Raw genomic sequence first — 72089 nt, forward strand, 5'->3', positions numbered from 1 at the left:
GATATTCTGCAGTTTTTCTAAGAACTATCCTAGGTAAAAATAGATTTTTCTCTGCTTTCTGAAGATATGCAGCAGTATTGTCTTCCACTATTAATTACATATCCTTGGAAATGAAGGCTCTTTTACATAAATGGACAGACAGGTTTCTATTTCTAAGAATTTACCATGCTGGAAAAACATTAGACAGGTATTGCACAGGCATTACATAATTATTCAAGGTATCCTTTTTATTATTGTCACTTGATTTCTGACAACAAAAATAAGCTATGACCTTGCTGACAAATTGAAAGACCTGAAAGAGCTGACAATTAATGAAAGATTAAAAAGTGAAGTGAGTCTTGTGAAATAAAAACAAAAACAAATTCGTAGAGATTCACAGATGCTAGACTGCATCCTGATACTGCAGTAGCATCAGTGCATAGAGTTATTTTCTAGAGAAGAACAAAATGGAGCAAATTCTAGAGTGCAGGATATTCTGGCTGCCAGATTTATCACATACACTCTTAGTGTCGTGGAGGCACAGACAGAGGAAAAGCAGATTTATGAAAGGGCCTTGAAAAAGACAGTGAGAAGTTTCAGATAGAAGATCAAAGCTCCTGTATGGCCCCAGTCAGAGTGATTAGAGTAAAACAGAAGAAAACTGGTTTAAAACATTTGCTGCAATGTGAGCACCAGCTGCCAGCACCAGACAGATTGTGTGGTGGCTTCAGGAATATTTGTCTTGACAAGGCAGAATACAGAGTTGTGGACACTTATACACTGACAGAGAATGTGGGTTGTCTGCTTGCATTCTTACTAGGGTGGCAAAAGGAGGATTTTGCATCATTAACCTGTAATGAGAAAATACCCAGAGGGCAAAATAAAGAAATAAAATTTCCCACTGAGGTACTTTCTAACAATTTTGCATACATTTTCTCAGCTCATTTAAACAGTTTAATGTACATGATTCTCTCTAATGCATGCTTTAGCCCACAGTAACTAAGTCTTCATCTCATCACACCTCTCTTTATCTTCACTCAGGTTCAAAATGTTAGCTTGTCTCTGGATGGATAATCTTTCCTAGCTCTGCTGCTTCTCCCTTCAATCTATTTCTTTTTCTACCTTCTGGTTTGGTAGAAGTTTTTCTATTTGGTCATGCTGAATTAATGCAAAATTCAAGGTGAAAATTCACGAAAACATCAAAATTCTAATTAGTTTTAACCTGGAATTTTACATCTTTCTTGGTAATGATAGGAAAGGGGTACTTGCATGCAAACCTAAGCAAAACAACTGCAAATTTATGCTGGTTGTGAAAGATTAAACACTGTCTCCTACAGCCTGAAAACCTTTGGTGTCAGTGGAGTTTGGGAAGCTACTAAACAAGAAAGTTTGGCAGCGTTTTGATTTTTCAAGTCAAAATTATGACATTAACTGCATGCAACTTGTTTTTCAGGGCAAAATTGTAAGAAGCAAATAGCTCTACCTTCAACAACTATTGCCTGTCTTTAATTCATCTTTGCCTCTCTGCTTTCTCCAGAATCAGCTGATCATCCAGGTAATTTCCATTTATTGCTACCATTATCGACACAACAAAATACAATGTTGGGCTATTATCTGAATAATGTAGGGGGGGTTGGTTTTTTTTAAAACACTTAATTATAAGCAAAACTATTGTGCATAAAGCTTAACATTCTCTGGAAGAACATGCCAGGTTGTAGGCTTCTGGAGGATGATTTTTAAAATACGTTCATTTTTTTCTTGAGAGTAAGAAACGTCATTGTCCTCGGCCCTGATATGCTTCCGTACATAAAAACGCAGAACCAAGGACTTTTTTATTACTCTACCATGCAGTAAATGGAGCAGTCAAACAAAACAGACCTCACCTTATTTTAAAACTTTAAAAATATATTACTCCACTCAGAGATTTGCTTTAAAGGTCTGGTATTTTGGTTTGGTTTTGTTTTGTTTTGTTTTTCATTCTTGGGACACTTTGGCAGCAGCAGCAGCCAAATAATGTTACACACAGTGATATAAAAAGGGAGTTTGTTTACATTCTTAGTTATAAACATAACCAGTGGCCATGATCTACTGATGTCAGAGCGAGCTTTGGAGTGCTAGCCTAAAGTTACATAAAATTGAACGAGATAAAGTGCAGTGTGAGAATTCAAGTAATTTTTTCACTGTTTTGCATGATTATTGAAAAGCACAACACACCCCACATGCCTCTGGAAAAAGAAAACAACCAAAAATTTAGAGAGAAATATCTTAGAAATTGTCTAACAATCTCAGATTATTTGCAATGTTTATTTTTTTTTTCTCAGAATTGCAATGCATTAATCAATTACTTGTATGTTTTATTGGACTACACTCTTCTCACGTCAAACTTTCTTACTCCTTAGAGAAAGGATGTTTTTCTCTTTTTATAATTTTCCTCTAAGAAGGCTCATGAGACATACTGACTGAGTCAAATGCAAAAAATGGGTCTAGTTTTGTCACCGTCTGAAGTAACTGCGTATGTATGCAAATGAACACACATAGAACACATCCTTAAAACGTACTTCTACTTTTAGATAAAACCTGGGTAGTACTACACACCACATGCAGGGATATGGATTTACTCTTATTGGGTTTACATTTGTAATTCTGGTGGGTAACACCTTTCTCTAACAAAACAGGAAATCAATTCCCAAAGTGTATGTTATTTATCTGATTTCTCATACTAGCTTGTTATGTTTTCTTCAATACTGACTTCAAGGAATACTACAGAAATCACTGATATACTTCTACTTTAAATGCAATTATTTAACTAAATGGTACACAGAGCTTAGAATTCCTTCTTTGCAAGACAGTAAGAGAACTCTTGACAGCCTTCAGTGGAAGCTGGAGTGATCATAGCATCTTTTTAAAAATCATTGTCAAGTGTTTTACTGTTAGTTCTCACTTACCAATGATGCAAACGAGTAGCATATGTACACTAGTACAATACTTCCATCAACAAATACATGAACATTGGATTACAACTATGACAAAGAGAAAAATGGGAATTACAAATGACAAGTTAATGTGGCCAACATGTAAAACCAAAATTAACATATAAGCTACAGGACAGAGGATAATGGCAATCTTAGAAATTACCTTAAAAGAAGAGTAGTTTCAAGCAACAGGAAAACAGAAATCCTTCACAATATGTTGCAGAAGTTTTATTTTATATTGAGATTTGGATTCTGAGTCCTAATTCCAAAACGTGCACGTATGCACAGAACTAGAGTCCACTTTTGCTCATTAGAAACACCAGCCTCTGACAGCATCCACAGAAACCTCCCTGAAATTTGCAAAGAGAGCTCTCTCTTTGTGTTAGTTGTTTGTTTGTTTAAGTTAAACTAAATAGTTGGGAAACAGTGGAGCTGGAAATTCATCAAAACCCTTCAATGGTGTTAGAATACAAAGAAAATATTTGAGTGTCGCAGTTAATTTGGAAATGCTGTATGATGGATCAGCCGTGCCAAATTATTTTTTATTTTGAGTTTATCTTGAATATTATTCCTACTACAAATGTGGTTCTTTCCTAGCATTTCTCATTCCACTTCATATGTTATAAAGGTGTATTTTGACCTCTAGATTGCTTGCCTGTTTGGTATGGGTGGTTTATAGCAAACTCTGTAGGAACTTTGTGAGATTGATTATGGTAAAGTGTGAGCAGGGAGAGAGCAAGATGACAAAAATGAAATATTGTTGATTTTATATTAATTTTACATCAGTTTAATTGTAACTTCAGTAGACATCCTTTGATTTCTTCTACTAATAGCAAGTTTTAAATCACGTCCTAACAGTTCGCTACCTTAACATATGGAAAAGACACTATGGCTCTTCATTGAGAAGGTTTTTTGTATTTTCACTGCAGACATTGCAGGAACCAATGCATCTTATACCAAAAGATAGAAAAAATCTGTAGCTATGACCATGCCAATGACTAATATTAGGAATAATAAAAAGTGCTAGAGGAAATAGAAAATATATTTAGAAAACTATAGTGTATTAAAAAAAAAAAAAAAGTGAAATGCAACTGACTCTTTTTTCCCCTTCTTTGTAGATGTACAGTAATTTCTTTCAGATTCTCTTTAAGAATTTCAAAGTAACAAGCAGGTTGTTTTCACATATGAGACTCCCATATCTGGAGCACACAATTACTACACACAGCCTTATGAAGCACACACAGCAATTACGCAAAATGAATTGAAGCTGGCAAAATCTTGGCTTTGAAACAAAGGTTAATGGAGAAAATGCTGAAAATTTCTTGGCAGTAATTGTTGCTAACAATGCAGGTTAATAACTTGTGTTGGGTCTGACTGTAATGTAACTCTGTCTAGTTTTGCACTTGCATGAACTCTATTGATTTGTGTCAAATTCGTAAGTTTGCTGATAAGAGCTTGCATCTTTGACCTATGGTATAAAATCTACCTCCTTTTTCATAATCAATTATTTGATGAAAGTTTTAAGTAAGTTTACTTTAACTTTCAACAGGGATAAATTCAGTGTTTTGCCTGATGCAAAACAGAATTAATTCAACACCACACATTTAGAACACGAATTAAGACAAAAATAAGTACCACAAAAAGATGTTTTAAATATGTCACTATAGTCTTTCAAAACTATAGTCAATATGACTGTGCTGATTTATTAACTATGACAAAATTACTATATAAGTTCTCATTTTTTACAGACCAGAAGTTCTTCCTGTTTTCACAAAACAGTACTGCAAAAGAGCTACAAATGTCCAATAACTAGCTTAAAAAGCAACAGACCATTAATAATGTTTTAATTAAATAATATCCTGTTGACATGAAAACTAGTTTAGCCAGAGTGAAAAACACATTATTTTTTGTCAGTTGCTAATTTATGAATGGACTCTTTCTATGACTTTAATTTTCCAAATATTTGATTTTGTTATTGAATAATAAGGAGGAATTAATAGAGTAAGAAAAAACTCTGTTAGTAAAAATAAAGTAGAATTGATAAAGTTCTATATTTTAGGACAAGCTTTTATGAGTCACAGGTACCTTTTCAAATATATTTAAACTTTTTTTTTTTTTTTGGTGAATATTTACTTCCTCAGGCATCAACCTGTAATAAGATCATTTTTTTTTGTTTCATCACCTTCTTCATATAAAATATTCATTTTATTACTTTTATCTTATTTTTTAAATTGTATGTTAGACAAAAGACAATTGCAAACCATTTTAATTTTAGGATACAAAATATATCACATTACAAAATATTCTTGCAACTGTTAGGAAATGCTGGACTACTGAAATAGCTAGTACTTAGCCTTCGAATTTAGATTACAAAAGCAATTGCTTCCTGTAGCTGAAACAGGTTCTGTCACTAACCGTTTTTGAAAATGGTGTTGCAATTCCTGAAACACCATTCTCTCTTGTCCCACAATGTACACAGTTCCTTTGACACTTCCTTTTACTCTTTCTCTGACGTTCAGTGATTGTGTTTTAATCCTTATTTTGTACACACATTGCCCCATGTACAAAAATAAACCATACAGTACTAAACACGCTAGCAAAAATATCAACCACAAAAAGCAGATGCTCAGGCAGAAAGATGAGTCAAAGCAGACTGATGTATATGCTTCTAATAAAGCATTTTGCTTTTGACAAACTGAGCAAGAGTTCAAATAAATATTCTCTAATTCCAATTCAATCTTTCAAAGAGCTAAGACTTTTTGGCAGAGACCATGTGTTTACCTTCTCCTGAGGGCCTGATACCCACAGCAGGATATTGTTAAGCTTTATTTACACTCCAGAAGCTATATTATAACTCATAAATAATATATAGGCATCCATCTTCCTTTGGTAGGGGGAAAAAAATAAAGTAAAAGCCACCTCACCTGGCAGTATGTATCTCCGGTGAGGTACCTGAATCAGAAACAAACACGTGGATCTCCTTCATAGCCGATGACAATAATTATTTGTTTAAGGGATATTGTTCAGTGTGCTTGGACACTGAGCTACTTTGGATTCCTTCTCTGGAGTGAGAGAATTTGTGCTTTGGAATATTCTGTTTCTCCCTGATTTTGGAGAGTTGCTACACCTTTCGCTCAGACAGAGTTATCTATGTATGGATGCGACACAAATTTGTTGAAGTGTGCCCCACTCCATTGGGCAAATTATGATATATGTTATCTAACTCCATCTAAATCAGATAATGAAAATATGGTAGGTTTTCAAAAGGTGGTTTCGTTTTTTTTTTTTTTTTTTCCAGCAAACTTGATTTGCAAAGTCACATCTCCACAGGTTGATCTTGGCACCCCTAGGCTTGGGGATTATGAGTTATAGTGAGTAGCGGTTGTGGACTTCTGTCTCTGAGCCCCAGGCTTCCTTTCTAGGTGCTCTGTTCACTTTTGTCCTCTTGTCACATTATGTTGTCTGCTGTGTAACAATTATGGTCAAAACTTGAAATTATCCTGAAATTTGCTGTGAAGATCTGTGTTCAGCATACAGTCAAGCAGAGAGTGTCTGATATATGAAATGAGAAGAAATTATCCGGCTTCACCACAAGGTGAGGCTCTATATAAATGGAAAAAACAAGCAAACAAATAAACAACAAACATTCAACTGCGGTGGCACAGCTTCTGTGTAGAAGCAAAGGAAATGCTCATATGTCCTTCCTTGACAAAAGTACCTTGAGACAAATGTGTCACTATAGGCTGAGCAGGTCTCATGAAAGCACCCAGTGTCAAGCAGTCCACAGATAATATGAAGCAGCTATTCAACATCTTTTGACAACGTGATTATGAAATCAGCTGCACTATGCTTTCTACCTCTGCCTCCGCCCTTCTTGTTATAGTGCAAGTTGTATTTGTCCATTACTGGAGCAAAGGTCTTTGCATGAATCAGCCAAAACCTAGTTAGTACAGCCATTTGTATTGGCCATGTAGCAGAAGAGGAAGATTTTCCACCAAATGAGTTTCAATTTTGAGCTCAAATAAATAGTTGTGCATCCTTAAGTTAACTAACTCAGCAAGCTTATGCTTCCAAAGTTTTATAATGACTAAAGGACTCATAGCTGTGCAGAGAGATGAATGTACTTTTGTAAAAGGAATGCTTGGATTTTTATAAATGCAAGATATTCAATGTGCTAGTAAAGCCAAAGGAACTTGCTCAGTATCACTGAAAATCTTGCATTTCAACTTCAATGCTTCACAGTTAGCTATCAGTGCTTCTACATCCCACATGCCTTTGGACTCTTAATTTAGATGGAAAAAAATGATAGATTTCACACCAGTTTTACTTCATTTCTATGCCTACCTTTCCACATCATGCTAAATGGTGACCACAGTTTCTAATGCCATTAAGAGGATGCCAAAAATTTAAAAAGTGAACAAAGCATGTCATAGTAAAAGTCCAGTGATTTCATGAATCTCAGTATTTTCCACTTTTTTAAACATCTTGTGGTGCTTTTGATACTTCCTAACTTAACATTGATGTCTGTAGTATTAGCAAGGGATCACCATGAATGCAGTGTATTTTTTCAGATCTGTGTGCAATCTGAGTTTGAAAGAAAAAGAGAATGAAAAAGAGAAACTAAAAAAAGAAAGAAAAAGAAAAAGAGAAAAAGAAAAGCTAAGCAAATCTCCCACCCAAAAAAAAAAAAAAAAAAAAAAGGCAAAACAAAACAAAAAACCTCTGCATTGTTAAAAGACAAACCTGTGTCTGCCTCCGGGGAAAAAAACCCAAATATTTTCTGGCCTTTGGAAAAGCCAAAGTAATTTCTGGATAAAAGGCATAGATAGTTTTCTACTAAATGCTGGAAGAAAAAAAGTCTGTAACAAATGTATGGCTTTCAGATTGTATTATCCAAGCACATACATCATAAAAATAGCATATGGAACCATAAACCTTCTGGTCAAGCAATTTCCTTTGCATCAAGTGCTATTTCAGCTAGTTAAGGATTTCGAAGACTCTTGTTACAACTTTAGAAAGGTGACCTAAGACCTGCAGGACTCTCCTGGATTCAAGACATTTCAGGTCAGCTAGAAAAGGCCAGGACATTTCAGATACGCATCGCATTGTGTCTAGGGAAGAGAATCCAATCACAGGCTGTCTCTGATTGATATTTGTAACACACTAATGTTATTAGTTGGAGTGCTAGCTAATCCAGCTGAAAACTGCCTTCATCTGTGTGCTGATGGGTATAAATTGTATCTCATATAATGAATTTGGGGCTACAGTGAATTTCAAAAACACAGGCCAAGCAAATTGCCCTGCTAGACTGCAATGAACTCAATAAAAAAAGTAACTGCTAACAACACTTGTTGGATAGCCCATTGTATGTTCATGTCTTAGGAGAAAATTTACTTGTACTCTGAAATGCTGTGTGTGATTAGATAGTAAATTCTTTGTGAAGAAACACACAGACAAATGATTTACAGGTTAGTCCAGTGTAAAACCTGCATTTAAATTGCTGACACAGAATGACAAGAGTCACACCTAAAGTTCATGAACTTGGTTATAGTACCACCAATGTCATACAGCAAGGCACCTCATAGCTTAATTACAACTTGCATGGTGAACTATCTTTTGTTTGCTCCCAGTGATTGTGTACAGAACTTTGAACTGGGAGAAAAGTAATGCACTAAAGCATGAAAGCACCATCACTTAGTCACATCGTCTTATCATGTAGCTTTTCAAGGTATAGAGTTGTTAAGTTCGTTCTTCAACAGTGAAAAGATAACAGTAAGTAACAATAAAATCATTTAATAAAAGGAAGAGGGGAAAGCAGTTAGATTTTAACATTTCCCAATAAAATGGTAACAACAAAATTGTGTAAACTTTCACGTGCAATACCTGTGATATCCAAGTGTTGCATAATCTTCTATCTGGGATAACAGTATAGTCTACTGAAGTTATAATGCTTAAAGAGTGTATCTTCATGTAAAAGTGTTAGGTAAAACGTCTAACAGTGGTGATGCAGGATAGGAAAACAAAATGACTGAAGGAAAGTAGCAGGATGCTGTGAAAACCAGCAACATGGAATACAAGGAAAAGGAAACCTTTTCTACAGTAGGTTTGAAGAAATTCTAGATTGAAAGTAACTGGATGGGAGATGATTGGAATAGTCATGAACAGCTAGCCAAAGCAATAGAATTTCCTGGAAAAAAGGAGGACAGTCAGACATTCATATAGAGGAGAAGGAATTCCTGACATTAATGGTAATGTTGAAGCAAGATAAGGACTGATGACAAGATAAATAAGTGGCTCAAGATAACAAGTACCTTTTTAAAAGATGAGACCTTTTTAACAATAGACAGAGTTTTCAGAGAAAGGGATGGATTTAATAGAAGACTGTTAGCAAAGGTGATTCATGCAATCCAAGAGTAAATGAGTGGAACAGAAGGGAAAAAAAGATGATAAAGTGTAAGTTAAGTGAATGAATGGTGTTGAAAATAAAACACTGCTTACCAGCATGTTTGGAAAAGTTAGAACTTTTCACCCAGGTTAGTATCTTTAATGTTTTTTTAAACAGATTTCAGGCTGCTATCCTTACACAGATGGAAGTGCATGAATGCTATGGTTTTCCAAATAAGTTATTATAGCTTAATAAAGAAAAAAAAAATCAGGAATGGTACCTGAATACAAGAATGTATCTAGGATGCACCTGCTTGGAAAAAATACTTTTTGCCTTGTTTCAAATAAGGCAACTTCACTGATCTTTATCTTATACATCTAGTCACATTCAGTTTAAATTGGGGAACTGTGGGATGACAAACTCTGTGTAGAAAACTACATGGAAATTAAAAAATAAATTAAAAAAAAAAAAAAAGGAAAGGAAACCTACAACACTTTCTGAGTGAAAATAGTACTGAAAAATGTATTCCAAATAAAAGTGAGCAAAACTCTATTTAGATACTGTCTTTTTTCACAGAAATCAAAGACATTCTCAAAAGTAGACAAACATTGTAACCTGAAATGTTGAGGTCCAAAAGCACTGTTCACAAAACTCTCAAATACACCACTCTACGCAGGGATGTCTTGAGCTAGCCAGTTGTCACATAAGAGAGATACATCCAAAAGGAAGTAACTGAGCTGGTAACCTTGGCTATCATGGTACTAAAGCAATAGAAATGGGGCACTCTTCATTCATGTGACAGTGTGAATGGCCAGCTCTTGTAAAAGTTCACATAGCTTTTTATATCTCACTGAGAGATGACTACTGTGGGCACAGAATTCTTTCCTATGCAGAAATTATGTGGAATTCCCTAAAGGCCAGACACTTTTGCTCCAACTATACATGTAAACACAAAACCCATCAATGACACTTATAGCATGCTCAGTTACAGCATACTCAGAAAGCATGTTGCTTAGAACTAGTGTATTGTTAGGTTATGTCCTATATCATGCATTGGTTAAAAACAGAAAGGTCTCCATTGACAAATGTTTTAGATGATGCTTGAAACATGAGTTAACTGAGCTTGTTGAGTTTTTCAAGCACCTCTGTAATATTGGTGGAAGCAATAGGATCCTTTATTCCTGAGGTACAAACCCATTCTGCATATACTAGTAGCTTCACATACAAAACCAAGTGCTAGTTCAGTTCCAGTTTGTTCTATGATACTGTTTATCAAAAATGTAGGATTAATGAAGAAAGGTGAGATCATTTGCCATTATTAGAGGTATGTTTCTCACTGAACAATCAGAACTGGACATATATGTACCAGTGCATTTCACCCTTGGTAAAGAAGTTCTGTCTTTTAAATAACTAAGACCACCTGCAGAGCACTGTAGTAAAAATTTTGTCCTTAAAAATCGTGTTGTCTGAACAAAACAACAAGCTTGTGCATGGTTCCACTCATAATGTATTTTACTCTTGGATCAATCAGTTTTATCCTACTTTCACATTTCCTGATAAACACCAAAGATTTTGTACCACTATAGCCATTCTTTATCCCTGTGATCTAAGAAGCAATTACAGGAACTATACTGTACTCAAAACATATTAAAGCATAATCCAAGGTTGCTTGTATTTTAGTGATTTTTTTTCCAGCTCTAGGAATTATTCTCATCAAGTCTTCAGTGAGAAAGGCTACTTTGTTTCCACAGTTAACAAGTTTGTCCTTACCTTCAGCTCTGCCTTCAAGTACGTGAATGACTCAAAATCTGAGGGCCTGCCAGCCAAGATAAAGCAATTTTATGGATAAAAGGAGGGGGTCTTAGACTATGTTCCACAGGACAAAATTTGTAATGCCTAGATAAGCAGATTGCTTCAGCAGCATTCGGTTTACCTAGGTCTCAACTCAGTGAAAAGGCTGTTGCATCTGGTCTTAAAAGTAAGTAGTGTCATTTTCTCTTTGCATGGAATTCTTTCATCCAATCACATTCCTGTATGCAAATATGCTATAGCTGGTACAAATATAAAAGCACAAATAAAGCTAAGAGCTCAGTAAGGACAAAAATCACTGCAGTTCCCTTCTACTACATTTCACCTGTGTTTCAGGAACTCCTCAACTGAAAATATGAAGAAGCAAGCTTCAGAGAGCAACTCTGCTCCAGTTTTGCCAGCGCTGCCAGAACCACTCAAAGATCTGAAAATTAAGTACACCAAGGTGAGTAACATTTATGTTTCTTTTCTTACGCATATGCAAGTTCAGTGATCCTTTTAACTGACATATATCAGTGGTGTGATTGAATTATGTTATATTACACTTGGGGTAGCTGTTGTATTTCTCCTGAGACAAGCCTTCTCAGGTGGTAAGTTTTCAGAAAGTAAAAATGGAGTGAAGAAAGAAAATTTTCTTTTACTTTTCTGAAAAACAAGAACAAATTGCAATGTTAACACATTGCAATATATTACAATCAGATTGAAATAATTATACCAAATAAGTCTCTGTGGAAAGGGATGTATGGAAATGAAACTAAAAGAAAACTACTTCCACTCACATATTTTTCTTAGATAATAATTATTTTTCAGTTTAAGTATAAAAAAAAAAGAGTCTACCAATTATTCAGTATTACCACATTTTTTTGTAATAGCAAATTCTTTCCATATACAGTTAGAAATACACAGATAAAGAAGGTCTGAAACCAGACTTGTGTTCCCAGCTCTTTGCTCTTTTTGTCATAAGACACAGATACCTGCGAACTTTGAACAAACTGTTGGCACAAAATATTGAAACTCTGCCCTCTGAAACATTTAGGTAGAACAACTGAGCAGAAAGGACCTGTTCTATTTAGAGACTCCTTTGTTACTGTTAACTTTTTCTCTTATTACCATTATAATGGAAATAGGTTGCATTTTCTAGAACCACCTATTAAAAAATAGTTCTTAAGTAAATGTCTGGAGTAGTCCTTTTGAATTCCATTCTATTCTATTTTTTAATGGAAAAATCTAACCAGATTTCAATCCATGCCTTTCTGGTATAAATCATGCAGAACCAACCTTTGTAAATATTTAACAGGCTACAAAGCTGTGTGGTTCTGTCATGTGATAGTTCTCTAACACTCTTCCATAGGCAGTTTTCCAAAGGAAAATATCTAATAGGAGCAAAATGCCAGCTCAGAAATCTAGTGTAACTGAATAGGTGAGGCATAAATTCCTGTAAACATTTCTATGCCTCTAAAATATTTAATTAGCAAAAGCCTAATCCATTAATATGAAAAGCAACTACAAGACAGCCAGCATGGATGAAAAGTCTGTGGCACACAGTTAAGGAGAGGGCCACATCACAAATGTGTTTCCTTTGCCTAGACAAAAAATATAATTTCTTCAACATTGCCTATAATACGTTAACTGCAGAAATGCAGTTCACTTGTTAGTAAAAGTGTGTACCTGCAAGTGATCAAATCCAAAACACCCTTGCAGAAGCTTGATTTTTGCAGTGCTTCCCTCCTCTCCTTAAATATCACAAAGGATTACCTGAAAGCCACAACAGTGTGCTGAGGGACAAGCAGACAGGATAATAGAAACTTCAACCCATACCTATCAGTCATCTCACAATTTAGTAAACCCTTTTCACACTTGTTTTCTTACCCATCCTGTTTCTCTCCTGTTCTGTACAAGGAGAGGATGTGGGGTTGTTTTGACTAATTATATTGGAGGGATCAAGATGAGAGAAGCATTAATTACTGCTGAAGCACACTGGACATCAGCAGATCTCTCAGAACTGGAAATGAAATTTTCCTTTTTTTTCACCATGACATAGTATCAACAGGACCTGAAAAAAAAGTATACAGGAGATGTTCCAAGATTTTTGCTCTTTGCATAACTAGCTTTCTCTTTTATTTTCAATGAGAGACACAATTCTGGGACATTTACAGAGATCACTTAACTACGCATTTTTATATGTCTGTGGATCTATAGGTTAGTATAAATACATTTCAGATTATGACTTTCATTTGAAGGAACTCAAATTTTAATAATGAAATTGAATGCATTTTAAATAGCTAAATTGGCTTGGATGTTGAACCAAGTAATCTTGAATTGATTTAATATCTGAATCTCCTTTTAAAGTGGTTCCAATTCACTGAATCAGCTTTGGTATGTCAGTAAAAATGTACTAGTAAATATTTTACTTAGTCAACAATGAGGAATTAAAAAATAGTTGCTTGAGAAATTATTTCTCTTGTGGTAATTCTGCATACACTAAGCCCTGTGGTGCTCCTTTAACCAGAGAAACTCAGATTAGTTAATTATTAGGTTGTCAAATTACACGAAGGGGAGAATACAGCAGCACATTCTCTCACTAAGCTGTATTGTGGAATACCAGAAAATGTGAAAAGGGCAAGCCACTCTGAGTGAAGGAAAATTATAGCTGAGTACCGTGCAACTTGTAGTCCCTCATTTCACAAAGGTGAGGGGAAAACCCACCAAAAAACTAAGCAGGAGAGCTAGGATAAGGTAACCATCTATAATACCATAAAAAAAAAAAACAAACTTCTTCAAGATCAACTGACTTTGTAAATACAAAGTCATCTAACAAATCATAACATTTAAACAAGCAATGAATAGAAAGAATGTGTACTTTTTAGTTCATTGCAGCAGAAAAAGGTAATTCTGATATCAATAACAACATACAATTATGTGCAGTTAAAAAGTTACACCAAACATTAACCATGTATTAACTTCTTGTGAGGAAAACATTTGGAGGGGGGAGAAGTTTCACATCAAATATTCTATACTGATCCATTTGCTCCAAGACTACAGTTCCAGTTTTCAGTAGTTTCATGAGGTGAGAACATAACGTATTTCAGCAGAGCTGGGGTGTGTTCCTTAGACAAAGCAGTAGAGAGTCAGATACTTCCTCTGCCCATGCAGAATAGGCACAAATACAGCAGTTCCTATCTAGCAGGCACTTTCATAAAGTCATGGTCCTCCCATAAAAGTCAAGAACTGAAAGGGGGAAATAAACAAATAACATCAGAATGACAAAGAAAGGTAAAAAGCAGATTTTTCTCTCCCTACTCTCTCCTCAGGTCATTTGAGTGACCAAATGAACTGTCTAAACTACTTCTACCGTAGTTTTGCAGGTAACTTCAACACCAAACAGAGAATAGTATCAGACCTGAACTTCAGTGAATAAAGGCGGGGTGAGACAGGCAGTTTGGAACAAAGTACCTAATATAGTCAGTCAGAACCTGCAACGGTCTTGATGATCAGCACGATCAAGATCTCACATGTATGTCAGCAGTGCAGCAGCACTGAGAAGTGAGGAGGGAGGGCCCCAACTCAACAACATAAGGAAGATGGGCTCAGGCAACCATGTTCCAGTACTGACCAAACCCAGAAACTGTAGAGATAATTAGACAGTGTGTGGTCGATACTGTTAACATTGATCTGTACATAGTACTGTGTTTAAATTAAAGAACAAACTGTGCAACACCCGGTAGGAACACAACTCTTTTCCACACCTGTGCCATGTACCAGATCTTTCTAATGAAGCTTTGTTTTTTTGATTCAAGGCTAACACACAGTTAGAAATAAAAAAAATGAGCCTCCTTTGGTAATTTTACCAGAAGTAACACAAAGGCTGAAGGCTCTAAGGTAACACAGGTTTTGTGGACCTATGGGCACCCCGGTTCTGTTTCAAAACTGTGAGCAGAGATAAATATCTCATTACTTAAATACCTCATTTTCTCTGATTCTTAGCTTTCACTCTGCTTGTCCATTAAATTTTCACAGTTGTATAGGATTATGTAACTTCGCAGTGATTACAGCTTAAGTAGCTATTTATACATATTTTGTCACTCAGCAATTGCTGAATTGATTCACTTCGTATATTTGACTATCGCTTGACAAAAATAGAGTCCTTTTAACAACAGTACAAAGAATGTATTTTAAAAGACCAAATTTAATCTTTTAGGATAGTATGACGTCAGATTTCCCCTACAAAATTAAGAAACATTATCATGAACAGACGAAGTGGATTATTTCCATATTTGCCTGTTTGCCTTAACTGAAAATGTCTACAGATTTCATCAACTTCCATTGGGAAAGGCAGACCAGATCCAGCAACGGGACCAGCCGCGGCGCGTAACGGCACTGCCCTCAGACACACAGGACGCCTCCCGACCCGCAGGCTCCTGCAGAAAGGGAGGGAAGGGCAGGAAGGGCGGCAGGGTCGGCTCCCTCACGCGCCTGCGCGAAGGGCCTGACGCAGCTGGAAGCGTTGCTGTGGTTACGCGCGAGCGCCAGAGGCGGGCGGGGCAGCCGCAGGCCGCCGTGCGGACGAGCAGGTCTGCTTTGGCAGGTCTGCTTTGGCAGGTCTGCTTCGCCCGACCCGGGCCAGCAGCGCGACCCGAGGACTTTTTCGGGAAAAAACAACAACCAGTAAACCACAAGCAAACAAGAAAAACCCAGGGCAAACAAAGCGAAACAAAACCCCTTATACCCCAAACACCAAATTACCAGCCTTGGCTGCAAACCGGGCAAATACTGTGACTGGTGCTCATGCAAATATGTGAGTGTCCAGACCCCTAGCTGCAGAGAATTCCTGAGCCTAGCATTTGGAATGGAAGGTGGTGGGTATGAAACCTGTGTGAGGTGTGAGCAGGTGAGTGATCCTCTCAGTATGAGTTGGGCTAAAGGAGCAAGTGCAGAGGCTAAGGTCTCTATGGGACTATGAAGGGGAAGTTGACTGGGGCAACCAGGCTGTACCATCCCCGAGGGAAGGGCAGCAGGTGAGGGCTGCACAAGTAGCAGAGGATCCTGTTTCTTCTTGCTACCCAGACAAAACGAGTAAAGGAGTAGACCCAGGAGATGAGGGTGAGTGGAGGCAGGTCCTCCTCACCAGAGGCAGAGGAGCCCCCTCCCGGTCTTCTCAAGTCTTACCAGCTGACTTTGCACAACAGATACGGGGCACTAGAAACTGAAGATTGGACAGAGGAGCATGGGGAGGAAAGTTCACCTGCTCAGTTGCCCAGTGCATGTTGGCCAGCACCAAGAATTTGGACTAGTGCAACAAAGAAAAAAAGGAGAGTGATAACTGTAGGGGATTCACTTCTGAAAGGAACAGAGGGACCAATGTGTTGGGCATATCCCTCTCATAGAGCCTGGGTTTGGGATGTTGCTAGGAAAATTCTTAGCCTGGTGCACTCTATGGATCTTCCATGTAGGAGGAGAAGAAATAATGACTTTTAGACCTAGAACAATCAAAGATTTCAGGGCCTTGGGACAAGGGGTACAAGACTCAGGAGTACAAATAATCTTCTATTATTTCAACCAATGGCAGAGACATTGGATTTAGCAGCAGCATACAGTCTTTTAATATATGGCTCACCACCATAAATTTGGGTTCTTTGACAATGGTACAATCTATACAACACCAGGGTTGTTGACACCAAACAGGAGACACCTCTCTCAAATTAATGGCACAAGAAGAGGCAAAGACAACCTCCACTCCTTATTAGATGAAGCGGGGAATATATTAACAAAAGATGAGGAAAAGGCAGAGGTGCTTTACACCTTCTTGGCCTCAGTCTTCAATAGTGTGACAGGTTGCCTCCAGGACAACTGGCCTCCAAAACTAGCAGACAGAGTCAGGGACCAGTGTAGTTTCCCTGTAATCCAGGAGGAAGAAGTAAGGGATGTGCTGAGCTACTTGGATCCTCACAAGTCCATAGGACCAGATGGGGTCCATCCTAGGGTGGTGAGAGAGCTGGCAGAAGCTGCTCTCCATCATTTATCAACAGTCCTGTCTCACTGGAAAGGTCCCCAAAGACTGGAAGCTGGCCAATGTGATCCACATCCACAAGAAGGGCCGGAGGGAAGAACTGGGAATTTACAAACCTAACAGCCTGACCTCAGTGCTGGGCAAGGTCATGAAACAGGTCATCTTGAGTGTCATTCACAAAAGACCTGCAGGATGACCTATCCCATCCAGCCGGTCAAGGTCCCTCTGCAGGGCTGTCCTACTCTCCCACAGATCAACACCTTCTCCTAGCTTGGTGTCATCTGCAAACTTACTAATGATAGACTCAAGCCTCTCATCCAGATCATTGGTAAAGATATTGAACAGGTCTGGGCCCAGCACTGATCCTGTATCATGAAAAGAGCTTTTTTACTCTGTTTAAGTTTTTCTTTGCTTCACTCAGGTGATTGTAGTGTAGGGGGATGTGTTTCAGTCTTGACATTAATTTTTTTTGCGTCAGGCAAGAATGAAGTAATGCCAAGGCAAGACTAAATAAAATTATGTTCTTCAGGATACTACTTTGTGATACAATGTACTAATCCCAAGGATTGCATTTACTTCTGTCAGGGAAAGTAACTGACGATTGGCCATTACCAATCGTGTGAGCACAGGATATCTAAGGTTTAGATACCACCCCTGTACATCAGAGACTTCCTTCAGTTAGAGAGAGGAAGGACTACTTTATAACAGAAACTTTTTATTATATGAAAGTGAAAATATTGTGTAAAAATAAAATGTTTGTCTCTCCAAAGGAAGTGTATGTGTGATTACTCATCTCTTTAGAATAATGTAGAAACAGCTATTCAGTTTTTATTCAAGGGCCTATCAATCAGGCAGATAATAGATAACATATATATGTTACTGATATTGTTGCAACATTTCTTCCTCTTCAGATATTTATAAACAACGAGTGGCATGATTCCATCAGTGGCAAAAAATTTGAAGTTTTTAACCCTGCAAATGAAGAGAAAATCTGTGAAGTTGAAGAAGGCGACAAGGTAGTGTTTTCTTTCCTGGTCTTAATTCTGGCTTTAAATGCAGTTTCATGTCTTAAAAGGAAGGAACTTTTCTATCTGTGTTGATGTAAAACTTCAGAGATGTACTTACTTCATCCTGTATACTTCTGCAAACATAATTCATAGGGTTTTCATGAAATGTTAATATTATTTGTAAACAGACACAGAAAATACTACATTATTTTTGGGATCTTGCCTATGGTTATGATTAAAGTTCTCAAGAAATGTTTTGTTGAATTATTTTTTTTGTTCTTTTTATTCTTTTTGTTACCTTTGATCAGCAACATGTGATAACTTAATTGATTCTCTTTTTTTCTTTTTTTTTTTTCTTGGTTTGTTTCGTTTTTGTTTTTCCCTCACTGTTCTCTATTTTCCCACGTCAGCTTGGGGAAGATAGTCATTATCATCAGCGTTTTTGACTGTGAATAAGTCTTCCCACCACTGTCTCTTTCAAATATTTGATTTAGTGAAAAAGAAATTGAAAAATAGAACTAACAAATACTCTGCACAGATCTGGCTTTTATTGATTTTGTACATGTAATGATGAGTTTTTCTTATGCCATTTTCCTCTATGTAGAGAGCGCAGAGTAACCTAACATTCTTTCAGACTTCTTTTGTCCTCAGTCAAAGAATTTCATAAACATGTTGATTTCTGGTTTAGTATGCCACTAGAACCGCATGTGGTTTTGATACAACTCTTCTCTGTTCAGTCTCTACAAAACAAATTACACTGCAGATTGAGTTGGCCTGATATTTGACCATGCTCAAGTGAAATGACTTGTAACCTGCAGCTGTTCACATTACCACTCAAATTTTTTGAGGCTGTCACTCTTTACAAGCAATCTAACATCTCATTAAATACAAACAATACTAATACTGTTCAACATACAGGTTTGCTTTCTCTCCAGTAATTTTGCAAACTAATGTGTAAAGGCAGCTGCTATTAACTAAATTGCCAAGGGAAATTAACAAATCTGGTAAATTACAAAATCATTGTGAACCCAGTATCTAAAGACTAAAGCCTAGTCTTGAGATAACGAGTTGAGAAATTTCACAGATTTAATTTGTGCACAAAATAGGGTTGACAAATGGCTGTACACTGCATTGCAGTGATATTGAAAAAAAGAGAAAAATATTAAAACCAATGGGTGGGTAGGAACTCTTTTCCTTTCAGATTGATGTCTCTTTCAAGTTATATTTGCTGGTTTAAAATATCCATAGTAATAAAGCTTTGTTGGATATTAAATAAATGTACTTTACTAAGAAGTCAGAACTAGTTCTGAAAGAAACTAATAGTGTTTATATTAATCATTTATATTTATATACCAAAATCAAACTTTTCATAGTTGAAGAATATTTTTTTCTTCATGTATTTTTTCTTGAGTTTGATTATTTCTGCACACGACGCTGGATTTTACTTTAATTTACATCATTCACACAAGTACAACTTATTCTTTACCCTTTTCTAGCAAGGGCCAAGGGGTATCCCCCAAGTCATATTGCAAATATGTAAAATATTTATGATAGAAAGACTGTAGGAAAAAATAGTATTCATTAAATATTCATAGAATATTTAATTGGGCTACAGCAAAGTGATATGATATTTGATAACATTCTGACAGATTCTGAAGAAATGCAGTTATTTTTGATCTGGTACATTTAGCTACCCAATGTAGGTGGCTGGTCTAGTATTATATTGTAGTAATAACTGCTACTTGTGGAAGTCATTCCTGTCCTACCTGTGGGTCTCCTGCTTGGCAGGTCTGTGCTGCAATTTGAAAGCTAGATACCTGCTCCACCCTCGACTTTTAGATATTAGTTGTAGCCTACTAACACCAATTAAATATTGAAGAGCTGGTTTACATTTAGAACAATGAACTTTCATGTTGTCTTAGTAAATTTTCTAAGTTAGTCAATAATTTTCAAGAACTGTGAAATACAGATGAAATCCAAGCACAAAAAATGTGTTTTCAAGGAAGTTTCAGTTGTGTTTTCCTAATACTCTGGAACAACATTATATAGAGGGTTAAAAAAAAATTATATATATATATAATTCAGTGTAGATTTGGGTAAAAAAAAAATATATATATATATAATTCAGTGTAGATTTTCCTGCTATAGCAAAAGCCAAATGTTAAATAATAAATTACACTCATAAAAAGTGTTAATGGAGTGATAAATTGGCTTGCTTAATGCATGGATATTACTTAGACTTCAGAATATTTAGTCATAGCACTTTAAACCTGGTTAAATCAGTCAATTGCTTAAACCCTTTCAAATAAAAATATTCCTTAAAACTTTCAAACCCAAATCCATTGATTTTTATTTCTCTAATGAAAATTGGTGTTAATTTTATGGAAAACTCTAAGGTACTATTTTTTCTAACCTGTTCTTCATCATATCACCAGATACTTTTAGATGATGCTAAGTACTTAAATATTTAATTCATGGATTTGTGTATCATTTTGTATCTAAAAGCAATTAAACTGCATCATCAGTGTAATTGGTGGATGTATTCCCAAATATAGGAACTAGAAGACAGAGGGTCTGAAAATATAATTTTTAAAAATAGAGTTCTGTAATATGTTTTTATTTTAGGAGATTTGAAAACCCGTCTGTTTCTCATACAACTTCACATTGTTGAAATGATAGCAGAAGTGTCTTAAAGACAATAAATCTTATCTTTAAAATTACTATGTCAATTCTGATGGGATTAGGGTTGGCTTCTTGTATTTATCTTGAAATACAACTTGTACCTTTAACAACCAACACAACTGATGACAGGATCAACTTCTGAAAGTTTCTCTATTTTTCTCACAGGCAGATGTAGACAAGGCTGTTAAAGCTGCTAGAAAAGCTTTTGAACTTGGGTCACCCTGGCGTACAATGGATGCTTCAGAGAGAGGAAGGCTCTTGTATAAACTAGCCGACTTAGTTGAACGAGATCGTCTGATTTTAGCTGTGAGTATGATATGTGGTTAAAAAGACTGGGGAAAAAATTCTAGGTACTGTTTTTCAAAGAAGTATATAAGGAAGTCAGATTGTCTCAATACAAGTGTTTCATTTGTTTTGCAAATAGATCTCATTAAACTGCCTTGCACTCTGCCCTGTTAACATCCCACACCCACAACATACTTGAGTATTCAGTTAGCTTTAAGACGATATTAAACCACCTACAATCAATGCAATTTAAATTGTTGGTACTTAAGGATGCTCTAACATAGACCATGCACTTGACACTTGCCTAAACCAAGGACTGAATCTTAAACTCTGGATCAGCACCTACAGATAATACAAGTCAAAATAGGGGAAATTTTTAATTTCACAGCTATATTTTTTTTGTTACAACTGGTCCCTTGTTAATTCCAACTTGCAAGTGACAATGAATGAAAAACTTTAATTGAAACCAAAAGTAGCAACAAACTACTTATTGCTAAGAAGAACATGGAAGGTAAGGAATGATGGCCTGTCTTAGCTGACTACTGTATAGTGGCCATTTTGCCATTCTAAATAGCAGACACAGCAATTGCTGTTTTGAGTTTTTTTGCTTGTGTAAGCTGCTAATCATGCATTTATTAAACACTTATTCATTCATTCTTTAATAATGAAACAGCACAGGATCCTAGGTTAACATGGCAGTTATTTTCAGTCTATTACTGTCTCACTTGTGTGTCAGTGTGCATCATCTGTAGGAAGCCACTCATATTGTTTGCATCACTTATTTCCACAAACTCTTATCTTTTCATCAACACTCACAGAATTTTTAACATAAAGTAAAGCAGTGTAACTAATTTAGATAAGAGGATTTTTTTTCCAGACCATCTCACCATTACAACTCTGCCATGTTATCTGCTATAACCAGAATGGAAGTTTATAATTTGCAATTTGCTACCTTGTGTTTTTCAAACATTGAGTATCTTTCAGAAGTTAATTGATCTGATGAACCTGTGAATTGAACAACCAGAAGCTAAATGAACAAGTAGGAGAACCATTATCAGCGTTTGATATTAACTTTATAATTACTGTTGTCTGCAGACAATGGAAGCCATCAATGGTGGGAAGCTCTTTTCCAATGCCTACCTAATGGATTTAGGTGCCTGCATCAAAACATTACGCTACTGCGCAGGTTGGGCTGATAAAAACCATGGGCGCACTGTTCCAATGGGTGAGTGTTTTTGCACTAATAAAAATACAGAACTGACAACAGTCTGATCTGTAAAAAAAGTGTCTTTTTCCAAAACATGTGCAACTTAAAAAATGTCTCAAGTGGAAAACATTCTAGATGGTTTTATAGAGATTAAGATTTATCACAGTGCTTATTTTAAACATTTAGTGCAGTTATTCACATTTATTTCTTCCTCTGTATGTTGTAAGTACTGTAGATTGAACTTAAGTTTTTATCCTTATGTACATCTAAGAAGCCTAGTAGGTTATTTTTGCATAGCGATGCATAGTTTGTGCGGTAGTACAGTATTAAAAACTGCGTATTTGCTGCTTGCTCCCAGAAGGACAAAGAATGGCAATAAAGAAGGAATTAAGAAAAACTATAGGGATAAATACTTCCAACTTTCTTGCATCACATGGAGTTTCATACAAGGCTTAATGGAACACATATTTATTTGAATCAAAGAGAATTTTATACATAATGGATTTGATTTCAGCTAAGATCTAATATTAAAAAATGTCTCATGTACCTAGGATTGTAAGTGGCTTTTAAAGAAGGACCTTATAAAAAAAGAAAGAAGAAAGGTGATAAAAGAGAAAAGAAAGAAGGAATGCTTGTTGATGTGTTGTGCATACCATATTGAGAAGCAGGGTTATCACTACAAGAAGGTCAGTCAGACTGGTAGAATCAAACCTTGAAGCTATGAAGAAAGAAGATATTGAATCCAGATGTACATTATGGTTAGATTTTTCTCACAGCTCAGATTTTGAATATATCATTTATAAACAAAATCGTATGCAGCTAAGTTTGGTGTCCAACTTTATCTTCATTCTGATTTAACTGTTTCTCACAAACGCTGTGTCGGAGTGTCTTAATTTATTTCTCCTTCCCCTAGATGGAGACTTTTTTTCATTTACAAGACATGAGCCTATTGGTGTGTGTGGCCAAATTATTCCCGTAAGTTGGATCCATTTATGTAAAACACAAGGTTTCCTGTTACAAACAGAAATACTTTTGAATTTTTGTCTATGCAATTTCATTTGTGAAAAATTGCCAATCAGAAACTTTGAAGTCCTGAAGTCTTAACACATTCAAGCACCTCAACATCTTTCTTAAATTGAGGAGTCCAGAACTGACACAGTACTCAAGGTGTCACCTAACCAGTGCTGAGTACAGAGCCAGAATGTCTTCCCTGGTCCTGCTGGCCACACTATTCCTGATACAGGCCAGGACACCATTGGCCTTCTCGGCCACCTAGGCATACTGCTGGCTCATGTTCAGTTGGCTATCAAACAGTACCTGCAGGTCCCTCTCTGCCTGGCTGTTCTCCAGCCACTCTGTCGCCAGCCTGTTGTGCTGCATGGGGTTGTTGTGGCCAAAGTGCAGAACTCAGTACTTGGGCTTGTTAGAACTCAATGATCAAGGATTTCTATCTTTTCATTTTTCTCCATTGAAAAGTGAACTCATTGAACTGGAAGTTTTCTTGTAAACCAAAATCTTTGAGAACTATGTGAACATTGAAAAATGCTTTTGCTAGCTTACAGCTTCCATTTTCTTTCCATTCACAGTTAGATTTTAGTGATGATGATCCAGAAAACTCTGTAATTCCTTACTTTGTGCTGTTTATGGTCCTGTTTTTTCTGGGTGTAGGGTGAAACAGAAATTCCGTAAGGAGAGTGTTAAAAAGCAGTTGCATGGATACATCTGCAAGCCTTTTTGACATTACAGGTTAACTGCCTTTTTCCCCACTTTGATCAAGGTGTGTATTTTGTGCCGAGTCTGATGAGCTCAGTGCTTCCAAAACTATTAGCAGCACTCTCATAGGGGCATACCCAGCCATGTAGTCCCTCATATTGCTGAATACAGATCCCAAGAAGTCAGTTTGTTTCCACTTTCACTAAACTGACCACAATGGACAGCTGTTGGTGAATTCTCCAAGGAAGAGAGTAGTGCTTATATGTTATTACCTTGTCTTTCTCAGAAAACCTAGTTGATAATAAATGTGATAATTTAAAACAGCAAAAATCCCAATCATTGCTAATCCAGCAACTTTGTCTAGGGCTTTGTTAGAAGAGTGAAATGTAGCTTTTAACTAAAAGCTTTAATCCTCTGGACTCAGAATACAGCAAAATCACTGTTTTTTAATAACATGGTTTGCCACTTACTTTTTTTAAAAGTACCTTCACTCTGGAAAGTGTTCAGCCACTCAGTTGAGAATTTTCACTATGATCACAGAAAATGCAAAGACATTTTGGCAAAGTGTCAGAAATAGGATACACTTTCTCATCTATTTTTCAGTGGAACTTCCCATTGATTATGTTCATCTGGAAGATCGCCCCTGCCCTTGCCTGTGGAAACACTGTAGTTGTTAAGCCAGCAGAACAAACTCCACTGACTGCCCTTCACATGGCATCTTTAATTATAGAGGTGAGTCAACAACAACAGAGTTTTTTTCTGTTCTCAGGAATGAAAGAGTATACTGCACCTGAAATGCCACAAAGGTAATATAAGCCAGGCTGTCTTCTGCAAGTACTTCTTATTGCATGTCTAGCCTTGTGCTATGGATCTTACCTTACAGTAAACCAGTGAAGCTAATCCAGGACAAAAGCATACATATCTTTCAGCCTCATCCATGCACACAAAAAGAAGCACAAATGCAATTAATAAACTCCATTCCTTGGCAAACATATTTGTGTTACGAAAGCACAGTGCATTTCAAAGTCAAAAGCAAACAAGAACTCAAGGGCAGAATACTTAAAAGTGGGTAGCAATGGCTCTATTATAATAACTATCACAAGAAAAGACCTGTTTGTACATCTAATTATTGTTTTTAATGGAACAAACTTTTTATCTGCCTGGGTTTACTGTTAAGAGGGAGCTGTGAAACTGAACTGGCGACTGCTGCCAGTCCTGTGAACTTTTTTCACACAGGAACTGGGAGAATGCATTTTGTGCTCTTTAACACAAGGCCTGTGGTAGTTTCTTTCCTTTTTCCAAAGTTATGCAGACTATTATGTCCAGACCAGCAAACACCTAAAGAAAAATTAAATAGCTTAGCTATCTTTCTTTAGAATAAAATACATAAATGTAATCTAAAATGTTTGAAGAGTCAGTAATCCCCAGCACAGTCATCTTACAGAGTGTTAATGAAAATTATTTGACATATTTTATTGTTCTACTTCAAAACAATGATCCAGCAGAGGGTACCAACTTGTTGTGCATTAACATCTCGCAGAAACTAAATGGCTATAAAGAAGGAGACACTTCTTGCTGTTACTGGGTCACACGGTAAATGCTATTAGCTAATGTTGTGGAAGAGAAATTGCTTGGCAAGTAATAACAGAGATACTTTATTAATTTTTAACAGTAAGTATCAGAAAGTATAATTCACTGAAAAAATGACTTTGCATGGAGGGTAACATAGTTCTGCTCCAATCTAATGAAATATTTATTCTGGTATTCTGATTTATTGAAAAGAGAGGTCATACACTTGCAACGGTTACAGACTGGAAACAACAGGTAGAATACATATTTAGTAAAAGGGAAGATGATTCTCATTTCACCCACTCAATAAGTGTTCAACTGGAAGAGAAGCTTAAGTACACCACAAATTTTAAACTACTTTGGTATGTTGTCTGGAGAATATTGTGGATCTTTTTACAAAGGGAAATATTTATTTTACCAAGTCCTTCAAGATTTATTGATTCAGATCTAATTGAGTTTTAATTTGCACACATATTGGCCAAATAGAGTTGCAAAACAAACTCCTGATAGTGATCAAAATCTCAGTAATCATTTCAGTATATACTTTAGACTTGTGAAACTATGTCAAGGTCTAATTTAACTTTCCACTTCTCAAATATCTGCATTAAAAGGAAAAATAGTATAATTTTTGGTAATCCTCACTGTCCTCCTTAATAGTGCTCACAAGACTTCTTTGCTAATAGGTAGAGAATAGCTTCTAACTACGGATATGGAAAGACCAAGAAAAAGTGGAAAGTGTGCGTTACTCCAAATCAAAAAACAAACCAACAAACCACTTTTCTTCTTTTGCTCTCCAAATTAAGTATTGAACAAAATGCTAAACAAGTAGTCTCATTAGTTCTAAAGTAAATATGAATCCGGAACATTAAATTAACATAAAAATCATTGATGTAATGTATCTAAGCATGAACCTGTAAAACACCTGTTATTCAAACAGAAGTAATTGTCTGGTTTCCACAACACAAGACAGGAAGTTTAAAAGTTATAGCTCACTAGATGAAGTTCACCGTTTTCAAAATGAAAATGGAACCCTTTAATGCAATTTCAAATTCTTAATTAATGCTAAAAAAATTATTTATTTCAGTGATAATACAGAATATACATCTTGTTAGTTTTCTGTGCTAGTTTGAAGCTAGCTAGAATGTTTTGGTGAGAAGAACTAGATCATAGGCTGTGAAAGGAAAACAGTGGTGATGTCTACTCCCCTCTTGCTGAGGAAGAAATGAAAACATTTTTGTCTCATACTCTGCCTTGGGCTTCTGACTCATCTGCATCTCCCTAACCTCACTTGCCACTCACCTTTGCTTCTTAACCGCTTGACTGAACCTCTATTCTTCTTTATGACTGGGATAAGGTTGAGAGGGGCTGGGGGAAGGTACAGGGGAGGTTGAGAGCCCCTCCTGGGGACTCAGGTTTCTGGGACGGGAGTTCTGTTTCTGTATTATCTTTTACTTTGTATATTTCTGTATATAACTGTATATACTGTAAATATCTGCTTGTATATTGTGCTAACTGTAAATAAATAGCTTCATTTATATTCCCAGAGCCAGCTGAGACTAGTCTGGGTGATTTCTAAAGTGTGGGGGCGAGGGGGAACACTCAAACCATCACATCTTCTAATGCCTTGTTTGCTCTGCACTTGTTGTTGAGATTCCGTAGCTGCATCATAAGCTGAGAGGAAATCTAGCTGCGCTCCACTAATGCATGGGAGTTTGCTTGACAAGTTGTTGTAAGAAAGTAGTGTATTTTGTCTGGAACATAACTAATATGGATTTAGTGGGAAACAAAAATTTAGGTGCAGCTGCACTCCATCATCTTAAAGATATTTTCCAACTGTAGTGATGTTATGATTCTATGATTTGGCCCACAGGAAAATATAAAATATGTAAGATACAGACACTTCTCTCGCATTTGATAGCAAATCTGCCTTTTTTTTTGTTGTAAACTCCCGTGTTGCACACTCTCTGCTTTCAGCCCACGCAGAGGAAGACATAAAGACACTAAGTTTTAAGTACTATTTCCATCATTTTTTTAAAAGGGTTTCACTGCAAGTCAGATAACTACTTAAATTCCACCGAGTGTGAGCAGAAGCAAATATGAAATTAAGCAATAATTTTCTTTACAATTCTGCCTGGTGGAGAGAAAGAAAAATAAATTTATTCCTTGGTAATGACACTGAAAAATAGCTAAAAGAAAACATTCCATTACAAAAAAAAAAAAAAAAAAAAAAAAAAAAAAAAAAAAAAAGAAGGAGCCACTTCAATAGCTTAAAAGGAGCCACTTCAATAGCATAAAAGACAAATGAGAGAAAGAGGATGTAAAAATCATAAGTATATGACTGAGAAATGGTGGCTGAAGGACCTAAAAGGGAATTGAGATTGTATGACACATGTTCTTCTAGTCATTATCCTTTCCCAGGTTGACAGAGTTCTCTCTTCAATTTAGGCAGGATTTCCACCTGGAGTTGTAAACATTGTGCCAGGCTTTGGACCCACTGCTGGAGCAGCAATTTCTCACCACATGGATGTAGATAAAGTAGCCTTCACAGGCTCAACACAGGTACTATAATGAAAGCAAGGAAATATAGCAGGAAGTGTGCTTCTCTAATTCCCAGTAGAGATTTAATGTCTAAATTCTTCTAGGTAATTGTTTTAACTTTTTTCTTTCTTTTGGCTGCTGTTTAATGATTTGTTGGTTATTATTAAATTCAAACATATTTAAAGCATGTTTGTATTGCAGAAAAGCCCTTCAAAGAAAAGTATTTCATGAGATACAATATGTTCATGTAAGCCATGGCTATTGTAAGTCTTGTTCTTTAGAAACAAAACATTTTCATAACTCTTGGTTTGCTTCTTTTTTAGAGAATAGTTATTTTAAGAAACACACAAAGCAAAAGAGGCTGTATTTTGTTCTTTTTAGCTTTAATAACAATGGGATGGTAGAAAGGTACTTTAGACATTTTACTTCTGATTCTGCACACACACATGTTGAGGTAATGACTTTTTGGCATTTATATGATACTGATGATTATCTGCTATGTCTTGGAAGTGTGTTTGAATATGTATATGTATCAGTTTAATAATTGATAGGAAGATCATGATATGATTGCAAAATTCTCAGTGCAGGCATAAACCAGCTTCGTATTTTAACACAGTACATTGTATTATCTGCCTGTATGCATGCTATATGGAAATGTTGCCAAGTGGCTTCTTAACTTAGATGTGTGTTCCAAAGATAGCGTTGCCTCACATCAAAAATCTGTACACGTTGACTGCTAGATGATGTTTACTTAGAGAAACTTTAAAGTAATGGGAAAACAACCCAAAACTCTGACATCTGAGAAATATTCCACCGATGTTCTATGGGCAGTAACAACTGAAATTCCTCATGTTCCAAAGCAGTGTTTATGGGCTTTGCTGCATTCATCTTCTGACAGTGTAATTTTGGAGTAAGAAGTGAAGGCAAGTCGTCTGGCAGACAGAGCAATCTACCTGAGGATTATCCTATATGAGCAGTTATAGACCAAGGCCACAAGGGCCTGCTAGCACATTTTCCCATCGCACCTTTCCCAGGACAATTCGTATTAGCTTGTTCCTTTAATTTCCCTGTCAATGGAATGAAGCAGGGTGAAAGTCCTACCTTTCAGTTTCCTCTTCTTTCTTCAAAGGGAGTAACTAGAATTAGGAATAGTTGACCATTCAGGCAGCATAGACTTCTACTTTTTCTCTCATACACTTTGTGCATCGGGGCTTTCTTGTGTACCAATCAGAGGAATTTCAATCCAATGGAAGTAACTGGCAGAGTGGAAGTCAGTGCCTACTTTATATTAGATAGCAGGAGGTGAGTGGTGGTAACCTAAAATAAGTACCAATCGTCTCTGAAAGCTTGCATATCTCCACCAGGAAACTCTCTAGAAAGCATTCTTGTTTCATAGGCTGAATGTTACATGCACCCTGAATCTTTTTTTTTTTTTTTTCATTTCTATAATTACTGGGATAGTGAACTGTGAATTCTTTTAATTTGTGAGAAACTTAAAAAGTGTTATTGAAGGCATAACAAATTCTGTCTAACTTTTTAGGTTGGCAAGCTGATTAAAGAAGCAGCAGGGAAAAGCAATCTGAAGAGAGTTACACTGGAACTTGGAGGAAAAAGTCCTAACATTATATTCGCGGACGCAGACTGTTAGTAGCATTTCTATTATATGAGCACACCACACTACTTATGGAAGTCTTTCCTCTGTCAGCAAATTATTTGTACTTATTTAATGAGGCAGTATTTTTTTCATGTTTTCTGGTCAAGTCATAGTTGCAAATCAGATTGGCAATGAAATACTGATGGCTTTGAATGTATATGAATCACCGGTTATCTATCTTAACGGTAGTTTAGAACCAGGAAGATAGAACTAAAGTAAGTAGATGGTTCTCACATAGGTTTATTAACTTTCTATCTGAATACTCCTCTTGGTATTGCTGATTGGGCAAATAACATTGAATCTACATTTCACATAGAATAGCTGAATGTGTGTTTGTCTACGTATACTGTGCTGCTCTTCGTAAGAGCAGATTTGGACATAAGTCGACGATAGAATATCTGTCTGTTCAAGGACCACAAGAATAAAAATAGTGTTAAAAAGAGAAAATAGATAGAATGACAAATGTTTCTGAACAATTTATGATATTACTATTGAAGTTTATGATCTGATGAGCTCTGTATTCTTTTGCAGTGGATACTGCTGTGGAATTTGCACATATCGGTCTGTTCTACCACCAGGGACAATGTTGCACAGCGGGATCTAGGATTTTTGTGGAAGAGCCTATTTATGATGAGTTTGTTCGCAGAAGTGTTGAAAGAGTGAAAAAGTATACTCTTGGGAATCCTCTGCTGCCTGGTGTACAGCAAGGCCCCCAGGTAAGTATTGCATTTCTGGTATAATTATAACACAGTCTAATATACTTCTAAACCTACTGTTGTATCAGATTCAAGGCTAAGTATAGCTGTCTAATGATTAACCTGGAAGATCAGGAGGAAGAATCATAGAATCAGTCAGGGTTGGAAGGGACCACTAGGATTAGCTAGTTCCACCCCCCCTGCCATGGGCAGGGACACCTTTCTCTTCATGTTCAGCCTGAACTTACCCATCTCCAGCTTTGCTCCATTCCCCCTTGTCCTGTCAGTCCCTGATATCCTGAAAAGTCCTTCCCCAGCTTTTTTGTAGTCTCCCTTCAGACACTGAAAGGCCGCAATAAGGTCACTTTGGAGCCTCCCCTTCTCCAGACTGAACAGCCCCAACTCTTTCAGTCTGTCCTCATAGCAGAGGTGCTCCATCACTCTGATCATCCCAGTGGCCCTTCTCTGGACAGGCTGCAGCACGTCCACATCCTTCTTGTAATGCGGGCTCCAGAACTGGATGCAGTACTCCAGGTGGGGTCTCAGCAGAGCAAAGTAGAGCAGGAGAATCATGTCCCTCAACCTGCTGGTCACACTCCTGATGCAGCCCAGGATCTGGTTGGCCCTCTGGGCTGCAAGTGCACACTGCTGGCTCATGTTGAGCTTCTCATCCACCAGCATCCCCAAGTCCCTCTCCTCAGGGCTGCTCTCCAGCCAGTCACTGCAGTCTGGATTTGTGCTTGGCATTGCCTTGATGCAGATGCAGGACCTTGCACTTGGTCTTGTTGAATGTCATGAGGCTGTCTTCTGGCCACCTCTCCAGCCTGTCCAGGTCCCTCTGGATGGCATCGCAGCTACTCTTTGGGTGTGGCTATCAAGCCAGTTCTTTATCCATTTAGTGTTCCACCCATCAAATCCATGTTTCACCAGCTTGGAGACCAGGATGTTGTGCAGGACAATGTCAAAGGCCTTGCCCAGGTTCCAGGTAAATGACATCAGTTGCTCACTCCTCATCTATTAATGTTGTGACCTGAACAGGCCACCAGGTTTTCAGGCAGAATTTGCCCTTGGTGAAGCCATGCTGATTGTAGCAAATCACCTCTTCACTATTCTTCTGTCTCAGTAGTGCCTCCAGGAGGATCTGCTCCATGATCTTTCTGGGTGTAGAGGTGAGACTGACTGGCCTGTAGTTCCTTGACTCCTTCTTCCTACCCTTTTTAAAAATGAGAGTTATGTTTCCCCTTTTCCAGTCAGTGGGAGGAACTTCATTAACCTGTGGTGACTGGGCCTGATCCCCTGGTTGTTCTCTATATGGAATCATAGAAATATAGAATCAACCAGGTTGGAAGAGACCTCCAAGATCATCCAGTCCAACCTAGCATCCAGCCTTATCCAGTCAACTAGTCCATGGCACTTAGTGCCTCGTCCAGACTTCAACACCTCCACAGACAGTGACTCCATCACCTCCCTTGGCAGCCCATTCCAATGGCAAATCACTCTCTCTGTGAAGAACTTCCTTCTAATACGCAGCCGATACCTCCTCTGGCACAACTTGAGACTGTGTCTCCTTGTTCTGTTGCTGGTTGCCTGACAGAAGAGACCAACTCCCACCTGGCTACAACCTCCTTTCAGGTAGTTGTAGACAGCAGTGAGGTCACCCCTGAGCCTCCTCTTCTCCAGGCTAAACAACCCCAGCATCCTCAGCCTCTCCTCATAGGGCTTGTGTTCCAGGCCTCTCACCAGCTTCGTCACCTTTCTCTGGACATGTTCCAGTATCTGACCCAGCCCCCCTGCCAGAAAAGGATCACCTAGAGCAGATCACACTGGGATGCATCCAGACAGTTCTTGAATATCTCCAGAGAAGGAGACTCCACAACCTCCCTGGGTAGCTCATTCCAGTGCTCTGTCACTGTTGAGGAGGCAGGGAATTAATGCCTCCGAGACAGGAATTTATATAAAAATAGAGTTATTTTATTTTCCTGAAAACCTGCCCCCAAAACTATATACAGAGATTAATTTAGTTTTAATTACCAGCTTCAGTTCGTTTGAGAAGATCTACAAGAATACCATAGATAATTTGACTATTTTGGAAGTCAGAGGTTGGAAAAGGCTTGTTGAGCTGTTAAATATTATCGTTTCCCAGTTAATAATAAAGCTGAGCCAAAATAACTCGCAGCTGGGCTGGCTGAAAAGGGTGGTCCAGCTGCTTGTCCTCTCAGGTTCTCTTTCAGAAGTCGCTGGAGGGTCGTTAAGACCTAATTGAACCTGCATAAAAGGAAAGGTGTGCTAATGGTGGGAAGATATCCTTCGGAGCAGAGCGCCAGGGGCTCCTGCTGCAGAATCTATTCAGGCTGGGGGGAGAACTCTTAGGCAGGCACGAAAACTTAGGCAGGCACGAACTCCAAGGCGGGAACCCCAAGAGCGGGAAGTCCCCCAATATTTATACCCTTCCTAGACAAAGAGCAGAGTTACCACTTCCTAGGGGCGAAGACCACAGCCAATCCCCCAGCCGGATTCCAGCGTGGGCACTGCACGGGGCACCCATCGTGCCTGAAGGGCCCCTTGCTCACCCCCTTCATGCCTGCAGGGCAGGCGGGAGGAGACAGGTCTGTTCATGCCTTTTCCTCTCCCATTCAAACCACAGAGGGAGAGGAATTTAGGGATATACAGGACTCCAGGACAGTCACCCTGACAGTGGAAAAAAATCTTCCTTAGGTTCATAGGGAACCTCCTATGCCTCAACTTCCACCCATTGTCCCTTGTCCTGTCACTGGGCATCACCAAGAAGAGGCTGGTACTCATCCCGTACATATTTATAAACATGAATGAGGTCACCCTCAAAAGGAGGAGTAATTAATGCAAGGTAACATTTTTCCAAAATGAATATTGTTTATTAATTTTGATATTCAGAGCTCTTGGCACCCCCAACTGCTACTTTTAATAACAATCAGTTCTTCTCACAGTCGTGGAGACTTTATACAGATAATAACATAGAATCTTGAAAAAACTTGAAAAAATACATGAACATGAATTGAACTGGAAGATTCTTGCAGACAAATACCAGTTGTGGTCAATATACTGCTTGTCCACTAGATGAACTGGGGAAGCACCTTTCTGCTTATGGCAGAAGGCAATGGTGAATTACAAGAGGCTTTAAGTATTTCCTCACAAAATATTATTTTCCAACTTGCGGGGCTAGCTATAGCTTAAACAGTACCCAAATGCCCTCAGGGAATAGTGTGACTTGTCATCCACTGAGACTTCTGATTCTTCACAGGCTTCACAGAGTGCTGGAAAAGGAGGCAGGCAATCTCTGACCTTTTATCTTGGCTCTTCTGGATGATCTGTGTATCTCCAGGACTCCCCATCTTGGCAGGAGACTCTCATATGTAGGCAGGATTTCTTGGAATGTGCAATCTTAACACAATATCATGCTGGCTTTGCAGGCCAATTGTGTGGAAGCATTTAGAACCTGTTCCTGGTAAACTTGAGGCAGTGGAATTTCCAGGTAATTCAGGATGCCCTGAGGCAGTAAGCAATAGCAGCAGGCAACAGCAGACACGAATACAATGGCAGAGCATACTGCATTTCCTGTTCAACTCTTTTATCCATACAGACTGAGACTAATGAGCCTTTGGACACAGAATAGCCAATCAGAATGCCAGTTAGCTAATCTTGACCACGTTAGGTGAAGCCATAGGCTTGCTTTACCCAAATTTGGGAAAAGCGTAGGCCTTGCACAAGGCAGGCACAAGCTAAGTGTGTGACCTTGTTTACCACAGGATATAAACAAGTCTGGGCAGGCCAGAGTTCTTAGACTTAGTGGCTTCAGGTTCTTAGCCTCATTCCTGCAGTTGCTTCTCCCCAAAACAGAAGAAGAGAAACAGACAAAAAACATGTCTGGGCAAGCCAGGATATGTATAAGCCTATTTCAGCCTATTAGGCCTACCACAGCACACCCTTTAGTTTTCTCCTCTCCAAGCTAAATAGCCCCAGCTTCCTCAGTCTCTCCTCATATGGAAGATTTTCAGCTTCCTTAATCATTTTGTGTCTCTGCACTGTAGTCTCTCAAACAACAGCCTGTCCTTCCTAGACAGTGTGGGCCCAGGACTGGATACAATACTCCAGATCAAGCCTCACCAGGGCAGAGTAGAGGGAAAGGAGAACCTCCCTCGACCTACTGATCAAACCCCTTCTAATATACTCCAGAATGACCTTGACCTTCCTTGCTGCAAGAGCACACTGCTGGCTCGTGACCATCCTTCCATCCACCAGAACTCCAAAGTCCTTCTCCCCCTTCACTGCTCTCCAGCAGAACAATCCCCAACCTATACTGATACATGGGATTGTCCTTTCCCAGGTGCACAACTCTACACTTGCCCCTGTTGAACTTCATTAGATTTCTCCCTGACCAACTCTCCAGTCAAAGTCTCTCTGAATGGCAGCACAAATCTCCAGTGTGTCAGCCACTCCACCCAGCTTGGCTTCATCGGTGAACTTGCTGACAGTGCACTCCATGCCCTCATTCAGGTCATTAATGAATATGTTGAATAATACTGCTCCCAGTACTAACCTCTGAGGAACTCCACTGGTTACAGGCCTCCAGCTAGATTCTGTCCCATTGACTACAATTCTCTTGACTTCTTTAACCAGTTCCCAGTCCACCTCACTACTCCATCACCCAGACTACACCTCCTCAGTTTAACTATGAGGATGCTGTGGGAGACAGTGTTAGATGCTTTACTGAAATCAAGGCAAAGCACATCCACTGCTCTTCCATCATCTATCCACTTGGTTATATACTCACAGAAGGTTATCGGGTTGGTCAAATATGACTTCTCCTTTGTAAAACCATACTGACTGCTCCCAATACAACTTCTCCTTTGTAAAACCATACTGACCTTCTTTCCCAATACAACAGCTGTAAAATGCAACTATGTTCACTCATGTCAGAGATTGCTAACATACTCAAGCAGTGTAACTGTGAGTAACTTGGGGAAATAAGATTTAATAGTATCTTTTTTTCTTTTTCAAGTTTCCTTATTCTGTTCTTAGTTTTAGAATATTACACAATTATAGTGGATCATTTTGTGCCTTTTTCTTCCTTATGCTAAAAGATTTATGGCAACAGCTTTGCTATTACATGAATGTCATACTGTGACTTTAAAAAGCAGCTAGTACACTACTGTGCATTCAGTGGATCATATTAGAACATCGTCTTACTTAGTTTCTGTCTATCTGCTTGTACTATATGATACATGCTTTCTTGGCAGAGGTACTATGCACATATTTGGCTGTTGCAGAATAATGGAACTCTGTCTCCTGTACTTGCTTTGTCTTAACAAAGCAATACCCTACACATTTTACGTAGTATAGTGTTCTTCATTTGTTAGCACAGCTATGAAATCAAAGACACTAAATAAATCAGAAAACTACATTCCAATCTACACAAGCTTTGGAAAATTTGAGAGTATTTTGGCATGCTGAAATATGTCATGCTAATATGTTAATAAGTTTCGATGAATAAATTTATATGGAAGAGACAAGGAGATTGAAACAAGTAAATGTCAGGTGTTTGGTGTAGAGCTACTACAAAACTAACAGCAATTGACTCCTGTTATTGTGGCTCTATTGAGTTTGAACTTTATGATAACAGGTTAAATGAGAGATGAAAGGAAACATTCACTTAAATGGAAACAAAATAAGGAAGGTTAAACACATGAAAAAAAAAGAAAAACAAACATTGCTGAAAACATTTGAAAGAGCATGAGGATTCCATTCTCTTCTCGTCTCATCATTTGCATTTCTTGACCTCTCTTTCACACAGTTTAGCAAAGTTCCTTCTGTAGAACTGCTGTTGATTCCATTGAATGGAAAATCACAACCATATGTTTTATGTGCATTTCTTTTGTGATAATAATTACATTAAATATTTCTGTCTTCACATTCCCTGTTGTTTGACTAATCCTCTTGTCACAACACCACCCTGAAAGTCATGTTTGTCCTCCAGTTCACAAGCCCTGTGGGGCAGCAGCTGCCCCAGGCAGCAAGTTTGGGTAACACTGCATAGCAGACACCAAAAAGGAACCAAAGACAAATGGAATTCAAAAGATCCTATAACTGCTAATGTATGCATTAGTAGGAAAATGATTATTATAAAAATTACAACAAATGAATGACTGACAGCAGTGTGAGGTGTGTCATCTAAACCTTTTCTTCTCTTCAAGATGCTTATGCAAAACCGGGGTAGCAGAAATTTTATGTCTTCAGCATGCAGTAAGGAAACTGTTTGACAGCAGAGTGACAAAGGGAGCACAGACAACTAAAAATTGCCTCCTTATAAATATGTATCCCTAGAAATACTGTCTTTTATCACAATTTCAGCTGAATACCTGTTTAGTCTAATTCAGAATTCCACACAAGCTTTGAAAATATTGCTGTGTTCTGTGATCACAGTAAAACTTGCTGTGTAAACTGAAATGCAACCTTTGTATTACACAGGTAAGAGAAGAAGACACATATTTTATTTTATTTTATTTTATTTTATTTTATTTTATTTTATTTTATTTTATTTTATTTTATTTTATTTTATTTTATTTTATTTTATTTTATTTTATTTTATTTTATTTTATTTTATTTTATTTTTTAAAGAAAACCAGGATATAAATGCCTCCGCAGCTGATTATGCCAAAATTTCTGGTTATAATTTGAAAGAAAGCCTGAAAAGTTTTGAGAAGTTAGTGGCAAGAATATTTGTGGGCCTATGCAGTTGTTCCACTTCAACATATACAAATTAACAGAGTTGAAAACTTGTAGCTTTTGGTTAATGAGTCAGAAGAACAATTGTTAGCAATGTGTGTTTTTATCATCTTTGTAATCTTTTCACTTAGATTGATAAGGAACAGCATCAAAAAATCCTGGAGCTAATTGAGAGTGGGAAAAAAGAAGGAGCCAAACTGGAATGTGGAGGAGGTCCTTGGGGAGACAAAGGTTACTTCATCCAGCCGACAGTTTTTTCTAATGTTACGGATGACATGCGCATTGCCAAAGAAGAGGTAAATAAATTCTTGGCAGTCTGTACTCTCACTGGAGATTATCTGTTTAAATGTCAGTACAAAATATCCATTTAGAAGGTCGAGTGCCTACACAGAATCACTCTATGCTGGTGGTGTTTAAAATGGTTTTCTTGGTTTCCAATGTCCATTTCACCAACTCAAAAGAGATGAGTGAGAGGAGTATAAGGTTAGTCTGCCATCAAAGACTCCACCTTAAGCTGGCAATAGATAAGAAATTTCAAGTTTCAGACTGATAACATCATCCTATACTGCCTATGTCTCACATATCCATCACAATAACATGTAATACAGAAACAAACCGTGAAGTTTGTCAACTTCTCTGGCTAAAGAGTCACTCAAGTTGGGAGTTGGATTTGATATGCACCAAGCAACTACTCTGTAATAAGAAAAAATAGGCTATGTATGCTCTCATAGACATTTTGTTAGTGACAATTGCAGCAAAACTGAGTTTTGCCTCTACAAGGATATTTAACCTAGGTCAGTTTTCAGGTGTGTCCACACCATGCTCAAGGAGCGTTTGCTGACCCAGATAAAGTGACGGTGACAGTGACAGGGCATCAATGATCATTCTGCAAGGAATGGGAGCGAGTTAGAATGATGTAGCTGCTGTGCTACTGAGAAGAATCATTCCATAACCACAGCCTGCTGAACCCACTACTACACTCAACAAGAGCCAACATGCCAAGTAAAAATGAACACCAGAGATGCCAGAGTTAATTGTGACAGGCCATAAAACAGGCAAGAACTGTGTAATAAACGATCTGTATTGTTTCTGCAAGTCAGGGAGACAGGTAGAAAACTCCATAGTGGTATGTTTCATTCCAGATCTATTAGTTTACTCTGGATTTGCAGTGTAAGAGTTGCTGTTCTCACATTATTTTGACTGTATTGAATAGTGAAAGCCCAGAGAGACAAGGCAATTTAATGAACACACAAGTTCTAAAACTTACAGCTTGAACAGTGGGGGAACATTCAGTGGTTTTGTTTTGGTTTTTTTTTTTTATATATAAATCAGTCCCTGTTGTTCTAGATAGAAACTGTCACTAAACACTATGCATAAAAATCAAATGGAAAGCTCATGATCTATTGTAGTGGGAATAATTAGATATGGTAGTGCCCCCTGCCCTACAGAGTCTTGGCACTGTATGGTGGATTTTGGTACCTCTGGCAGAGAACATAGAGTGGCAGTAATGAAAAAGCTGAACTTGAAAGACTATTAGAGGGAGCAGGATTCCACTTGGCATATAGCCTATGTCTGCAGCTACATGCAAAGGTAGAAGTCTAATGGAATGTTTAGGAAAAGTCAAATAGTTTTCTTAATTCTAAAACTGGAGCTTACCAGCTCATTTATAACCAATACAGATATGTAGCACACTGTGGCTCCATGCTAACTACCTTTGTGGTGGACCGCTTTTCATCTTCACATATTTGGTTTCATTGTTTATTTATTGGTTTATTAAGAATTTCAATCTAGGCTATCTTGATTTGCTGCATACTATAAAAATCTCGACTCTTGACTGAATGAGTTTGAATGAATTTAGGAGGAAGGTCATTCAACGGAAATAATTTTAAAAAATCTTTATGTGTTTATATTTATCTAACACAGATATTTGGACCTGTTCAGCAAATCATGAAGTTTAAAACTATAGATGAAGTTATCAAGAGGGCAAATAATACCACCTATGGCTTAGCAGCAGGAGTTTTTACCAAAGACATTGACAAAGCACTGACATTTGCAGCTGCACTTCGGGCTGGAACAGTCTGGTAAGTAATTGTGCTAGTTTGAAGCTAGCTAGAATGTTTTGGTGAGAAGAACTAGATCATAGGCTGTGAAAGGAAAACAGTGGTGATGTCTATTTCCCTCAGAGTTTCGCAAAGGAGTTTGGGAAGAAGAAATGAAAACATTAGATAAAACTCTTGCCATTTTTTCTCACTCCCGCTTGGGCTGCTGGCTGAGCAACATCTTACCCTCTAACCTCACCCTTCATTTGGACTAACCCACTTTTGCTTCTTAATCTCTGGCCGAGCTCTCAATTCTTCTTTGGGACTGGAGTAAGGTTGAGAGGGGCAGGGGTAAGGTGCAGGGGTGGTTGAGAGCCCCTCCTGGGGACTCAGGTTTCTGGGAGGGAAGTTGTGTTTCTGTATTGCCTTTTACCTTGTATATTTCTGTATATAACCGTATATACCACAAATATCTGCTTGTATATTGTACTAGCTGTAAATAAATAGCTTCATTTATATTCCCAGAGCCGACTGAGCCTAGTCTGGGTAATTTCTAAAGTGTGGGGGCATGGGGAACACCCAAACCATCACAGTAACGGCTTTTTAAGTCTTCCCTTCAGAACTTAAGGTGTCGATGGCATTACTTGTCAGTCTTTTTATCACTTCTTTGGGCAGTACACTTTTGTATTTCAATTCCTTGCCATCTTTGTACAGGCAGATGGCAACATCTCTCTTCCTCAATTCCATATTTAATGTGTTATTGAATAAATACTTCTTGTTAAGTCTTCACATCATTCTCCTGTAAACTTAGTCTGAAAAAGGAAAGGAGACATGAGGAAATACAGTAAGAGTGACAATTTCCTCTTCGTCCAGGGTCTGAGGATAGCCCAATACATAATTAATTTTCAGGAATATTTTTCTGTACTGTGTAAAGAAATCAATTCTCTGAAGTTATATGGCCATTAGTCTGGACAGAACTTCCACCTGTGATGTGAAAGATTCATAAAACATTGCTGAGAAAAGGAGGGAAACACAAGTAGGGGGTGACTGTTATAATTACAGGGACAACTATTTCCACCAATGGTAAAATAGAGGGGCAACATATATGGAGCTGAAATTACAAGATTAAAATGGGGATTATCTGATTCGACAATGTTGCAGGACAAAAAGAGCTTGTCATCTTGAGAGCAGGATGCACATTCTGCCAAAAGCCTTCATGCTACAAATTCACCCGTGAAATTTCTTCCTGGATTGTTACTGTATCTTTTGTTCTCAACCACGATACAGAATACGTTTTAATATTTTGTAGAATGAAACTGATCTTCCTAAGTATGCACTGAACCTGTCCTGAGTTTATCTATTTGAAGTGTATCTGCAGAAGACCTAACAGTTGACTAGTCTGGTTTGATAGTTGACACACCAGATAGAAGGGAATTTTACCAGGAGTCTCAGAGAAAGATAAGATTCTCAGTCTGCTTGAAGACCCCTAAAGATATCCTTGATCAAATATATTACTTAGATATAGTTTGTGAATATCACCACAGGGTTTTTACAGTTGACAGAAGACCTCTGATTTTTTCAGAAGTGAAAAGTGTTGTTTAAAACTGTGAAAGTAACTTTCCTGTTCTTATAGGGTTAATTGTTATAGTGCAGTATCTCCTCAGTGTCCTTTTGGAGGATTTAAGATGTCGGGAATCGGGCGAGAATTGTAAGTAAATATTTTTTTACATGTAAGTTCACAGGAACTGTATAATGAAAATGTGCAGCCCAGATTAAACAGTCATAAGAGGAATGCTTAGTCTGAGATTTTGTCAGAATAGTCTATATCATATTTAGAGGCCTCATGTTGTCAGAGACAATGTCAAGCAAAGTATTCCTCTTTAAAACAAGTAAGAAAATTACTCAAATGCACACTTTTCTAGAATTATGGGGTATAGTAACTTGCAGTCTACTGCAGGTTGTTCAAAATGGACCATTATGTTTATGGTTTACAGTTTTTGCATGTACATAAAAAGTGACATTTTCATTAAAGTATATGAATGTGCAGTTTGTAGAATCTCCTTTAAAACAGGCTTTTGAAAACAGGAGTTTTCAAAATCCTTGATTTAAACAGGTTTTCAATTTGAAAGGCCTGTGACAACAATGTTTTTACAGTACGTTCCAGCTTGGACAAAAGTTATGGCAAAAGTAGTCCTTTGTAGTCTTTGGACCTTTGTTCTTTTTCCAGATGAGAACTAGAGAAGTATACAGAAATGATAAGCTAATAGAATTCTTTCAAAATTCTAAGGCTTACTTCAATTTAAATTTGAGTCATGTTTTGTCTTAACCTGTATTCATCCTGATCTCATATTAGCAAGAGAACCAGGTAATGGGATACATTATGAAATGTTTCATATCACATATATAGCCAACACATTATGCTGAATTATGTCTTCTGGTTTGGTTTTTTTGGTTGTTCTTTTGAAAATTTGTTTGGTTTTGGTTATTGATGTTTGTTTGTTTGTTTGTTTTTCTGAGAAGGAAATCAAAACCAGTCCTTTGTTAAAAATGCCATAAAATTGTTTTTAAGGCAGTGAAAAAAAACTCAGAACATTTAAGTATTTTTCTTTTATTAAGTCAAATGTGTAGTACCTTAATAAATAATGTCAGTAAACATTTGTACAGATTAAGTGATTCAGAGCATAATTTTCTCTTATTTCATACTTTTTTGATTAAAAGGGCTAGGGTCATTCTGCTCCTGATGGCAAAGCTTCCATGTAAGTCAAAGGAAGCAGAATTATGCTGATGCTGAGATCTTCCAAAAATGTCAAAATGAAGGAAAACCAAACAGAACCAAACCAAAACACCCAAACAAACAAACAGAACCTCACAAAACCAAAGCAAACACAAACCCCACATCATAATAATTTAGACCATTACTATCAAGGACTGTTTTGCTTGTGCTGGGTGCCAAAAAATGGCCAATATCCATTCTTGATTACAGTCTTTTGCAGAAATATTTTGAGGATATGTTTTCAGGAAATAATAGGAAAACTGTAACAGACTCTCACAGAGACCAATATTATCTATAAAAGTGCATTTTGCAGGAGTTGAACTTTTGTGAGAAAGATTTTCTTAATGCGTGGTTAAAAATCACACAAAAACATTTCTATAAAGAGCAAGAAGGAAATTAGTACCAGGTGTATGTCTGACAAGCATATATTCTTTGATAGCAGAGATAACTCTTCAGAAGAAGGCCTTTGCTGATAACTTTTTTAGCATGTTTGTGAAGGCCTAACATGTCCTGTTTTTTTTTCACGGACACACAATTTAGAAAGGAAGCAAACTGATTAAATGCCATTCTTTTGCACAGAAATAAAATTGCTCTGTCTCCCACTTTTCTGAGGAGACAGTTGCAGTAACTTTTCAGAAGACTTCCAGCAACCATCCTGCTGCACATATGTCTTCTGAATACATCCTCTATGTTTGTTATACATCTGGCCAATTGCACTACAGCACCAAAAATACTATCCAGGGCATAACTCATATAGAAGGCATTAGCAGAAATATTGCTCTGCATTCTTTTTCATCTAGGGGAGAATATAGCCTTCATGAATACACAGAAGTTAAGACCGTCACAATCAAAATCCCACAGAAGAACTCATAATGCTCCTTGAGGTACAGAATGTAGCATCTTCAAGTGAATCTGTAATGGCTACCTGGATTCTGAAAAGTTTTACATCCAGAATTATTACACTTTTTTTCTTTCTGCTCATGTAAGACATACCTGCTTACAGTAACAATATAAAGTAGAAAATGTTAATATGATTAATTGAGAAAAGGAAACTTTGATGTCTAATGCATAACTAATTTTTAAGCAATTTTCAGTGGCATGTCTCTGTAGTGATAGAAGGATGTTACTTTTGCAACATATTCTACAGCTGTAGTTTGAATTTGTATGCTCTAAGTGTTACATAGCATGCTGTATTTGCATTTTCTTTCTTTATGGCCTTAGCAGAAGCACTTGTGAGTAATTAGGGGATACATACCTTTCTGTGTCTTTCAGAGGTAATAAACTCCTTCTAGATGTATTTCTTGTGCTACTGAATATGTTCATCATACCACATAAATGCAATCCCAATATCATTAAACAATATTAAAATTCAACCGAATATCTAGTATTTCTCATTTATTTTGTCTTTTCTCTTGTATTGATTTACCACTTGACATTATGTGGCACTGGTTTTATATCTTTAGAGAGACATGGGCTTTATGGAGACTTAAGTCCCTAATTCTTTGACAGTACTACCAATGGAAAAGTATAAGCAGAGAACACTTGACAATTTCCAAGGAGCCAGAATCTGGCTTTGTAGTGATAAGCATATAGAAAAGTTTAAACAGATAATAAGCACAAAATATTGAAAGAAAAGAGTAGAGGTGAAGAAAGATGATCTCCTTTGTGTGTTGTGTCTTCTCCATTTTTCCCAAACTTGTAAGCCCGCATATCACTTGCATGTCTTCCTCCCATCTCTTTCCTTCTCTAGTCCATTATTGACCTTCAGCATTGTTCCTCACTCTCTCTTTTTCTGTATAATTGCTTACTCTTATACAGACCATCTGTAGATGTGTCACAAGCTGATACTAGCTTCTAAGGTCTCTTAGTCTGTGCAGCTTCAGTCTTTCGTAATTCTCTTCCAGCATAACTACTGACATCCTCCAACTGACATTCACTGTCAACAGCTGTGAGGTGTTGGGACAGTAGTCTACAGACACAAAGCTCAACAGTATCATAGCCTGACACGGTATTATCTTCCTTGGACTGACTCCAGAGCCACAGTTCATCTTGTCAGGGCAGGTCAGCCTTACATAAATCGCAGAATCACAGAAGTGTCAAGACCGGAAGGGACCTCAAAGATCATCCAGTGCCAATCACCCTGCCATGCGCAATGATATCTCACACTAGATCAGGTCACTCAGAGCTCCATCTAGCCTGGCCTTAAAGACCTCCAGGGATTGGGCTTCCACCACCTCCCTCAGAACCTGTTCCAGTGTCTCACCAATCTTACAGTGAAGAGTTTTTTCCTAACATCCAATCTGAATCTACCCACTTCTAGTTTCACTCCATTCCCCCTAGTGCTATCACTACCCAACACTGTAAAAAGTCCCTCACCATCTTTCTTGTAGGTTCCTTTAAGGTAGTGGAAGGCTGCAACAAGGTCTTCTTGGAGGCTTCTCTGCTGCAGACCAAATAACTCCAGCTCTCTCAGTGTTATGGAGGGCCTGTAGGCCCAAGAATAGGCTTACATATGCTTTGCCCTGCCTGGACATGTTTTTCTGCCCGTAACCAGAGGTAAACACATAACAAGCACAAAGTGGCACAACAGACCTGGGGCCATGATGCAGACATGCCTGATTGTGTAAGGTGGTTATGTAAGCCCCCACACGCCCAGCTCGTGCCTGCCTAGTGTAAGGCCCATATGTTTCCCATAATTGGAGGGTCCAGGCCTGTGGCTTTTGCCTATTATGGTAAGGTTTGGCTAACTGCCAACCAGATTGGTCATTCTAGTGGCCAAGGGGCCATTGATCTTGGCCCACATTTGATAAATAGAGGTAACAGATAAACAACATGCTCAGGCTCCCCCACTTGCTCATGTGCTCACTCATTATTAGGCTTAGACTCACCAGCACTGCTTCTTGTTTATGCCATCATGCCTATTTGCTTTGCTGTTATTACGGAGACAGTATCTCCCATAGTCTCCCAGCCAGCTGTGCACACTTGCATGCCACTGTGGTGAGTTATCAGGGCCAGATCCTGTAGTGCCTGCCTTTACCTACGGAGCTCAGACACCCATGCAGCCGTGCATCCTATTGCACACCCGCTGCCTTATTATTGCCCGGTGCATGCCACTGCTGCCGAGTTACCAGGAAGTTGACTCTGAATTGTCTGCACATGATTGGCCCGCATGGCCAGCGTTACATCATGCTGAAACAGCATGACATCCTGCCTCTGCACCTGAAGGTCCTGCCTAAGAATCTCTGGACAGAGCATCCAGAAGAAGCCAGGAGACCAGGGCAGAGATTACATCCTTCACCAGGAGAACAAGGTCAGAGACTGTCCTTTCCCCAGAAACTGGGAAAATTCTCCTTTCCCCTGAAGCTGGGAGGTTTCCAACCTCAAAGTGTACGGGCAAAGGCTCCCCAGAAGTTTGGACACTTGCATAGGCTGTGACATAGCCCAGGAGGGTGATTGATAATTAATCAGAATTTTTAAGTGAATGCTTTAATACCCCTGTAATTTCTATTGCCTCCTGCCATAGGGCAGAGAGAGCTTCAGCCCACCTGCTGGGCAAAATAGTATATTGACCCCAAGTGGCATTAAGCTGTGGGGGAAGTCCTCTCTCTGTTTATAGTTTGAACTGATTCCTAGTTATTAATGACTTATGGTTTCATATTATTCCTAGAGTGTCTTTCATGACTGCGTAGATCCTTTTAATATTAAAATACAGTGTTTGGGGCTGGTGAGAGTTCAGAATATTGAAGTTAATAAATATTTTTTTTTAAAGAATTTTATCTTGCACCAATTAATTTCTCCCCTCCACCACAATCAGTGTATGAGGCAGAATACCCCTCTGCAACACTCAGTCTGTCTCCATAGGAGAGGTGCTCCAGCCCTCTGATCATCCTCAGTGCCCTTCTCTGGACATGTGTGATGGTTTGGGCCCTTACCCGCCCCCCCGCCCCCCACTTTTGAATTTGCCCCAGCTAACTCAGATGGACCCTGGGAATATAGATGAAGCAATTTATTTACAGATAGAAGAATTTACAAGCAGCTATTTACAATATATACAGTTATATACAATTATATACAGAAATATACAAAGGATAAAAAATACAAAAGCACAACTCCCCTCCCAGAAACCTGAGTCCCCAGGAGGGGCTTTCAAACCACCCCAACACCTCCCCTTGTCCTCTCAACCTTACCCCAGTTCTCAGGAAGAAGAGAGGTGCAGTCAAGAGGTTAGGGAGCAAGGTTAGTAGGAACAAAGTTAATGAGATGTGACTAAGTCTGAAGGCAAAGGCAGAAGAGAAAAACAAAATGGAGAATGTTTTCTTCTTCTTCCCAGAGTTCTCAGCGTGACTGTGAGAGAAGGAGACACCATGTTTTCATTCCACTGCCTGTTATCAAGTTCTTCTACCAAAACATTCCAGCTTGCTTCTACCTAGCACAATCCACCCCTTGTCTACTTCACTCAGAGTATCGCTGAGAATTATCCAACCTAACCTAAACCAATATTTACACTAAAACAATCTATATAAGTTCAGTTCACACTTCAATCAGATGTAGGTGATTCAAAAGCTCAGAACAGGGACTCTCAGGTGATGTTGGGTTTGTGCTCACATACTGTAGATTCTATCGTAGATTCTCTCAGTGTTGGGCGCTGATGTTACCTAGAACAGAAAACTCCTAACAGCTTGAATTTAAACTCTCTCAGCTAAGGTTAAATTTCTTTGTGGAATGCACTGGATTTCACCATTCTCCTGCATTATCCAGTAGGTGTGAACAGGACCTTCAGCAGATACCACCCCTCGGACAGGTTTCCCTTCGCCCGAAGGAGAAAATACCCAAACAGTTTTCCCTAACTGATTCTTCTCATGTACAACAGGAACTTTATCACCGTCTACTGTTTGGACCAAATCTGATTGTGCAGGTCCTGCTCTGTTTACTGAACCTCTACTATTTACCAACCATGTAGCTTGTGCTAAATGTTTGTCCCAGTTTTTTAGAGTTCCCCCCGCCATGGCTTTTAGGGTGGTTTTCAGCAAACCATTGTAGCGTTCAATCTTCCCTGAAGCTGGTTCATAGTAGGGTATATGATAGATCCATTCAATACCATGCTTTTTGGCCCAGTTTTCCACAAGATTGTTCTTGAAATGAGTACCATTGTCTGACTCGATTCTCTCTGGAGTTCCATGTCCCTACATGATTTGTCTCTCCAAGCCAAGAATGGTGTTACATGCAGTAGCATGTGGAACTGGATAGGTTTCCAACCATCCAGTGCTGGCTTCTACCATCATCAGCACATACTGCTTGCCAGAACGAGATCAAGGTAAAGTGATGTAGTCAATCTGCCAGGCTTCACCATACTTGTACTTTGACCATCTCTCACCATACCATAAGGGCTTGATTCGCTTAGCCTGCTTAATAGCAGCACAAATGTCACAGTCATGGATGACTTGGGTGATAGCGTCCATGGACAAGTCAATTGACCTATCACGAGCTCATCGGTATGTTGCATCTCTGCCTTGATGTCCAGATGGATCATGGGCCCACCGAGCTAAGAACAGCTCACCTTGGTGTTTCCAATCAAGGTCAATGTCAAGTTCAGAGTTGGTATCAGCTTGAGCAACCTTAGCAGCTTGGTCTGCCTTCTGGTTATGTTTATGTTCCTCTGTTGCTCTGCTCTTAGGCATGTGTGCGTCTACGTGCCGCACCTTCACTGGAATTCTCTCCAGCCGTGCATCAATGTCCTGCCACAGATCAGCACACCAAATAGGCTTTCCTTTCCTCTGCCAACCATGCTTCTTCCAGTCCTTTAGCCAACCCCATAGAGCATTGGCTACCATCCATGAGTCGGTGTAGAGGTAAAGGATAGGCCAATTCTCACGTTCAGCCACATCAAGAGCAAGCTGGACAGCTTTTACCTCAGCGAACTGACTGGATTCTCCTTCTCCATCTTTTGTTTCGGTAACTCTCCTGGTAGGACTCCAGACTGCTGACTTCCATATTCGCTTGTTCCCAACAAGATGACAGGAACCATCTGTGAACAAAGCATAGTTCTTTTCCTGACCAGAGAGATCACCATAGGGAGGAGCTTCCTCAGCACGAGTTATTTTCTCCTCCGGAGGTTTGGAACAGTCTGTGCCTTCCGGCCAGTTGGTGATCACCTCCACCAGACCAGGTTGATTAAGATTCCCCATTCATGCTCGTTGGGTTATCAAAGCCATCCATTTAGACCAGGTTGCATCTGTGGCATGATGCAGTACTGAACCTTTGCCCTTGAACATCCAGTTAAGAACTGGCAGTCTAGGAGCTAAAAGCAATTGTGACGCAGTTCCAATCACTTCAGAAGCTGCTTTCACTCCCTCATAGGCTGCTAGTATCTCTTTCTCAGTTGCAGTGTAATTTGTCTCTGAACCACTGTAGCAACGTCCCCAGAAACCAAGTGGACGACCACGTGTCTCATTTGGAGCTCTCTGCCAAAGGCTCCAAGTTGGACCATTGTCACTTGTGGCCATGTACAGAATATTTTTAATGTCTGGACCAGATCTCACAGGTCCCAAGCCCACTGCATGGACTACTTCTCGCTTGATCTGATCAAAGGCTGCTTGTTGTTCAAGTCCCCACACGAAATTATTACTCTTACAAGTCACATCATGCAGAGGTTTCACAATTTGACTGAAACCAGGAATGTGTACTCTCCAAAATCCCACCACACCTAAGAAACAAAGGGTGTCCTTTTTTTTTGTGGGAACTGCCATGGTGGAGACTTTGTTGATCACATCCTGAGGAATGTAACGGCGACCATCTTGCCACCGCACTCCCAGAAACTGAATTTCTCTGGCAGGTCCTTTGACCTTGTCTCTCTTAATGGCAAAACCTGCTTGCAACAGAATGCAATGATTTTGTTACCTTTCTCGAAGACTTCCTCAGCAGTTTGGCCCCACACAATGATGTCGTCGATATACTGGATGTGCTCTGGAGCTTTACCTTTCTCCAGTGCATTGTGGATGACTGAATGACAGATGGTTGAGCTGTGTTTCCACCCCTGAGGCAAACAGTTGAACTGGTACTGGATTCCTCTCCAGGTGAATGCAAACTGAGGCCTGCACTCCTTTCCTATGGGAATAGAGAAGAAAGCATTAGCAATGTCTATGGTTGCATACCATTTGGCCTCCTTCGACTCCGGCTCGTACTGGAGTTCCAGCATGTCCGGCACAGCTGCACTCATGGGTGGCGTCACCTTGTTGAGGGCACGAAAATCTACTGTGAGTCTCCAATCACCATTAGCTTTACTCACAGGACAGATGGGACTGTTGAAAGGTGAATGAGCTTTCTCGATGACAGCCTGATCCTCCAGTTGACAAATCAGCTGATGAATGGGCAACAAAGAGTCACAGTTAGTTCTGTACTGCCTATGATGAACAGTTTGAGTTGCAATTGGCACTTCCAGGTCCTCTATGTCATGATTTCCCACAGCTGCAGATTCATCTGAAAGTTCAGGTCTAATGGACAATTTCAATTTATCATCCTCAGTCTCTACAGATGCTATTCCAAAAGCCCATTTGTGACCCTTAGGATCTTTGAAGCAACCTTGTCTCAAACAGTCAATTCCCAGAATGCAAGGCGCATCAGGACCAGTTACAATAGCATGTGTCTTCCACTCTTTACCAGTTAAACTGATCTCAGCCTGTATCTTAGTTAACTCTTGAGATCCACCAGTGATTCCAAAGATAGAAATGGACTCTGTCCCTTTGCAATTAGATGGCAATAAAATACACTGAGCACCTGTGTCAACTAAAGCCCTGTATTTCCAAACTCTTGAACTGCCAGGCCACCTAATGAATACATTCCAGTAGATTCGGTTCTCTCCACTATCCCTTTCCTCCTCCTGGCTGGAGGCAGGGCACCCCTAATGCTGAACATGGCATGTAGGGTGTACACAGTGATTGGTGTTGTTGTGAGAGGAACTGCAACTGTTGGAATAATTGCAGTTGGTCTCGGGAGCTGAAGAAGTGACAGCTACTTTCCTGGCATTATTGCCTCTGTTTCTGCCACTCTGCAGATCCCTGACCCTCTTTGAAAGAGCTGAAGTAGGTTTACCATCCCATTTGTTCATGTTCTCACCGTATGTGTCACGCAGAAGTATCCACAGTGATACATGTGATTGCTGCTGTCTGGGTGGAATGTGTCTCCTCCTGGGCTGGAATTGCCTTGCAGGAGGTGGGCATCTGTTCCTGACTGCAGAAACACGCACCCATTCAGATGATGCAGGAATGGTATCCTTTACCAGATTTAAAATGTTTCTGAGATCCTCCTTCAGTTCTTTCATACTCTCCTTAATGCCATCCCTAATACCATCTTTAAGCTCCGTAGTCATAGTCTTTATGGCACAGATTATACCAGAATGTGACAAACTGTCCTCTATCTGCCTGAGCTGGTCAGTGAATTCACCAACAGTGAAAGACCTTCCATTATCACTCCTTGATAGAATCTTGCTGGCCAAGATGTTAGCATAGGATGAAGGAGCAAGCTTAATAAGCTTCTTCATGAGACCTGTTCCCAAAGGAATATCGTCAGGCTCATGAGTGCCATGATCTCCATAAAGCACTTCCTTCCCAGCAAACTCCTTCAGAAGCTTAATTCCCTGCTCAATGGTGTTCCACTTCTTGGCAGCCCATGGTAGATCATCTCGGGAAGGATATCTCATAGCCACAGCCAAAAGAAGGCGTGTCCACAAGCTAACCCTACCAAGAGGACTTGCTAGGTATTTGTCCACTCCACTCTCCTTAGTGAGTGGTCCCAGCTGTTTGGCAGACTTGTCTCCTACCTGCAGAGCATTAGCACCAATACCACGGCATCTCACTAGCCAGCTTAAGATTGGCTCACCTGATTCCCTTGTGTATTCCTTCCTAACTTCCCTGACCTCTCTGGATCCTTGGAGCCCTGGATGTCATCTTCCACCTCCTCTTCCCCCTGTTGTTCTGGTGGTGCCTGGCCTAACACAATCTTCCTCATAGCATTCCTAAACTCATTGGAACCATCCTCTCTCTTGGCAGCTAACCTCACAGCTCTCCTCTCACTTGAGTATTGATGTCTCAGCACATTTGCGAGGTCTCGCAGACTGCCTCCTCTTCCTCCTCTTGCTGCTGATCACCAGAGTTCCCCTCTCTTACATCCTCGTGCAAACCACTCTTTGCCTTAGCTTTTGCCTTAGCAGGTGCCAGAACGGCCTGAGCAGCAACAGACTTTGACGTGTCTGCTGAAGGGTTTGAATTATTAGGGGTCTGACTTGGAGGATTTTAATCATTAGGGGTCTGACCTGGAGCTTGTGAGTTCAGATCTGCCTTACTGTTAGCTGCAGGGCTCTGATTCTGGTCCGCTGGCTGGGGATTCGAATTGGCTGAGCTGGTGTCATTAGGATTTGGACTGACTGGGCTAGCATTACCAGCATTAGTGGGATTATTTGCCTGTCCTCCTGGGATGCCTGCCAACCCTGACGTGTTATCATTGTTGCTAGGAACATTCTGATTTTGGGTACCTGTCTGTGCTCCTGGGGCTCCTGCCAAACTCTGCCCATTGTTTTTGTTATTATTGTTATTGTTTATGTTACCTCCAGGAACATTGGCAGAATTCCCAGAACCTACTGAGGAGAGTGGAGAGGCTGCCTGGGGGGAAGAAGATGGCTGAGAAACTGTTACTGAATTTGGTTTTGAGACAGAATTTTTCCTCGCTCTTATAGAAGCTGGTTTTGAATTTTTCACCAATAATGCCAAAATTAATATGAATATTAAAATCATGAGGCAAATATTAAAAATTGTGAGAAGCACAACAGTTTTACACGAGCATGTGCCTAGGCAAACAGTTGGAATTCCTGTCTTAGGCTGAATAACTCTCATTAGAGCCGTATTTAAAGCAGAATTTCCATTGATTATCATATTATTGACAAAAGCTCCTGTAATATCCTTGGTAATATTCTCAGTGACATTAAAACCAGCATAACCAAGAATCATAGAATCATAGAATCAACCAGGTTGGAAGAGACCTCCAAGATCATCCAGTCCAACCTATCACCCAGCCCTATCCAGTCAACTAGACCATGGCACTAAGTGCCTCATCCAGTCCATCTCCAGAACATATCTGAAACCTTAGCTTTAGCCTTATTATAAGCCAGATCAATAAAATAAGCAACAATTTGAGCTTTTATCCAACTAAATGCCAAGAAAACAAAACCAGACCAGAGCAATGCCCCAACCAAATACAATAGCTGCTTGATTAGCTTCATCTTAATTCCCAGAGCTAATTTCCAATCACTCCAATATATCTAGCCCCACGTTGGGAAAGCCAAATAAAAATGTGATGGTTTGGGCCCTTACTCGCCCCCCCACACTGTTGAATTTGCCCCAGCTAACTCAGACGGCCTCTGGGAATATATATGAAGCAATTTATTTACAGCTAGCAGAATTTACAAGCAGCTATTTACAATATATACAGTTATATACAATTATATACAGAAATATACAAAGGATAAACAATACAAAAGCACAACTCCCCTCCCAGAAACCTGAGTCCCCAGGAGGGGCTTTCAAACCACCCCAACACCTCCCTTTGTCCTCTCAACCTTACCCCAGTTCTCAGGAAGAAGAGAGGTGCAGCCAAGAGGTTAGGGAGCAAGGTTAGTGGGAACAAGGTTAATGAGATGTGACTGAAGGCAAAGGCAGAAGAGAAAAACAAAATGGAGAATGTTTTCTTCTTCTTCCCAGAGTTCTCAGCATGACTGTGAGAGAAGGAGACACCATGTTTTCATTCCACTGCCTGTTATCAAGTTCTTCTACCAAAACATTCCAGCTTGCTTCTAACTAGCACAATACGTTCCAGCATATCCATATCTTTCCTGTAATAGCAGCTCCAGAACTGGATGTAGAAGTCCAGATGGGGTCTTACCAGAGTGGAGTAGAAGGGGAGAATCATCTCTCTTGACCTACTGGACACACTTCTCTTGATGCAGCTCATGATACAGTTGGCTTTCTGTACTGCAAAGTGCACACTGATGGCTCATTTTGAGCTTCTCACCTATCAACACCTACAAGTCTCCTTCCTCAGGGCTGCTGTCAAGCCAGTCACTGCGCTGTCTACATCCATGCTTAAGATTGCCCCGGCCCAGATGCGGGACCTTGCACTTGGTTTTGTTGAACTTTATGAGGTTGACTTGGGCCCAACTCTCCACCCTGTCAAGGTCCCTCTGGATGGCATCCCTTCCCTCTAGTGTGTCAGCCACACCACATAGCTTGGAGTCATCAGTGAACTTGGCTGAGGGTGCACTCAATGCCACTGTCTGTGTCTCCAAAAAAGATGTTAAACAAGATCTGGTCCAGTACTGGTCCAAAACTGACCCTTGAGGGACACTATTTGTCACTGGCCTCCACACGTATTTCTCCCAGTAACTAGGTATTTACACTAGGTATTCCTGAAAGGTGTCAGTTCCCAAATATATATGTGTCTCTCTGGAAATAATTTCATTAGACAGTTGGCAGACAAACTCAATCACTGTCCTTTATCAAGAAAGAATTAACAAAATAATAGGAGAAGGAAAAGAATGAAGAGAGGATGAAATGTAAAAATCTACTGTAATAATAATTAGAAGAGATCGTTCAGTGGAGATAAAGCTTAAGGAAGTGCAAAAATCAAAATAATTACCAAATAAAGGGAAAACAACAACAATAGAAAAAAAATCCTAGAGAAATAAGATTGGCAAAAGACTCCAAAATACTTTAAAAGTGTAATGAACATAGTTCCAGAGAAAATCAATGCAAAGATTAAATATTTTAAAAGAAATTAAAAGGAGTATATAGAGCACTTGTGAGTCTTCATAAATCCACTCTTACGAAATCACCCAAAGTAGACTCAGCAGAGCTGGAAGTTAAGGAAATGAATCTGTATTTACAGCTTAGCACAATATACAAGCAAGTGTTTACAATATATATGAAGCTATATACAGAAATATACAAGTTAAAAAGTAATGCAGAAACATAACAGCCCTCTCTGAAACCAGAGTGCAGACAGGATTTGGGAAAGCTAGAGATGACTCAATATGAGTTAAGCTTCCAAGCGATCCACTGTTTCTTGAGAGCATTTGCTGCATCGAAGAGACGGGGATACGGACTGATGCAAGCTAAGTTCCAACTTTATTAGGCAACATACAGGACTTATATACTTTGTCTGAAGGCATCAGAAGGCTTAACATTTTTACATATTGATTAGTCATTTTATCACATGCAAAACCATCTTTTCTTCCAATCTAAATTCTGTCTGCCACATCAGCTTCCTGTGGAGCAACAGTCAGCATATTCATCAGATAAGAAGGACAGGCATATTCATCAGATGGTAGGACAGTCTCCTTGCTTCTCCTAATCAGATCATTCTGACTCAGATAGTTTGCCCAAGGCTTGTGTTGACACTGACCCTGATTGACCTTTGTTCTTCATTAACGACCTGCGATCCCACAAGCATCAGGCTTCAAGTTACAAAGCATATACTTTCAGTTGGGATGAGTAAAGTGAGCACACGCAGCATGCAATGTGGTACTGTTAACTAGCATTTGGTGCATCTAAATATTGGAATTTGCATAATCCTCCCTACTTGCGGTTACTGCTATAGCCGAATATCCTCCCATCCTGGGCACAGTCCCACAGAAGCTGTTTATCAGAATGCTCAAGGACAAATTCCTTTGAGCTTCTTCACACACAGTGCTGTGGTTTACTGCAGTTCCAACACTTAGACCTCACATTCAAGGCTTGGTTGTACAAGCTTCTAGGGGCTCGTGCTCCCTCTCCTTCAGCCAATTCTGAACATCAGAGTCCCCGGGATGGGCTCCCAACCACCCTTCCACCTTCTTTCCATTCCTCTGCCTTAGCCCAGACTTTTGATTATGTACAAAGTGAGTTTGGAGGATTGGCCAGGGGGGCTTAGACAGCAGAAGGATGAGTTACATAGAAAGCAGGCCAGGGAGGAAAGTATAGGCACCCAGAGACACACAGTAACTGTGTTATTTGTGTTTATGTTCCTGTTTCTATACATCTCAGCAAGCCTATGAATGAAGTAGACATCACCACTGTTTTCTTTTTGCAGCCTATGATCTAATTCTTCTCACGAAAATATTCCAGCTAGTCTCAAACTAGCACATGTCTAAATTCTGCTTTTCACAAGCCAATTGCAGAAGTCTCAAGGGAGGCTAAATAAGCTGAAAAACAGTAAGTGTATATTTGAATCTTGATTTGAATGAGGGTTGCATTCCTGAAACTATAGTCCTAATCATACTGACTTGCCAGCATTGCACCCTAGAGTAATGACGTTTGGGCCACCAATATGGTTAGACAATTGTTCTCCGTTTATTTCCGTGTTACAGTGAGTTATATACTTACTTGGAAGAGTCATGCATAGCTAACTTAGTTCAAGATCGGTACATGTGGAAAGTACAGATTGGCTTAAGGTTATGCATGAGGTACAGATAGGTTAACTTATATAAACAACCTGTAGGGTCAGTTCCCTGTGACTGGCTGACTCTGCCCACATGCAGCTGCATGTTGGGGGTGTTATCCACCGCCTAGTTTCCTGCCTCCGAGATGGATTCAAGGACAGTCTGCAGCATGGGGTTGCTCATTGCTTAACAGTTTATGTCCTGTTAGCAACAAATCCGTCCACAATGACTTAAATTCTTTGGTTTGTATAGATGAGTGATACAGAGAAGCAAGACTGAATGCCTTTTCAATGGCATTGAGTCAAAAGGTATAGACTTAGACTATATCTGGTATGATCCAATCATTATTTCAGCTCCTAGAAGCAGACTAGGAGTAGTATGAATCATCTACTCTGATTGTGTAGTGTCATCGTCTCCTCATAGTGTCAGATCAGCATAGGACTGCAAAATCCAGTCCACTATGCTATGCTACCTGCAACTGCAACCACAAGGAAAGAATTATTTCAAAATACAACCCAAGAAAAAGGTATAGTGGGGTCAATGCAAGATATGTTTTCACCCTTTCCCCTACTGCACTCTCCCTCATGCCTCTTCTCTCCTTACGGGGACATAAGAAAGGGAGGGAAAAAAAATGGCAGAGAAAGAGTTTTCATTTAGTTTATACAGAATATTTTACTCTCCTTCTACAAAGGTTTCAGATTACACCAGCATATTTAGAAAACAGATGTAAAAGTGTCGTGGAGGGCCTGTAGGCTCGAACAGAGGCTTATTTATGCCTATGCATGCCTGGACATGTTTTTCTGCCAGGACCCCTGCCTGTGAACAGGTTGTGTAAGCCACACACACCTAGCTCGTGTCTCCTTGGGGTAAATCCATGTGATCCCCATATTTGGAAAAGTCCAGGCAAGAGCCTTATGCCTATTATGGTAAGGTTTGGCTTACTGCCAACCTGATTGGTCACTCTAGTGGCCAAAGAGGCCATTAATCTTGGCCCTATCCAAAGTTCAGGTCTCTGACCCTGCCTGCAGCTCAGCTCAGCTCAGCCCTCTCTGACCACACTGCAGTGCCCTGCTGCTCTGACCCACCTGCAAGGCTCAGACATAGCTCTAGCCCTCACTTGCAGCTCTCTGAGGGTCAGACCTCATGCTTTGATTCATGCACAGCTGACCTGCCTGCGTACCTTAGATGCAGAGCTCATTTAAGCCTGCACATAATATATATATATAAGGAGCCTATAGCCTCCTAAACCAGCTGTGCACATCTGCAAGCTACATTGCTATCAGGACCTGATCCTGCTTTACCTATGGAGCTCAGACTCCCAGCAGCTGAGCACACTTCACATGCCCGCTGCTTATTGCCTCGTAAAAGCCAGTGCCACTGAGAGAACCAGGTAGCAGACTTGGGATTGTCTGCTAACACACACACATGGCCTGCTACTCATGTGAAGGAACTACTTGAGAGAAGAGACTGACCTCTACTGCACTACAGCCTCCCTTCAGATAGTGGTAGAGAGCTGTCAAGTCCCCCCTCAGCCTCCTCCTCTCCAGGCTAAACAACCCCAGATTACTCAGTAGCTGCTCCAGACCCTTCACCAGCTTGATTGCCTTTCTCTAGACACACTCCAGCAACTCTATGCCCTTCTTGTAGTGAGGGGCCCAGAACTGATCACACTATTTGAGGTGAGGCCTCACCAGTTCCAATTACAGTTAATACCAATTGTGAGCAGAACTTGAGTCAAAGATGTTTCCATGCATGTGTGATGCATGAGACAGAGTGTGTCTGAGAGAGAAGATAAAGAGGCAAAGAGAGGGTGAAACATCCAACTTTTTTATCAGAGCCAAGCATAGTTTTAGGTTAATCTGATGACACACTAAAGGTGTTCCCAAAGATGCTAATGTAAAGAGATATACATTTTGGCATCTAGTAAGCTTGAATTCAGTATGTGTGTATTTGTCTAAGGGACTTGAGGTATGTTTGATGGAGGTAAACGAGGCTAAATTGCATAGTCTGCTTTACAAGAGCAGTTCAGTCCACAGTACATGGCAAAGTGTCCAAACCACAACAATTTTAGAAAGTGGTCCCTTTTGTTCCTCAACTGTCCAATTACTAACTCAGAGATCAGGTTTTAATTTCTCTCCACAATACACACAATGTTAGTACCACAGTCTCTCTGTCAATATGACAAATGTCTGACAATGAAATATCTCTACTATTTCTTAACATTATGTCTGCGCATGGGTACAGTGGATTGTTTTCACCCAGTTTAGGCAGGAATAAATGAGGACTTGAACTCTATATATATTATAGTGATAATTACAGAGGCTTGCATTTTCTGGCTTGAATTAGTATTATTTTACTCCTGATACAAGCCAAAGCAGCAAGCACCAGTGAAATTCATTGTGAAGACCATAAATAGTTGACCTCAATGTAAATATTACTTATGCTCTTAATGAAGTTGTAGACTTCATTTCACAGAGGATGAAATTTAGCAAGAGACCTAAATTCTTCCTTTCAAAGCCCTTGGAAACTGACTGCTGTGATCAGCAGCAACTAATCAATTTCTATTACGTATTTGGATTGAAATTGTGATATTGTTCATATAGTTCTCCAAGGCACTGAGTTCCTGGGTAAAAAAACATGAACAAAAGCCCAGTATATTTGAATAGAGGTATTGCTTTTTCCAGTGAAATAATTTTCTAACCTCTTAACACTATTGAACACTTAACCTTTACTTTTGGTGGAAGTATTACCAAGAAGAAGCTTTTGCAATCTTCTTGGAAAGTTATGTGTTTCAGGTGAATTGATAGCATATAGATAGCATTTTACTTTTTTAAGAGGCAGGAAGGTCTTGAATGGCAACAGCAATAGCCCCTTAGATTATTCAGTCAAAATTATGAATCCATAAGGAATTCTTATTCTGTTTCAAGAAAGAAAAGTATCTGTAATCCCTCTACTGCCAGATGTCCAGGTCTTAAGAGAAACAAGAGAAGATATGGAAAAAATATTCAGAGAAAAAAAAAAAGCACCTGGATTGGATGAGGAGTGATAATTCCCTGATGAAGTAGGTTTTAGGGAGGAATTTGAAAGATGTGAAATCTTGGCATGCAAGAGGGTGCAGGAGGAAGAGAATGGTGTATTCTATCTGTGACACAAAAGGTAAGTGTAGAAAAGACAAGAGAAGAAAAAGAGAGAAAAAGAAAGAGCAGTAACAGAATTATAAGGAGTCTGGAGTATGAAAATAAAACTAAGTATCACTTCAAAATTCTGAAAGATCTCACTGAAAGATCTCTTTATAATTCTTCAAGAGTTAACATGAAAGGCTTCAACAGATAAAATGTTCTCCCTTAGCCTCTCCATCACCATATTTGTTGTGAGACTGTATTTCTCCTGCCTGATCTTTCTGTTCTCCTACTCCTCATTCAAGTCACGCTCCAGTTCTCTTGGTGTTAATGTTGTCTTCCATCTATTCCCCTAATATAAAGTGAGTTTTAAATGATTCCTTATTAGGAAAAGTTTGCTTTAAAATAAAGTAGCAGAAAAGTCTTTGAAATTTGAAGATAGTATTTCCCTGTGAACTTAGTGGGAGGTCCTAAGGACTAAATTATAACCTTTGCTATGCTGAGAGAAAAACAGTGGCTTGATGAATGTACTGCTCTGGAAACAAAAGTTAAAGATCTGGAAGCACAACATAAACTGACTCAGTCAAATAAAATGCTTCATAGTCTTGTAGGAAGCACATAAATCACTTGTTGCATGAAAAACTGGATAATCATAACGACCCAATAAACAGAACAGAGTATCAGGTGGTTTGACTGTTGAAAGCTCAACTCATGAAACAATCTATAGAGAAAAAAAAAAGATGATTCATATACAGTATGATAAATTCTTCAGGCAAGGGGAAGAGACCACAGCTGCTTTTACATGTTGCTAACAAGCACTGCAGAGAGGTTTGGGAGAAGCATAAACTGAAATACAATCAAGTTGTTCTCTAAAGGAGCAGAACAGAAGCAGTTAACTCTTCAAGTCAACTCCAAATTAGTAACACTGAGGATGATTTAGAAAGAAACAAGCTCAAAATTATAGCAGCAAGGAGAATGGTTTTTACTTCATAGCCTTATATCTCTTATAATTCTGTGTGGAGTATAAGATTATGGCTAACATGGCAATGTCCTGGGGTACCCCAAATTCTTTCTTTCCCCCCCCCCCCCCCCCGGGATTTGCATGGGAGAAGAAGACACAAAAAGTTTCTCCCCCCACACTGTGAGCTTGAAGGGGGAGCAGCCAAATGGTACACGCTCTCAAGACCCTTGCAGGCTGCTGACTGCAGTAATACAGATTCTACATTCATTCTGAATATTGTTCTTTATTATATGTAATAAGAATGCTTAAAACCAAGGAACATACTGTGTAGCAACAGCAAGAATAAGTGTGGTGGTTTGGCTTCTATCCCCCCACCCCACCCCCCCCACTTTAGAAATGCCCCAGCTAACTCAGATTGGGTCTGGGAATATAAATGAAGCTATTTATTTACAGCTGGCACAATATACAAGCAGATATGTACAATATATACAGTTATATACAGAAATATACAAGGTAAAAAACAATACAGAAACACAACTCCCCTCCCAGAAACCTGAGTCCTCAGGAGAGGCTCTCAACCACCCCTGCACCTCCCCCTGCCCCTCTCAACCTTACCCCAATCCTGAGAAAGACTAGAGGTGCAGCCAAGAGGTTAAGGAGCAAGGTTAGTGGCAGTGAGGTTAAGGAGATGTAGCTTCATCTAAAGCCAGAAGCAGAGAGAGAACAAAATGGAGAATATTATCTCATGTTTACCCTTCTTGTTTCCATACTTCTCAGTGAGACTGTGAGAGAAGTTGACATCAAAATTGTTTTCCTTTTCACAGCTAAATTATCTGCTTTCTCTCACCAAAACATTCTAGCCTGCTTCAAACTAGCACAATAAGACAAACAGAATTTGAGCCTTGGAAGAGAAGAATGACAGGTAAATAAGTGGACCAACTGAGAATAAGCAGCATTCTACAATTAACTACTTAGAAGAACTAAGGGAGACTTTGTATGAGTGTGAATGAAGAAATGTGTCATATGACCATCATATTCAGTCATGTATTTTAGAACTGTTACTGTTGGTAAACAGTGTGTATTACTAAGTGCAGTGCCTGCCAGAGAGCTTACTCTTATGCAAAAGATCTTTGACCTTGCTTACTCACTTTAAAAGATGTAAGATTATGTGGCATTATCTGTCTCCAGAAATCCTTGGGGGAATCTATGCAAGCTTTCTCCTGCAAACCCTCATCACTAATCAAGAGGGCCTACATACATGGGCCTACATACAACACGTTAGTCAAGCTCAAACTACAGGAAAAAATGCCAGTGCATGTGTTTGGATGATGAATGAAGACAATAAACTCATCATCTGTCTGAAGATATTTATCAGCAGAGGACTGTGATGAATACCTAAATATCCATTGAAAGTAATTTCTTTTATACTAATATGCTGATTTTTATTAATAATTTTTTTTCTGTTATGGAATTTCCAGAGAAAATCAGCCTTCTATTTCTTCTGTGTATACTAAGCCAAAATTCTCTAAAGTAAAATAAATGCATAGAATCACAGAATCAACCAGGTTGGAAGAGACCTCCAAGATCATCCAGTCCAAACTGCCACCCAGCCCTAGCCAATCAACTAGGTCATGGCACTAAGTGCCTCATCCAGTCTTTTCTTAAACACCCCCAGGGATGGCAACTCGACCACCTCCTTGGGCAACCCATTCCAATGGCAAATCACTCTTTCTTCCAGAACTTCCTCCTACTATTTATGTGTTTTTCCTGTCCTGAGTGATAAAGGGGTTCTGTTTCTTGTATAAAGGAGCCCTTGGGCATAGCTTAACTAAACCTATTGGGAGGAATATGAGGTCACAGCTCCACATATCCATGTCACAAAAGAGATTCAGTCAAAAGGAGGAAGAACTTACAAGCACTCATCATCAGAACAACATGGAACAACTACAAAGACAGGCTGTTGGAACTGGAGTTATTCAGCCTAGAGAAGTACTTGCCGGTACTTGCAGGGGTCCTACAAGAAGGACGAAGAGAGACTGTTTACAAAGGCCTGTAGTGATAGGCTGAGGGGCAACACTTTCAAACTAGAGCAGAGCAGATGTAGATTGAACGTTAGGAAAAAATTCTTCACCATGAGGATTGTGGAATACCAGAGATATTCAAGGTAAGCCTTGACAGGGCTCTGGGGCAGCCTGATCTAAAGATCCCCATGCTTAGTGTAGAGGGCATTGGACTAGATGGCCTTTGAAGATCCAGACCATTCTATGATAAGAAAGAGGTGAAATCTTGTGCAAGCCCAAGTTAAATAGTAGAACAATAAAGAAACTGTTAGGTGCAGAGTGCCTTTTCCACACCATCTGCTGGCTACCTATTCTCAGGGTTGATCACAAATGAGTAGTAACAATAACAAGTCTAAGTAACAGTAAAGAGGTAGAGGAGAGAAGCACTGCCAGCTAGCATACCGAAATTACACGGAATCACTGAATTACAGAATACTGGGGGCTGGAAGGGACCTCAAAAGATTATCTAGTCCAACACCCCTGCCAGAGGAGAATCATCTACACCAGATTACACAGGAATGCATCCAGGCAAGTTTTGAATATCTCCAGAGAAGGAGACTCCACAACCTCTGTGGGCAGCTGGTTCCAGTGCTCCATCACCCACATGGAACCTCCACCCATTGCCCCTTGTCCTGTCACTGGCAATCACCAAGAATAGGGGGCTCCATCCTTCTGGCACTCACCTCTTACTTATTTATAAACTTGAATGAGATGACCCCAAAGCACATTTACTGCCTATTTGATTCAAATACTTTTTCCTATAAATAGTTTGCTCACAAAAATCAAAACCACACATCTATCCTGTTCAACTTTTCTACAAATATGAGCCTATGTGTTGTTCACTGTACTATGGAACATGTTTACAAGAACAGAACATAGCAGAATTTTATTTCATAAGAGAAGATTATGATTTTTTAATTTTTTTTTTTTTTTTTTTTTTTTTTTTTTTTTTTACATACTGGACATCAGATCTACTTGTCTAGATCAAGGCTTGTCCCGAGTTAGGATGGATCCCTCCCCCAGTAGAATAAACTCACTACAACATGGATTTTTGGAAAGTCGGGGGAAAATGACTTTCTTATAGTCTAAACACAACATTATACGGAGAATAAACTACTACAGAAATATAATAACCTTAACGAAGATGGGGATGGGGTTAAGAGGCCGTGAAACAGAAAAAGCAGCATCAGCGGGGGAAAGAAAGACACAAAAACCTGGCTCCCTCTGTCTGCCCTGCAGGCTTGAAGAGGGGGAGCAAAGGGTGCCTTACTGCATGTGGGCTGACCCACTTGGAAGACCGTGTTGAGATTGGGCTGGTGGTTGGCTGTGTTTTTGCACCCAGTATAAATGACACTTTGTCTAGAAAAGATAAATAGAGCAAAGGTTCCCGCCTTGAGGTTCCTGCCTTGATAATTCCCAAATTGAGAGTCTTCTGCCACTGTGAAGGACAGGTTTCTGCTGTGACTGTACCGTCCCCACTTTTGGACAGCTCTTGCTTTTTGCACCTGTGAGAGTCTGATCCTCTCTCTTGTTAATCAACAAAGATAAAGATTGCATTGTCCCTCCTTAATCTTGTTACTTCTGGGACTCAGACTCGGTGCTTGGCCCAAAAGCTCAGAGATGCAAATCAACAGACAATACCTTTGAAACTCCTAGACCTCACCCTGGCTGGACTGCCCAGGAAGCCTCCACCTTATCTCAGCTGCCCCCAAGGGCTGTGTATGCAGGGTGTGGACAGGTGTAGCCGAGAGAGGGCGGAGGCCCTCCCCCCGGCGACGCCGGACCCCTGCGAATGTGTGAGAATGCACAGGAAGATGCCCTGGGGGGGCTGCAGCTGGACACTGAGCAGAAAACTGTATAAAAAGGCAGGAGAAATGCCTGCCAAAGTGTGGCATCCCCACCAGACCAAGTGTGGTATCCCCACCAGTGGTATTCCCACCGCACCACCAGTGGCATCACCAGCAGACAGAGAGTGGCACCTCCATCGGACCACCAGTGACATCTCCACCAGACCACCGAGGGCAGACCATCACCAGACCACCAGAACTGCACACCACATGAAGAACCTCTGACAAACTCCGCAGAAGATCATCCCTGGGCCACGCACCCGTTTCTCTCTCACTCCTTCATCTGCGACTGAGGGTAATATGCTCACAGCCTTTTCCCCTTCCCTGCTCCTTCTTTTCTTCTCCATCGATCTCTTTATCTTTCTCTCTCCCCCTTCTCCCCTCTCTCCCTCTGTTCTGATCTTTCTCTCTCCCCCTTCTCCCCTCTCTCCCTCCGTTTTGCCCAACCTTATCCTTTAATAAACAGTTTCATGGTGATATTTGGTCTCGTTTGCACCTTAATTTCACAACACGGAATCCATAAGAACTGGTCTAGCTCCTCTGGACAGAGATACTGTTAATCTCTGCTCCTCCGGACCTTGACAGCACCCTTTTATGTAAACTGGCAGGCTTGGCAAGTCTGGGGTCCTTTGAGAGAGAGCTGATGACATCTGGACTGCCCCTCTCTCAGACTGTATCACTAGACAACTTCATGGCTGCCCCCCAGACCAGAGGACTCAGCAGTTTTGACTCTTCCCTGCCACTGTGATGGCAACCATTCTACTCAGGAAGAAGTGCTCAAGACATTTCTGAGTTTGGCAGCTCGGTCACTTGCCTCAGACTTCTGCGACATGGATCTCTATTATTGGATATTGCCTGCAACATCAGAAGTCTGCTCCTGCAGAGGAATCCAGTAGAATCAAGAATGACCCATTTTGGCCAAGGTGTAAGTTGGGTAACATCAGTAAAGGATCACTGCTGAAAGCCTATCTCACCTTCATGAGTAAGCTGTTCCCTTAACCTTCTGTTCAGTCTGATTGATAGTGGGGTAAATCTGTGTTTATAGCTCAGACTTTTTCATTTCCTGACTTCCTAAGTATCTAAATTGATCTATAATATCCTTTTTTGGAAGATATTCCTGATCAAACTGAATCTGTTAATAAACTACACTAATTTTGTGTATAGTTTTGGGGATGAGGTTCCAGGAAAATAAAACAATTATATTTTTTTATCATTCCCAATCCAACCACAGTAATTCCCTGCTTCAACAACAAGCAGAAACAGCAGAAGTAGCAAGGGGAAGGTACAAGCTGTGCTTCCAGCCATAAAGCTCTTGATGCTCCAGTGAAATTATATTAACTTATCCATTATTACTACTATATGTCCTATCCCTAGAATGTTCACCTCTCCACTGAGAGCTTCTACTTCTAAGTTTCTCTGTTCCAAACATTTTTATGTCTGAGCTAGAAATCTGACCCAAACAACCACGAGAGTATAGCAATTTCATTACCTCCTTCTGTACCTACTTGCCTAGCACACAAGCAGCTGCTCAGGAGAGTTAGATGTATCAGGTCTATGTGGATTTATGTCATTATTGCAGCCTTATTTGATTCACAGCTCATTAGAAGTTCCTTCATGTCATATGACAGGATGTCTGTGAGAGGCTAGATATGTGTTAAAGCAATTCCTGAAGACTGAATATTTCCTTAACCACCAAATCTACCATCTTCTGACATGAGTTTTGGCTGTTCAGACAAGCATTCAGCACTACCCATGACAGCACTGACTTGTTGACAACAGCCTACATTCAGTCTCATTCTCAGAAAAGAGTTTTTAAACTGAAGATTTCTAGGAGTGCCATCTGTCACTAGAATTAAATTGAGCAACTTCAGGTATCAGTGTAATTCAGGTAGGCATCTCGTTTGAGCATTGCTAGGCTCTGAATACAAGAATCACTTATTCATTGCTGTCTGACACTGTCTCAGGGCTGCTTGTGTGACATTACTTCTCTAACTTCCAAATGTGTGTTTTATTTCAAAGTTATATGTTAGCTCTTTAAAAACTAATATCAATCTTGAATGCTGCATAGAGTAAATTATTTCCAAGATGAGACTTTTAATAATGGTATTGGATAAAATGGTATGCCACCAGGAAAACATAAAAAATGAGAGGAAAAAAAAAAAAAAGGTGCAGCAGTTGAGAGAAACCAGAAACAAGTTAAATATTTAAAACTAAAGTAGTCATTCTATAAATAAGACATTATATCATTAAACAGAAAAGTATCTGTTTACTTTTTAGTCACTGCACTTTCTGTGAGAAAATTTACTGCTTTACAGTACTGATACATAAATCAGTGAGTGTGCAGAGAAACGGGTAACAACCACCTACCAGAACCCATGACACTGAGACGAAGTCTTGTTCATAAAAATCAGATGAAGGCAGAGATACTCCAGTAAGTACACTGCACAAGATTTTGTCTCCCTAAACCTTTATGGGCTTAAAAAGGGAAGCTAGAAGAAGCAGTCAGGATCACAGACACAAAGTGAATCAAGAATCCTTACTGAGAATGCAGAAAATATGCATGTCCACTGAAATAACATGCTTGAAAAATCATTTACGAGGGATTTGACATCGAAAACCAGCCTGAACCATCTGCAGAGACAGTAAGAAAATACCTTGTATTATGTGATTGTGATGTCTTAACATTTGTAAGAATAAACTTTGGGTAAGACATTTAAAAGTGACATTAAACATTCTACCTCTTGATTTTTTTTCAGTCATCTTCTAAAAAATCCAGACCCTAATCTTTATAACTCTTCCTCATATATTTCCTGAAGGAATTTTTATCTCAGAAGTTTAGGAGCTCAGTATATATATGAAGGATTTAGAACTTTGACAAAAAGTTCACATAGAACAAATTCTGCATAATGGAAAATTCAAAGAATTCACAATTAAGCTCACACTTCAAAGAAATGCAAGTACCGTGGTCTAGATGACTGGATAGGGCTGGGTGATAGGTTGTACTGTATGATCTTGGAGGTTTCTTCCAACCTGTTTGATTCTATGATTCAATGTGGCCCTTGAACATCAGTAATATTCAGACTGATATTCTGTAGCCAGCGGAGAAGAAGCTGCTTGAGAACTGATGTAGCCAGGTTAGAGGAACTAATTAACTTAATTTAATTTATGCTTCAACTTTTTATATTTTCACCCTTCTTGTCAATACTTAAGAAATAGATGCATGAAAGAGCAGAGCCATATACAGTTAACCTGCTAATGGACAGAATACCTTTCAGCTCAATCTTTGATATTGTTATTAATGTGAATCTCAAGGCTTTAAGCAATGGCATATCTGTGAAATCTAATTCTATGACATTTGTGACAGCTGGGTCTTATTCTCTTTTCATAGTAAACATATTTTCGATTTACCATAATGCAATTCAAACACTTTCTCAACAGCAACAAAAAATGATTCTACATGAAGGAAAAAAATATGGTAAAAGAACATCTCCAGCAGATTTCAAATAGAGGAGAATCACTGCTATGGCAATCTGATGAAGATCCCCACCTGCCAAAATGAGGAAAAAGGAAGACCTAGGGAGCTACTGACCAGTCAGTGTCACTTGTGAGCCCAGCAAGGTCACGGAGCAGATACTTCTGGAAATTCTGCTAAGACATGTGAAAAATAAGATGATCATCTTATATGGTTTAACCAAGGGCAACAGCATGGTAACAGTGTGGAGATAAGGGAATAGCAACTGATGTCATCTACCTGGACTTGTGCAAAGCACTTGACACTGACATCATGGTCTCAAAGTTAGAACAACATGGATTCGACAGATAAACTACTCAGTGGATAGATAATTGCTTTGATGATGCCACTCAAAGAATGATGGTCAGTGGCTCAAAGTCTAAGTGGAGACAAGTAATGACTGTTGCTCCTCAGGGGTCACTACTGGGACCAGTGGTGTTTAACACCTTTATTGATATTATAGACAGTGGCACTGAGTGTTTTTGCCTACAACATCAAGCTGTGCTGTGCAACTAGCATAGACCAATGCCCATCTCATGACCTTTAACAATGATTTGGCAAGAGAACAGGACCGAGGCTATCTCAGCTGAAACGCGCTTTCTCGAAGCCTTTTTTTCTCCTCCATTTTGAGGCTCTCTCGACCCGAGGAGCCCACAGGGAGGCAGGGAGCGGCAGGCAGGTGCTAAGTGCTCGCAGGAAGGTGAGCCAGAGGGCGGTGCCTGGCGAGCAGCAGATTTAAACAAAGAGCTAGCAGGTGTCTCTGCTGAGCCCAGCGCAGCCGGCGCTGCTGAAAAAAAAAAAAGAAAAACAACAAAACAAACAAACAAACAAAACCACCACACCTAACATCTCCCATCGGACCTTCAGGAAAGCAGACATGGTGCAAACTGGGTCCAAGCTGTATAATACTTGTAAAACTGTGGGCACCCAAACAGAGCCCACCTGTAGGAATGCAGGTGTCCAGACGTCTGGATGTGAGGAGTACTGGAGCCTGGCACTCGAAGTCGAGGGAGACACAGGCATAGGCTGCATTAGGAGTGAGCAGATTGATTGTCTGCTTAACCTGGTGGCTGAACTCAAGGGAGAGGTGGAACGCCTGAAGGCTGAAAGGGAATGTAAAAGAGAGCAACATGCTCTGCAGTCCCCATTGCCAGAGGGAGACGAACGGAGCAACCAAGAGGAATGGATGCAGGTGCCTGCCAGAAGGGGCAAGGGAAAACCCTTCCAGCCATCTTCACATCCCCAGCTGCCCTTACATAACAGATATAGGGCACTAGAGGTTGAGGATGAGGTGATCCTGGAGCAGGCAGAAGCATCACCAGCTGGGAAGGCAACTGAGACAAATCAGTTGCCCCCTCGCATCAGAACAAGTACCCAGAAGAAAAAGAGGAGGGTAATTGTTATCGGTGACTCCCTTCTGAAGGGAACAGAGGGACCCATATGCTGGCCAGACCCCTTCCACAGGGAGGTCTGCTGCCTCCCTGGAGCCCAGGTCAGGGATGTTAGCAGGAGGCTTCCTACTGTAGTGCAGCCCTCTGATTACTATCCCTTATTAGTTATACAGACAGGGAATGATGAGATTAATTACAGAGGGATAAAGCTATCAAAAGGGACTTTAAGACACTGGGGAAAGCAGTTGAGGGAGCAGGGGCACAGGTAATCTTTTCATCTATACCCTTAGTTACAGGCTGGAATACAGAGAAGACTAGGAAAGCGTATTTGATGAACAAGTGGCTCAGAGGTTGGTGCCTCCAACATAACTTTGGATTCTTTGATCTTGGGGAACTTCATCTTGCCACAGGTCTGCAAGCAGCAGATGGGATACAACTGTCACAGAAGGGTAGAAGGACCCTGGCACATAAGCTGGCTGGGCTTGTTGAGAGGGCTTTAAACTAGAATGGAAGGGGGAGGGGGTTAACCAGAGATAAATCAAAGGGAATTGAGGACGGTAGGCTAGAGCTAGGGGTAAAAGCAGCAGCCCAGCTGAAGTGCATGTACACTAATGCACGCAGTATGGGTAACAAACAAGAGGAGCTGGAAGCTCTGGTGCTGGAGGAAAACTATGATATTGTCGCCATCACTGAAACGTGGTGGGATGACTCACATGATTGGAGTGCTGTAATCAATGGCTACAGACTCTTCAGGAGAGACAGGCAAGGGAGAAAGGGTGGGGGAGTGGCACTGTATATTAGGGATGCTCTGGATGTCATGGAGGTAGAAATCAAAGATGATCAAGTTGAGTCATTATGGGTGAGACTTAAGGTGAAGGCCAACAAGGCTGATATCCTGGTTGGAGTCTGTTACAGACCACCCAACCAGGAAGAAGAGGTTGATTTATTACTCTTTAAGCAACTGGAGGCTGCCTCAAGATCACCTGCCCTTGTTCTGGTGGGCAACTTTAACCTACCAGACATCTGCTGGGACTTAAACACTGCAGAGAAGAAGCAGTCTAGAAGGTTTCTGCAATGTGTGGAAGACAGCTTCCTATCCCAGCTGTTACATGAGCCTACCAGAGGGGGCAGCCCTGCTTGACCTGCTGCTCACAAATAGAGAGGGGCTGGTAGGGGATGTGGTGGTTGGAGGCTGCCTGGGGTCCAGTGACCATGAAATTATAGAGTTTTCAATACATGGAGACACCAGGAGGGGCATCAACAGAACCTCCACACTGGACTTCCAAAGGGCAGACTTCAGCCTATTTAAGGAACTAATTCAGAAATTTCCTTGGGAAATAACCCTTAGAAACAAAGGGGTCCAGGAAGGTTGGACCTGCTTCAAGAAAGAACTCCTGAAGGCACAGGAGCAGGCAGTGCCATTGAGCAGGAAGAAGAGCCGACGAGGGAGGCAGCCAGGCTAGATGGGCAGGGAGCTGCTGAAGGAATTAAAGATTAAAAAGAGAGTGTATCACCTTTGGAGAAGAGGGGAGGTGTCCCAGGAGAAGTTCAAGGAAGTTGCTAGGTCTTGTAGAGGAAAAATTAGAGAGGCAAAAGCCCACTTGGAGCTCAGGCTGGCCACGGCTGCCAAGGAAAATAAAAAGTGTTTCTTTAAATATATGAATGGCAAGAGAAGGGCCAAGGACAACCTCCAGTCCTTATTAGATAGAGAGGGGAACATAGTGACAAAGGATGAGGAAAAGGCAGAGGTGCTTAACACCTTCTTTGCCTCAATCTTCATTAGTGGGACAGGTTGTCTCCTGGACAGCTGGACTCCTGAAGTGGTGGATGGAGTCAGGGACCAGTACAGTCCCCCTCTAATCCATGAGGAAGCGGTAAGGGACCTGCTGAGTCATTTGGATCCTCACAAGTCCATGGGACCGGATGGGATCCATCCCAGGGTGCTGAGAGAGCTGGCAGCTGAGCTGGCCAGGCCACTCTCCATCATTTTCCAGCAGTCCTGGCTCACCGGAGAGGTCCCAGGAGACTGGAAAATGGCCAACGTGGTCCCCATCCACAAGAAGGGTCGGATGGAGGAACCTGGGAACTACAGACCCGTCAGCCTGACCTCAGTGCCAGGGAAACTGATGGAGCAGGTTCTCTTGGGGCCAATAACTGCGCACCTGAGGGATGGCAAAGAGCTCAGGTCCAGCCAGCATGGGTTTAGGAAGGGCAGATCCTGCCTTTCTAACCTGATCTCCTTCTATGATCAGGTGACCAGCTTGGTGGATGTGGGGAGGCCTGTGGATGTGGTGTATCTGGACTTCAGCAAGGCCTTTGACACTGTCCCCCACAGCAAACTGCAGGCTAAGCTGTCAGCCCACGGCTTGGATGGCAACACTCTGTGCTGGGTTAGGAACTGGCTGGAGGGCCGGACCCAGAGAGTGGTGGTGAATGGTGCCACATCCAGCTGGTGGCCAGTCACTAGTGGTGTTCCTCAGGGATCTGTGCTGGGCCCCATCCTCTTTAACATCTTCATAGATGATCTGGATGAGGGCATCAAGTCAGTCATCAGCAAGTTTGCAGATGACACTAAGCTGGGGGCAGATGTGACTGAGTTGGAGGGCAGAAGGGCTCTGCAGCGGGACCTTGACCACCTGGACAGATGGGCAGAGGCCAATGGGATGGCATTCAATAGCTCGAAGTGCAGGGTGCTGCACTTTGGCTACAACAACCCCATGCAGAGATACAGGCTGGGGTCGGAGTGGCTGGAGAGCAGCCAGACAGAGAGGGGTCTGGGGGTACTGATTGATACCCGCCTGAACATGAGCCAGCAGTGTGCCCAGGTGGCCAAGAGAGCCAGTGGCATCCTGGCCTGCATCAGGAATGGTGTGGTCATCAGGAGCAGGGAGGTCATTCTGCCCCTGTACTCTGCACTGGTTAGACCACACCTCGAGTACTGCGTTCGGTTCTGGGCCCCCCAGTTTAGGAAGGACACTGAGATGCTTGAGCGTGTCCAGAGAAGGGCGACGAGGCTGGTGAGAGGCCTCGAGCACAAGCCCTACGAGGAGAGGCTGAGGGAGCTGGGATTGTTTAGCCTGGAGAAGAGGAGGCTCAGGGGTGACCTTATTGCTGTCTACAACTACCTGAGGGGTGGTTGTGGCCAGGAGGAGGTTGCTCTCTTCTCTCAGGTGGCCAGCTCCAGAACAAGAGGACACAGCCTCAGGCTGCGCCAGGGGAAATTTCGGCTCGAGGTGAGGAGAAAGTTCTTCACTGAGAGAGACATTGGACACTGGAATGGGCTGCCTGGGGAGGTGGTGGATTCGTCGTCCCTGGGGCAGTTCAAGGCAAGGTTGGATGTGGCACTTGGTGCCATGGTCTAGCCTTGGGCACTGTGGTAAAGGATTGGACTTGATGATCTGTGAGGTCTCTTCCAGCCTTGGTGATACTGTGATACTGTTATACCCATTCACAAGAAGGGTCGTAAGGAGGAGCTAGAAAACTACAGACCTGTCAGCCTGACCTCAGTGCCAGGCAAAGTCATGGAACAGGTCATCTTGGGTGCCATCACAAAGCACCTACAGGATAGCCAAGGGATCAGGCCCAGCCAGCATGGGTTTAGGAAGGGCAGGTCCTGCCTCACCAACCTGATCTCCTTTTATGATCAAGTTACCTGCCTGGTGAAT

At 40.2% G+C, this 72089-nt stretch overlaps 1 protein-coding gene across 1 annotated transcript; it reads left to right on the forward strand.

Annotated features, from left to right (window-relative positions):
- The first annotated feature begins 11282 nt into the window (after positions 1–11282).
- LOC135173729 (aldehyde dehydrogenase 1A1) lies at positions 11283–43446 on the forward strand. The gene is made up of 14 exons (XM_064140887.1): positions 11283–11314; positions 11482–11590; positions 18064–18168; positions 21007–21147; positions 22222–22351; positions 23247–23308; positions 24650–24778; positions 28061–28174; positions 29694–29796; positions 30339–30523; positions 37393–37557; positions 39185–39342; positions 40934–41008; positions 42874–43446. The coding sequence occupies exons 2-14, from the start codon at positions 11501–11503 to the stop codon at positions 42944–42946; spliced, it is 1530 nt and encodes a 509-aa protein (XP_063996957.1). The 5' UTR covers positions 11283–11314; positions 11482–11500; the 3' UTR covers positions 42947–43446.
- Positions 43447–72089: the final 28643 nt, after the last annotated feature.

Source organism: Pogoniulus pusillus, chromosome Z, assembly GCF_015220805.1.
Source record: "Pogoniulus pusillus isolate bPogPus1 chromosome Z, bPogPus1.pri, whole genome shotgun sequence".
NCBI classification, from domain to species: domain Eukaryota; kingdom Metazoa; phylum Chordata; class Aves; order Piciformes; family Lybiidae; genus Pogoniulus; species Pogoniulus pusillus.

Excerpts from the sequence above, each read along its gene's own strand:
- LOC135173729 (XM_064140887.1), top strand. The coding sequence starts at position 11,501 with ATGAAGAAGCAAGCTTCAGAGAGCAACTCTGCTCCAGTTTTGCCAGCG. Across the intron at positions 11,591-18,063 it reads TGAAAATTAAGTACACCAAG|ATATTTATAAACAACGAGTG; the intron begins GTGAGTAACATT and ends CTTCCTCTTCAG. Across the intron at positions 29,797-30,338 it reads TATATTCGCGGACGCAGACT|TGGATACTGCTGTGGAATTT; the intron begins GTTAGTAGCATT and ends ATTCTTTTGCAG.